The following is a 60,948-nucleotide window of genomic DNA, read 5'->3' as shown; positions in this document are numbered from 1 at the left end:
GCTTCGCAAGACGAAAAAACCGCAAGACGAAGAGACTCGTGGAACGGATTAATTTCGTCTTGCAAGGCACCACTGTACAACTGGAAATGTAGAGCACTTTTCACCTAACAAAACTTGGCTAAAACAAAATCATGTAAGGTCTCAGCCTTTCTTTTACTGATGTTCTCAGAGATGGAAACTGGGGAAAAAACCTAGTTAAATGTAATTATCAACACAGTCCTGTACTCCGCTTCTTGTTATTGTTCTGAATTACTGTAGAATACATAAAAGTAAGAGGCAGGCTCTATAAAGGCATCTTTAGTGTTTTGAAGTAGCTGTGACTTCTGTTTCCCCCCCAAGTCAATGTGTTTCTTTTTAACCCGTGTGAAGAGAGGATCATTGCTCAACCAAAGAACCGGCACAAGGAATATGAAGGAAACGCACACCCAGTTCACCTGTCAGGTCACATATTACACAAGTGTTTATATTGATGAACTGAGTATTGTGTTTGGAAAGCAGTGACTGACAGGTTTCCTACAAGTTCATATGTGACTGCTGTTATGTGGAGAGCATGGCTACTGTACCCTTCAGCAACTGCTTCAATTTTCTTTATTTTTTACAATTTGTAATATTATACCTTTCAGGATACAAATCCTTCCAAGGTGGCATACAAATTAACATTACAATTTTATAAACACACACAAAATTTGAACATACAAGAAGGTTACAGGGCAGTTGGTACTAGAAAGACTCTGCAGCACGGGACAGTCCAGCTGGCACAGGCTCAGAGTGCGTCTTGGCCTGCATCCCTCTGTTGCAATCCTTCCCACAGGGCAGATTTGTGTGTGTGTGTGTGTGTGCGCGCGCACGTATGCATAAAGTGTGTACCACACTACAAAATTTGCTTTGCCTTAGTGTGCAGTCTTTTCCTTTGTGCGTATACGCTTGTGAAGAAGCCCCAACGAGAACTATCCTAATGAATAACATGGAAGGTTATGGAATCAGAAGAGCATATTAGCATTCAGTCAACTTACAGAAAAAGTTTGCCCATGTTTATCCCTGCTTATGACAACAACAAAAAGGTTTAAAATCACTGATAAGTAAAAGGGTGGTGCATAAGCAGGGAGAAAGGCGGAAATTTAAATTGCATTGATACTTTGATTTTAATTTGGAATTATTCACATGCTGCTTATATTTTCAGTGTAATGACATCGTCTTATTCCTGCTAAATCTGTTTTGAATCACATCTGCTATCTAGCAGTTGCCTCCAGTAAGGCATGTAAAACTTCTGATGTCTGATGTTGCTATTAATATTCCCTTTGTGAGCAACAGACTTTTGCTTTAAAATATTTTTTACATCTTGGTAAAACAGTTGTAGCTCACTGACTCAGTAGGCATCTCCTCCTCCTCTTACATTAGCAGACAGCTGGAGCATCCTTAAGTTAAGAGGGACAGCAATAGCAAATTTTACACTTAGAATTTCTGTGCATTTGAAAAACCGAGGGCTTCAAGTTTCTGTATTTAAAATATTTCCAACACCACTATTAAAGCACCCTTTTAAAACATTACGTTTTGTGCCATTTTCCCCACCCACCATACTCAGTGCCCCAGTAAGAGAAAAGACAATGATAGCCACTAAGGCTAGACTGTTCATGCTGTTGGACGATGCTTTTTTATGATTGGTGGGGCATGGGGAAGTAACATGCCCATCCCATAAGCTTTTCTGGGTCTCCAAATGTTGAGTCGTAAGAGATATTTCTCTTTGAAAAGAGGTAAGTTTTTCCTCAGGAATGAGACAGTGTACAACACATTACATTGCTCATTTACTGAACTTTAAATTCATGATACACCATAAATAGATAAAAAAACCTGTTCATTTGATAATGAACAGATAACGAAATAATGCATTTCAGAAGAGACTTTTTAATCACAGAATAAACTAAACTCAAGCATACATTCCTCAAAGTAAGTAGGGAATGCCAATGGGGCTTCAGGTTTTCACTGTACTGGAATTTTTATAAAGCACAATAAACCAGTGTTTATTGCTATGACACAGTTCAAGCTAATCGCCTGCATACAAGTAATCTAGACCAAATGCATTCCATTTTATGGCTGAAACAATGCACTTATTGCATAAAAAGGGAACATATTAATATTACCATGAAACAATTTTGACTCTACTTGGGGAAAAAATTTCTGAGTAGTCAACTACGGGGTTAAAATCGGGGGTAAAGTTATTAAGGAAAAACTAGAGAAACTCCTCCCCCCCCCCCGAAAAAAATAAATTGTAAGCGATAATTTTGTGACTTAGGATGACTGCTTTCTCTGGTGACCAAGTACCTATTGATAAAATAATCAAGTCATCCCATTATGTGTCCTGTGAGCTATGATGCATATGGGGACATAACACATTAACTTCGTAAACTCACTCTCCAACTTATGACCGTGTAAACAGGGATATTTATAGACATTGCAAACATCTCTCACCATTCAGGTTAACAATTAACAAAATGCACTACTGACCCATCAAGGTCAATGGCTGTTGCTAGCCAATGTTATTAACTATACATTCACTCTGCCCATTGCATTTGTACAAAAGCCCTGAAATTAATAGAATTAAACTTCACTTGGATGATTCAGAAGTTCCTCTGGAAGGAATCTCTACTGACTGGACAAATAGGTTTTCCCAACTTTGCATAGAAGTCATCAGCCATGACTCGCCTCCAGATGGGGTTCAGAGCCAAAGCTTCAAAAATACACAAAAGTGCAATCTCTAAGCAAGTCAGGATTAAGTTTACCCCCTGCTGTTTTGCCATTTCCTGCGGACACCACCACCTGCCACTGAAGTTTTAGAAAATCAATGTCTGTGGTAGCAAAATACAGCATTCAGATATTCATTTACCTGTGTATATCTGAATGCTTCCTAAAATCTTCAACATAGGTAAGTGGGACCAACAGGAAACAGTTTAAAACAGCAGGGTTTAACCTCAGCAGCCACTCTGAGTGATATCTTGCCCCGAAGCCTTTGTAATATCCATTGTAGTAAACACCTGAAAGAGAGGGGGGGGGGGAATCCACAAATTATTTTTATTAATACTTGTCAGAAATTCACATTCCATTCAACACCATTCCTGCTGCAACTGTGTAATTGGACTAAAAGCCCAACACAGAATTCTCTTACTGTGAGCGTCAACCCCCAATGTGTAAGAAAAAAAAGGTAGCAGTGATTCTTTAAGCACAAAAAATTATAAACGTTCTTTCAAAGACTTGTTTTAAGAGTAATGTTCAGTGTCATGCCTCCTAGGCAGTGTTTATCTCAGGACCCCCAAGAGAGAGAAAAAGGTAAATACTGTAAGTCTCTAGAGAAAAGAAAACATGTTGCAACAAAGAGATGTAACAGGACAAGGAGTGGTTGTTTGTTTAAAGATAGGAGATCCTTAAGAGATAAGTTATTGTAGAGAGGAAAATAAGTTCAAAATGCCACAAACGTATGTTATAAGATGAGAGTGGTACTGAAACTCTTACCTCTGCACAAGTTGGATGTATACCAATCGTATCATTAAGTAATTCCTTTGTGAGACCACATTTCATTGCTGCTCCGAAGCCTTGTGTAATTTCCCCTGCATTAGGTCCAAGAACATGAAATCCTATCACACGGTTCTTCAATTAAAAGGGAGGAGGAGGGAGAAGAGAGAGGTAAGTTGTCCCAGTTAGTATTTTCCCTTAAATTGTAGGCAGCTGCTTATTTGCTAGTTGTTCTGCCTACTTCTGGTATACTATTTGCAAAAAACAACAACCCTGCAATCTGAATATTGAATTAGTTTCCAATATTCCAACATGAATAGAGACGGCAATCAATTTTACCATACCAGACACTACCTTAATATGTTACACCAATTGAGAACAGGAAAAAATACAAAGTGAGATGCTTAGAACCGCTATTAAAAGTACTTAAACTGAATTATTAGTATCCATTCATTTCTAAGCCACAAGTTCATATACAAATGTATTCACTCACTGTACAAATAAATGAGAATAAAGGTAACCACTGATACATCACATTAATGAGAAGTTGGGCAGAAACCAATGAAAAGGGTTAGTTCTATTGTTCACCACATGAAAGGTATATGGAACAGGTCTAACCCCAACAAGCTGGTTGGAATTATAGGAAGGATGGTTTTCATCCTTCCTATAATTAGTTTGATGACTTAGCTCCACTAATGAAGGTTAAGCATGGTAAAAACAGAATAGAAGAATACATTTTCTCACACTGCTTTAAAAAAACCATTTCAGAAGAGCAGTAGCATCTTTCATAAAGCTTTGACCAGATTCCTGCTTCCAGTGTGATACAGGGAGTTTTGACCTCATGCACGAATGCAGTTTTGCTTACAGACCCAAACTTAAATACACATAGAACTATGTAAGCTTACCTTTAAAATACACTATGAGTTTATGTTAATTGAAAGTGTGTCACTACACCAGTGACAGCCAGTGGGCTGCCCTCCATATACTCTGGACTACCTGTAAGTCCCATCAACCCCATCCATTCAGGGGTTGAATGTTTAGGGAATGTTGTGGAGTTGTAACCCACAACATCTGGAGAGCACTACATTGGCTACTCTAGTCTAGACAATAGGGTTGTGGTTGCAAGCCAGTTAGGGTGAGACAAGTTCATTAGCTGTCCCACGTTGTGTACCACTAGAGTATTTTCAGCTGGGCACTTCCAAGAAGCTGAGCTGCTTTGTGGCTTCAATAAGCAGCAGCTAAATAAAGCCAGGGAATTAGAAGCCGCAAGTTGCTTTTAGTACAGTTTTAAAATAGAACAGATAAATTAAGTTACAGTACACTTGGAGGAGGGCTGTAGGTCAGTGTGGTACAGCATTTGCTTACAGCAGGTCCCAAATTCAATTTATTGCATTTTCAGGTACGGCTAGGGCAGTCTCTTGCTTGAAAATCTGGACGGCCACTGCCAGTCAGTGGAGATAATACTGAACTGGATGGATTTATGGTCTGACTCACTATAGGGCAACTCTCTGTTCCCACATTTTAGCACCCTGGGCAGAACAATCCACACAACTTTGAAGTGGATGTCCCCTGGCTTTCTTTATATTTTGGATAATATGAATATGCAAGAAAACAAATGTTTTTAGAGCAGAATACGTACATTGTCAAGCTTATTGCAGATTACTTTTCCATAGCAAGTGTTGTTGTCTCTATTGGGTATTGTCCATTCAAGTGGCCAGAACAGCGCGTGATACACCTGGAAAAGAAAATTAGGCCTTTAAAGTTTGTTTTCCCTTTAATGACTTTGTACTGCACTTTTAATAACATCCCTTGCACTTTTACAGTATCTCTAAAGTGGTGTGTGCAAGCATCTCAGGAACCTACACCCTCGGGATGAAAAAGAAAGGGAAGCTGCTATCCCTATCCTTGCAAAAAGGAAAAGGACAAAAGCATGTGGGAGAATGTCCCCACCCCCACATTTATGCTGTCAAGGAAAATGCCTGTGTGTATGAGTGAACTTCAACAGAGGGCTAGGGACTACCCTTCCACCAGTAAAAACACTGGGCTAGGGAAACAGGGCTGTGAGGACACAGTTCCTAAAATTCTGTGGAGATTTCTTCGGGAAGGAGAATATATCAGGTCAGCTACTGTTCCTACAAAAATAAACTAGATTATGAGGCACAGTATGACTGCACATATATTAATACCCCGAAGAGCACCCATATTTAATTGCAAAGTTTTAAGATTTCAGTCTCACATCTAAATTGTCTTGTCCAAGTTGTTCAATGGCTCGTTCTTCCGATAATCCACAACAGCCATATTCCAGAGGTGTAAACACAGTAGTTGGTATGTTGATGTAGTCACACTAAAATTGAAAGCGTACACTATGACTCACACATAAAAGCAATTGGGATGAAAATGCAACAACCATCCTATAAAACTTGCACTGGCCACAATACAAACAGTAGCTTATACTCTTGCAGCAAAAGCAGCAGTCCAAGCTTAACACTTAAAGCAGGGCATAGATACTGGTCTGTACAGTCGTACCTTGGTTTTCGAACAGCTTAGTTCATGAAAAACTTGGAACTTGAACGTCACAAACCAGGCAGCAAGTGTTCCAATTTGCGAACTATGCCTTGGAAATCGAACATCCAGTGTGGCTTCCACGGCTTCCGATTGGCTGCAGGATGCTCCTGCAGCCAATCGTAAGCCGTGCCTTGGTTTCTGAACATTTCAGAAGTTGAGCAGACTTCTGGAATGCATTCTGTTCAAAAACCAAGGTACGACTGTATATGTTTCCAAGCTCACCCCACCCCATCAACTTTCAGGATGCTTCAATATGATGCTGTCACTAGCCCTGTCCTTTTGATGATTTGCTTTGATTATTTGACTTCTGAGAGCCAGTGTGGTGTAGTGCTTAAGAGTGGTGGACTCGTAATCTGGGGAACTGGGTTCGTGTCTCCGCTCCTCCACATGCGGCTGCTGGGTGACCATGGGCTAGTCACACTACTCTGAAGTCTCTCAGCCTCACTCACCTCACAGAGTGTTTGTTGTGGGGGAGGAAGGGAAAGGAGAATGTTAGCCGCTTTGAGACTCCTTAAAGGGAGTGAAAGGTGGGATATCAAATCCAAACTCTTCTTCTTCTTAATATATTTAAAATATCTCTAAGCAGTATACAGAAAACTGAAGCACCAACAGACAACTTAAAACAAAATATTAGAAAAATACAGTGTTACATATACAAATGTTACAGTAATACAAAGTTACCAATATATAAAAATCAGTATCAATTCATTTTCCTTCTGACACACCCTCCATCTCAGTCTCTGGATTCTCACACAGGGTCCAACAAGCTCTCAGCTCACCCACAAAAGTCTCACAATGAGAAGTGTTTCTTGGAAACTCTTCCAAAGTTCAATTCATGTAAAAGTCTGTGTAGTACTCCCAAATTTTGTTAGGAGCTTAAGATAGTCACCATGCAATCACAACTCAGCTTAGAGACTACTGTAATCAAGTGGCATATAAATAAATACAAAAAATGGCTGTGGCTATACCAGGAGTTGGACAGGGATCAGTGCCTTCCACCGAGATTCATAAGTCCAATGCTATGAGCAACTGATGGTGCATAAACTGGACCAGAAGTTACTTAAAGTGGTGACACTAACATGAATGAGCCAATTCCAGGCGTCTTAACCATATCAGAAGACCATTTTAAAAAAACTATTTGAGCACGCAAGCAGTAATAACCATAAGAAATTGAACGTTTACCTTTATATTACTCCCTCCAAAAAGTCTGCGAGCTAACAGCTTGCCTGCCTGTATGGCAACTGGTGTAAGTTCTGGCTTTCCTTCCAAAACATCTCCAATAGCATAGACGTAAGGCACACTGGTTTGTTCTTCGTCGTTTGCAGGTATTTTCCCATTCCTTGTTACATGGAAGGGGGGAAAGTTAACACTGACATAGTGCTACAATTTGATTACACTTAATAATGAGAGACATCCAATTAAGTCAATCTACTCAGGGAACAACTTCTCTCTCCTGCAGCAATTCTCCCCCCCCCCAATCTGCTCCAAAGCGCTTGGGGACCCTATGGAGCAGATTTAGGATGACATGGGAAAGAGAGCAAAGGGAAATCTGCTCATGTGGCCTTGGACATTACTATATGTGAAGACAGACATCAGAATACCAGTTGGTCACACTATATTGAAGAAAATTAACATCTAATGAGTACCACACAACTTTTCATACTTGTCAGGTCAGATCAATTTCTACAATGAGCAGATTCCAACAGCCACACTCATTAGGCTATAAGAGGTTTAATCCTTGATATAATAATATCAGATGCTTCTCTAAGTGTTAAGTTATAAAACAAATTAAACTTATTTAATGGGAAGTGGACTCTCTTTGCTTAGCTTCATACTAATTTAAAATAAATAAAGCCTGCTGTAGTTAAGTTTCAAAACTGAAAAATTACGCAGCTTTTTTATAGAATTGTAGAGTTGGACAGGACCACGAGGATCATATAGTTCAACCCTCTGCAATGCAGGAATCTTTTTGCCCAATGTGGGGCTTGAACCCACGACCCTGAGATTAAGATTCTCATGCTCTACAGATGGATTTGCAACTTTAACAACTGGCAATAGTGAAATGCAGGAATTTATAGGCATAAAGTTTTAAACTAATTTTGTCAGCATGCTTAAGATATCTAGTTTCACCCTTAAGAGCTCATGGGTTCTAGGTGATAATTTAGCACAGACTTCTGAAAGTAGATGTTCTAGAAAGTCTGTTAAAAGACCAAAGCTGATTTCTAAACAAATTTCAGTATGTACCAAGATTAATTAAAGAGTTGGAATACTTACTTTGCATTAACTGCCACACCAATTTTGTCCAAGCCAATATTTCTAGTACAAGCATCACGGCCAACAGCTATCAAAACCTGCACAAAAAGGAATCATGTATCTTGTTTTGGTGGTCCTGTATTGAAAAGCCTCTCATGTAATCCAAGCAGCACTATTTGGTTTAAACCAGGGGTGGAGGGTTGCTGTTTTTCCAGCTCAAGGGTTGCACTGCCTTCTAGGCAATTACAGGTGGCTACATGACAGTGGAAGGTGGGACCAGAGGCAAAAGTGGACAGAGCAATTGGACAGAGCTACTTTACACACTGACACCCCTCTCCATCCTTCATTGGGGCAAATGAGCTGTTATCAGAGTTCAAGGATATATTCTAACCAGGCATAAACACACACAAGGAGGGGGTGACACAAGGGTGGTGAGGGGTGTGGCATGGAAACAGTACCCAACGGCCACACAGATAAGGCTTTGAGGGCCACATTTGGCTCCTAGCCAGTGTGGTGTAGTGGTTAAGAGCGGTAGTCTTGTAATCTGGGGAACAGGGTTCGCGTCTCCGCTCCTCCACATGCAGCTGCTGGGTGACCTTGGGCTAGTCACACTTCTCTGAAGTCTCTCAGCCCCACTCACCTCACAGAGTGTTTGTTGTGGGGGAGGAAGGGAAAGGAGAATGTTGGCCGCTTTGAGACTCCTTAAAGGGAGTGAAAGGCAGGATATCAAGGCCCAAGGTTCCCCACATGTGGTTTAAAAAGGAGTTCAAAAACTATTCAGGGTCTAAAAATAGATTCCAACATGCTCATGACAAGCTACCATCTGGCCAACTCTATGACTAGATAGCAAAAGGGAGCGATCCAGTAATGAACTCTGTTGCAAAAGTGTTAGGGTTAGAGTGCTGCACCAGGCTGTGCAGCAGCAGTTACTGCTAGATTCTGGCCTAAGTCTCAGCACTGCCAAGTTAAGAATAACTAACTTACCAACCTCCCCACAATAATAAATTTGAACAAAAATTACAAGTGCAGAGCACTTACAGTGTTGTATTCTCCTTCAATCATTTGTATTCCTTCAGTGGATTTTGCAATCACTTTCAGTTTTCCAGGCATGCCTTCCTCCAACTTTACAACCTGCATGGAACAGTCATAAACTTAGGAATTTTATCTCAACCCACATAATACTGTTTTATTACAATGTTCACTTTATTAGCCTTTGCAGGCAAAACCCGCCCCCCAACAGTGTTTACACATATGCCATATTGCTCAAAGTTGCACAAAAAGATTTCAAACATCAGCGTTTTCCTATCTGACGTAACCAGGGGAGATACTTGCCTCAACAGGAACAAACTTCTTGATGAATTTTACACCATGGGTTTCCATATAGGCTCCTGCTCTCTCTGCCATTTCTTGATCAAAGCCACGAAGGAGGATAGAGCGTACCATAACTGTGACATCCAAACCGAGTCCAGCAAGAAATCCGGCACATTCCAAGGCTACGTAAGAAGCTCCCACAACCAAAGTCTTTCCAGGGCAGTAGGGCAGAGAGAAGAGATCATCGCTGAAAATGAAACAGTATTATCACTGATGTTTAAATACTGAGAAGCCCTTTTAATCTACCGAAAAACAGTCATTTAATTCAAGCTCACCTTGTAATACAGTACTCTCTGTCTCCTGGGATACCTAGATATCGCGGTCTTTCTCCTGTGGCTATAACATATGTCTGAGCTGTGCAGTAAGTTTCTTGTCCTTTTCTGTTGGTTGCCTAGTCAACGGAAAGAAAGTTTTATAACTGGTATTCTTCCACACAGCAATGCATTTTCCCCAAGATACAGCCAGCAAATTACTTTACCAAGAATTACTTACAAGGCAGTAAGACACACTGATCTGAATAATCTATCAACCGTATTACATCATGCAGATTTTGATGTTGTTTTACTTGTGAATAGTTAACACTAAAAATTAAAATAATCTTCATGTAGTTACAGTATTGAATTAAATTTGCAATTACAACTTAGTACAAACTGAAGTTCTTGTTTCTCAACTGCCTCTTTTCACACAGCAAAATATCTACCCTAGTTTAATTAATTCCGTATTTAGGAAAATACTTATTCAGCCGAGCAACTTCATTTGTGGCTAATCATATATCCATTATGTCGATTGTGTAATACTTTTTCAGGTGTTTGATGTTGTACAAGACCATACAGTTGCAATTGAAACAAAATAGGTTAAACAGTATTGCTTTTCCTAATCTATCACTTTAACTTGTTCATACACAGTAATGATTATAGAAGCAATACTTCTGAATAGATCAAATGTTAACAATGACAAGGTTCTGCAGGTACCTTAATCTTGTGTGGTCCAACAAATTCTCCATAGGCATTGAGGTATGTCACAGACTTATCACGCAAGGCGACCCGATACCCCCAGTTCAATGATCCTATATAATTTTGAATTGCTTCTACCATGGTCTCCCAGTTGTGTTTAACTAAAGAAATGTTCATACAAAAATTAATTTATCAGATCCCACCAATGAAACCAATACATGCATGTGCTGCTTAATGAACACAATGCCTTCCCATGAAATCATTAGTCGCACATTTGCATAATGAGTCTACAATTTCCATTATTTCCTATGAGAACACTTCCAATGTGAGATTTGCTCACTCTCCTCCCTGGTTTCTTCCTGAAATCGCTGCTGCCAACCAACAGGAGACAGACAAAGTAAATAAACAAACAAATTTGTCTGACTTTTCCTACTCTGATTAGTCTGATCTTGCTCCTCCTTCCCATGGTTTCTGCCCGAAAATGGCTGCCACCAAGCAGCACAGCACAAAAAACCAAGGAAATAAGGAAGCCGGATGTTCATATATGTGACTCTGTGGAGCATATAGTGAGGCTTCGGCAGAAGTCTTTAAATGCAGATAAGTGAATTTTCATATAGCGAGCAAGCAGATAGCAGGATTGGGCTGCATTACCCCACTGAAACAAATGCAGGTACTCAGAATGATCTCATAGGTCTCATGTTTCAATATTTGCAGATAAATACACAGACAGTAGTTGCAATAAAATTTGCAACATACACCAACAACTTTTGAAAAGATAGTGACAAGTGACTTTCTAAGATTCCAAAAACTGATGTATAAAGAAGACAAGCGCAAGTTTATGTAGAATAATCACTTGGTGCCATTAAATAGCCTACTGAAAGGGGGGGGGAGAGAAAGCAGCACCCCAAATCCCTTACATTCCTTCACTAGCACATGCTAGTAGCCTAGTTAACTTTACACCAGTTTCAGGGCTTTGGTCCCAAAGATAAAAATGCACCAATTGGTCTTTCCTCCCATAAATACATTATTTGCTTTCTTACAAACCTTGCTGATCAAACTCCCAGCCATACTTCCTTGAATCTCGCAGTGCCTGACCCAACAGGGCTGCCTGATGCATCAGCTTCTTAGGAATGCAGCCAACATTTACACAAGTGCCGCCAAGTCCTGAAATGCAAAGTGTACATTTAATTAAGAAACTTCTCATTAACAGTACTGTATTAAGTAAGACCTACTATTAAGATGCACAGAACTGCTGGCGTATCTTAGATACCTTACATACACGGTCAACAACACAAACCCTTACTGCGTGCCGAGCAACATTTATTATTGATAAAGTTTATTTATTTATATGCCTACTTTACATATGCCCAAAGCTGCTTGCAACAAATGTCTTCCAGTTTACAAAACATATCAAATAGGACAAAATCAACAACCCGTCAAACATTGATTCAATTCATTACTGCAAAACTAATAATCTAGGCTTAAATACATAAGAACAAAGGGGAAAAAGAAAGGTAACACGCAATAAATAAAGCTGTAGCTGCTGCCTTTGACTGCACTCCAAACCTCAGCAGTCTGGCTTAAATTAAGTTCAGAGGGAGTGACTCTTCTCACCAGGCTTGATTATTCACAGCCAGCTTCCTCTTATCTCCTGCATAGGAGGCTGGCAGCAATGAAAGGGCAATATTGGTGAGCCCTCTTCCCCAGCCTCACCAAAGTTCCAGCTGCAGTTTTAAAGGTGGTTAAGACTTGACAACTGACACAGCTTCACACATTTAGGCTTCCTGCCTTTGCCCTGTTCTATGTATCCTTTTACAGACAGAAGTGAAACAAGAGGCACTTGATATTATTGGATATTAATTTATTTGATATAAGTAGTTACATTTTAAAGTTATGTTTTATTGTGACTTTCTGTATTGGATCAGATTACTATAAAGTGTGAATTCTTTGTTGTATGTTTTGTTGCTGCAAACCGTCTTGTGTATAGTAACATAGAAAAGCAGTATACAAACTGAAAGTGAAATGCAATGCAATATTTTTACTAACAAGCCTCACACTAGCAGAAATGGCTCTCCCGTTTAGGGAAACTTTTAATGTTTAATAAGTTATTGTATTTTAGTGTTTTGTCGGAAGCCGCCCAGAGTGGCTGGGGGGACCCAGCAAGATGGGTGGGGTATAAATAATAAATTATTATTATTATTATTATTATTATTATTATTATTATTATTATTACCAAACTAAAAATGACTACATTTTCCAATTCCATATACAGTATGTGTACATGGTGGGGGAGCAACACATGCCTGTGGGAAAGGAAGAAGCTAAGAATTACTGTATTTTTTGCACCTTAACACTCACTTTTTTCCTCCTAAAAAGTAAGGGGAAATGTCTGTGCGTGTTATGGAGGGAATGCCTACGGATGGCATGCCTACAGATTTTCCTCCTCTAAAAACTACGTGCGTGTTATGGTCGAGTGCGTGTTATAGAGCGAAAAATACGGTACATATCCAAAGATCTTAGATGGTGCAACTCACATAACCATGCAGATTATACATCAGGAAAATTTAAATGTGAATTGAGACCTTACATGCACACTCATCACTAGGGGTCCATAAAACCCAGTGGTTGAATGGCTGTTGAAAGGTTTAATTCTATCCCAATAATATCAGAAACAAAGAGTGTACATTAAGCATATCTCAGATACAATCAACTTTGGCAAGGAATCCTGTCATGCCACCAGGGGATTGCATAAGCCCTCTGAGCTATTTGTAAAGCTGCCAGTAGTGAACTTCCAGGGCTTACAGTGAAGACCACATGCTTCATATAACCTTACAGAATAAGAACTAGTCAACATTTCTACAACAAACCTTCAACATCTCTGCTACTAGTTGTTGGGCTGGATCAGAACAACCACGACTGGAGCAGAAATCAGCCCCCCATTCCTTCTCCCCCCCTACAGCTGCTACAGTGTGGAAGACTGTGGACTGCAGGTATGGAAAGAGGGATTGGCAAAAGCTGCTTCCCTCCAGCAGCAACCTCCACTGGATTAGAGGCCCTCCCGCTTGCATGTCCGGAACCAACTGACTGACTGGCAATATACTCATGGAGTTCATCATATCCAGTCTTTTAAACACATCATGTCATTAGAATACACTGAAGGAGAATCAAAGTTGGATAAATGGGTTTATAGGCCATAAATTCTGTTCTATACTACACTGCACTCTGAACACGACTCTGTTAAAGTCATTATTTTGCTACTGTAACCTAAAACGAGGAAGCCAATGCCACAGTCACAAGATCAGTATGTGCTTATGTAACAGGAACATCATGGCCATGGTTCCAATTTTGTGCTGCCTAGGTTTAAGAGTTCCTTTGATGAGAAATATTCAAGTCCTTCCATATGAACAGAAACATTAGACAAATAATACTTTTTGTAGGACACAGATCTAAAGAGAGGTTTGCTGAGGAATTGAAGAAAGCCAAAATTAGAAAGCAATCACATTGACTATATGTGATGCTCAAGAGCACACAGCAAAACAGACACTAATGAATGAGTTGGCTGACTAAGTAGCAACACTGAAATCTGTTCAAATCACTACTTACCCCATGTTGTACCCAGTGGTGTTGGCACAACGTAGTCTAGCACCATGACCTTCTTTCCTAAGGAAGCAGCTTCCTGTAAATAACAAACAAGTTAACATCAGACCTATGCAGATGTAGAAGACTGTCCCTTTTTAGGTGCAGTTTAACAGTTCACATTCGTGAAAACAGTTATGTCCTAAGGAACATAAGTTACCATTTGTGACAAGGAAGAGAACAGCCACTGGCTGAAATGCAGAGTTATTCATGTTTCTTCAACACAGCAGTTCAGTACATAATTCACACTAGCATTCTTAGCTATATGTCCTTACTTCTCCCACGCATAGACACACCCTACATGAAACATTTCTTTTTTCACCTCTCACAGTTGATTTAAATCTTGGTTTGTTCTACCACATTAGGGTTATTTTCTAAGCAGTTTCATTCCTAGGACTCTCACCTATGCCCCCCAGGACTCTCTAGAAAGATTTCCCATACATTCAAATACTCCCTCCCCCCATGCCCAAACTGAGGATAATACAAAATGTGAATAAGAAGTTGCCACTGGCTAAATATGTACAATAGGTGTGTTGTAGTATCATGATATACAGGTGAAAGAGACTTCTGTCAATTAATATCCTTTTCCTTCTCCAAGAGAAGAAGGGGCGTTAAACTTAAATTTATGGCATGCGTTATGAATAGTTTAATTCTCAAACAAGCTGAGTACTGAACAACCATCAGTGATCCACAAGCTTCGTCTGTGGCACACTAAATATGTATTTTGATTCTTAATTGTATTTTTATTACTTCTTTTATTTCCTATATTATATTTTATTGTTTAACAATTTAAATTCTATGGAATTCAAATTATAATACAATAAATTACAATGTAAGAAATAAAAGAAAAAAAAACCACCATTAAAACTCACTTATCTTGTACAGTCATTATTTATTTTACTGTATTTATTTATTTATTAAATTATCACAAAAGCAATATATCTCCCCAAGGCTGAAAATCATTAAGTGGTATGCCAAGAGCACCAGCCATTTTCAAGTCATTCACAGGTCAGAACAACTGTTCTCGAACACAACACAAAACCTAGCAACACAAAACCTAGCAATCCATTAGCTCCTCTCTTAATAAGCAGATGACTAGATCCTCAAGAGCTATTTCCTAGTAATTAGACTGCAGGGTCTTTCGTATGTAAAGCTAACTTGGATGGCATACTTCAGGGATGTGGATCCTGTGGCCCTCCATATGCTGTTGCCCTGCCACTTCCATCATCCTTGACCCACGGACTACACTGGTGGCGGCTGATGAAAGTTGGGATTCTAAGAACATCTGGAAGGTCACAGGTTTTCTTTTGCTGTTATATACAAACACCCCCTTTTTCTTGGCTGCTCAGAGATAATGTAATAGTCTTGACAGCACAATCCTATGCATGCTTGCTCGGAAGTAAAGTCCACTTAATTCAATGAAACTTAATCCCAGTTTTGTTTTGTTTTGAAGAATGCAACTTGAATCTCTCAAAGAAACATCATCACCCACACCCACACCCACGGCCAGGTTTCTTTAGCCCTTTTGCTGCAGGGTCAAAAGACCCTGTTCAGGCAAGCGTCTGAACTGCAGTTCCACTCAGATATGGAATGCTGCTGAGGTATTGTGAATGAGATTTTTAAAAATGTAAGGAGTCGGTTGGAAAATATGAAACCACATACAATTCACTATATGCTTGGAACCTGTTTGTAGAGTTCATACCTTAGAACATGAAAGCCCACCGGAACCACCACCAATAACAATTAGGTCATAATCGTAGGCTTCCATCTCTTCGCCTTTCCCATCCCCTAAAAGCTTCTGCAATAAGCCACTATGGTAAGCCTGTAAAAAGGACAGAAGACACAGAAATCAGAATACAGAATACTTTGTTAGTATTACAAAGCTAGGTTATCTCCAATGCTCTCCTCCTAGAAATGGACAGCTCTTTAATCTAGCAGCAGCAGCAGCAGCAGGAGGCAACTTTCCACAAATCCTACCTTTTCCTGTAGTGCCCTGCACCACCTTCCAGTCTGCTCCAGAGGGTTACCTTGCCCTCTGAAGCATAGTTTTGTGACGACACAGGGTGTCTCAGAAGCAAGGGGAACTCTGCCAAAAACACCTCCCTCCCCATTCCATTCACTGAACCCTCCACTAAATTCAAGAGCCTTCTCTGAGTAGTAGAACTGTTGGATACAAACTCACTGAGTACAGATGTTTTAAGATCAGGGTCTGTTTTACTCATTTAAGATGCAGCTGTTCTGATAAGGAAGCCCTTGCACTTGCCTGACCTTTAAGAAAACTTAAAGCTAGTACCACAATTCTATACACTCTTTATTGGGAAAGAAAATAGAAGGCAAAAGTAAACATATATCGTTTCTGGCTGCACATCTAAAAACAACAACAGCAATGAAAGAGCAATACTAGGAAATGTAGATATCAATAATGTAAACTGAAGTCCTCCTGATAAAAAGAACCCATATAAAACAGGGTGGTTGTTTGCTTCTTACTGGTGCATACACTTCCCAAGCCTGATACAAAGGATAGTTGCAACTTTATGAATTCCAAACTTTATGTACTGCATAACAAGATAGCACAAGTGACACTGTTTGGAGACGCTAGCTACAAAAGCATAATCATTATCTCATAACAATTAATTTTCATGCCAAGAGGAGGAAGAGTGAGATTACCTGGAAAGTTTGATCACATCCACCCACATGAGTTCCATTTACAAATACATTAGGAACAGTCCTCTGACCTGTCAATTCTAGCAACACCTCCTGAATGCTGGGCCCCTCATCTAAGAGAGAAGAGGGAGGGTAGAATTAAAACCTACAATTCTGCTGAGATCTATGCATTGCAAGACACTATTCCACCAGCTATAATAAAAGTGGCGCTTAAAACAGAAGATAATTTATATAAAGCCGTTACATAAGTATGGCAGATAAGAATCAGGAAAACATCTCATTCAGATTGACCACATCTGGATGAGAGACTCATCATGTTTTAGCATTATGGAGAATGAGTTTCAGCAATGCTCCATCTTCTTCAGCAACATGGTCACAAGCAGATTATAAATTTCTCTGCATCTGTTTTAGATTAACTGCTGTTTAGTTTATAGTCCAAAAACGTAGTTAATCTTAACTATGATTATTTGAAGCAAGGCAGCTTCATAAATTATGTTTTGCAGTTGACTGGTCTTTACTAACTATATTTAAGACTGATCCATGTGCCTCAGTTCCAGGAATGCAGCAGATTGCAGATACAATTATTCATTCATTCATTTTGGGCACTTTACATGAAAGAAGTGACTTAACATAATGAATCTAACAAGAACCTGGAAATTCTCTAAATCCAAAATCTAACATTCCAGTACAGTATGAAATGCCAAGTACCTTGCTGACAAATAAATAAACTGATCAATCTACAAAGCACTGTGCAGAGGGCAAGACCTTTAAACTGAGGTAGCAATCTATGGCCCCTGGGAGGATGCCCACCTTTTGGCCTTAGCCAAACCAGAGTCCCAACATTGGCTGCACCATGGTCCACGGAAGATGCTGCAGTGGCAGGGAAGGCGATCTGTCATCAGAGCTCCCTCCCTGACATCAGATTGTGAGCTCCGATGTCAAATTTTCCCCTTCCCTGCAACAACCTTTTCGTGGCTGTGGCTCAACCAAAAACAGAGTGACTTGGATCCAAAACTATCCCAGTGCTCCAGTATGTCCCCCAAATGCAGAGAGATTTAGACCAGCTCACGAACTGGTCTAAATCTCTTCCTGTTCTTCCACTCACACTGTTTCCAATGGAGGGGAGGGGAAAGTTGTTTTTTAATCCCCGTAAAGTAGATGGGAGACGCACAAGAACACTCCTCCAACCTGCCAGCACAAGCCCAGCAGTGTGCTAGATGGGTAGCGAAACCACCTTTAGATCCTCACAACCTCAACATTGCATCATTAAGACCTGGTTCACATGTAACGTAACACTACATTTAATATAAACTGGGATTTATCACAAAGGAGTAGTGTGTTGGTGCACACTGCTGAAATGACACCCCCTTGCTTCTCCCTTTCCAAAGCTAGGAAGAAATATACTGCAGACTGGCTTAATGATACATGCAAAACAGCACTCAGTTGGGTTGGTGGCAGGGGCATAAAGCCAGCCTCCAATATGTTTTCTAAAGTAGGGTGGGTACAATTTAATAAGTGAGCTCCAAGCATGTTGCTCATTCATGTTAGACCATGGCTTATTTTTAGCTATGATGCAATTTTAGAGCAAACTGGGCTTAAGCCTAAGTCAGTAGAATCCTTTTTGCACTTCAAGTCATAATTCAAACACAAGATCAGTCTCAATTATAAACTCATAAAAATTATGTCTCTGTAGAATTGTAAGCCTTAGGATATAGTGATACAGTTCAAAAGGATTTTATTAAACCTCGTGTTCAATTATTGCATGAGGGTTTCATATAAGAGACAAGAACTCACTTGTTTCCTCAGCCTGGCTTTTCAACTTTGATGCATATTAAAAGTCAATACGTATGCAAAACAACACCAGCCCTTTCTTCCAAATGTACCCCTGTTTTTAATGTTCTAGTCTGCCTTTTGACCTAGATTGAGGCTCCAAGGAAGCTCACAAATGGGATATCAACAAAACAAATGATTGTTCAAAACAAAAACAAACCTCAATCAAAGAACAAAGAATAGAGCCTATGAAGGCAGCAGTTACTTTGTTAATTGGTTGTATCTAAAAAAAGTTTTGTATTTTACTATTACTATAGCTTTCTTTTAACTTGCTGACAAGCAAAATGTGGCAGAACATGCATCAAACCAAACTATTCATTTAATGTTTTGATACCTGACACATTGATTAAAGCTAAAAGAATCCAAAATTATCATCATGTTGCTGTATTGGTCCAGATCATGAAACACACAAAAGAGGTGAGGGGAAAACATTTAATTTGGTCATCTTATATTGGTAAAAAGAATTAAGCAAGCTCTCATCTTACCTGTGGGTTACCTTTCATTCTGCCTGAGAGCTCTGTGCAATCAATCTTATAAAGATAACACTATCTAGGTAAAAGCCCCAATGAATGGTGGATTTTACTGAATAAGTAAGCCTACAACCATGCTTTAAAAAGCCATAACATTCACTCCAAACTAAGCCAATGCAGTACAAAATGGATGAAAGAATTAAGAAAGAGCAAGAACTTCTGAAACATTTCCCCAGGATGGATCAGAATCAGCACTATCAATCTCAGAATGCCTGGGCTCAACAATAAACTCAGATTATAGTTGGTGCTAGAATTCTTGCCAATGATTCAGCAACTTTCTTTCTGAAGTTTAGATATGCCAATCATTAATAAGTTGGCAACCAATACAATAGACAATATTTGAAATAAAGGAGTGTACATTTACATTTGCAACAGAAACAGCTTCATAAGAACAGAGCAGACACAGTCCTTCAAAATTAAAAAAAGACAAAATTTTACTTCCCAACACAAAACTCATTTACTTAAAATCCAAAATTAAGTAATTGGCCAAAAGATACATTTTGGGAGTTGTTTTCTTTCATGCAGACTGAAAGGACGCCTTTATTCAGTAAAATGGTGTGCATTTGTGTAATGTATCTATGGTTAAAGGTAAAGGTAAAGGTACCCCTGCCCGAACGGGCCAGTCTTGACAGACTCTGGGGTTTGTGCGCCCATCTCACTCAAGAGGCCGGGGGCCAGCGCTGTCCAGAGACACTTCCGGGTCACGTGGCCAGCGTGACAAAGCTGCATCTGGCGAGCCAGCGCAGCACACGGAACGCCGTTTACCTTCCCGCTGGTAAGCGGTACCTATTTATCTACTTGCACCCGGGGGTGCTTTCGAACTGCTAGGTTGGCAGGCGCTGGGACTGAGCAGCGGGAGCGCACCCCGCCGCGGGGATTTGAACCGCCGACCTTTCGATCGGCAAGCCCTAGGCGCTGAGGCTTTTACCCACAGCGCCACCCGCGTAATGTATCTATGGTTATCAACAATGAAATAGCAAGTCAATTTTACTTACCAATCTTGTCAAGTTCCAGAACACTGTATTCTACTGCCAAAGATTGAAAGAGATCTTTCACCTGCAAAAATAATATTTTGTTTTTAAGTGAGACCAGGGAAAGGCATAAAAATGGAACCTTTATTTCTTTTTGAATAATAGTGCAAAAAATTCTAATTATTATTATTATTATTATTATTATTATTATTATTATTTATTTATACCCTGCCCATCTGGCTGGGTTTCCCCAGCCACTCTGGGCGGCTTCCAACTGAATGTTAAAAACAGTACAGCATTAGACATTAAAAACTTATGAAATTATACAGTGCATCTGTAGGTAACCAGCAAGTGCTGGCTATAACTGTTTATGACACATTATATGGAAGATTGCTAGTTTTCTTTTATATAATTTAAAAGCACACAAAGCCATTGGCATGCTATCCTGAAATGTCCCATTTCAGCACTTCTACTGGCTAATGGCAGAGGAAGAACCGCCAAGAGCAGTTTTCCTTTGGTCAGTGCACAGCCTCCCCACCAGAAGTGCTCCTCTCTACTAGCAGAGGGATCACTATGTGCTATCCTAACCCCTTTCCCATCACCTCTGTGGGGCTGGATAGCATTGCAATCCCATACCCACCTGCTTCACAGACATCACCACTGAACTGAATGGGACTTCCTTATGTGTAGGCCTTTATATGATAGGGAAGTTAACATCACAAACCACTTACAAAGCTGGTTGTAAGACAGACCTTTTGTGAGAATATTTTTAATATATTACTATTAAAAATATATACATATTCTCCAAGAAAAAAAATACTATTTTGTAGCAGATATTTTTCCCATTAATGCCACTTATCAAGTGAAAGAAAGCCAGATAATTTCAATCTACTGGTTATCTTTTTGTAAGATATTTTATTAAGAATACAGTGGTACCTCAGGTTATGAACTTAATTTGTTCCAGAGGTCCGTTCTTAACCCAAAACCATTCTTAACCTGAGGTGCGCTTTCACTAATTGGGCCTCCCACTGCCACCACCATGCAATTTCTGTTCTCATCCTGGGGCAAAGTTCACAACCCGAGGTACTACTTCCGGGTTAGTGGAGTTTGTAACCCGAAGCGTTTGTAACCTGAAGTACCACTGTACATCTCTGTTATACCAAGTGATGTATCATAGTGGATTTTAACCCACTGTTGTTTTATTATTTTCAAATAAACCATATTCAAAATTGTGCAACACTTCAAATTCAACCATATCAAATTTGAACTTCTAGGGCTAGATCTAGAGAAAGCAGAACAAAACTCCACTCATGCAACACAGAGTTTGTGGCTCTCCGCCCCCACCCCCACTTTGCATTCCACCCTCCTCCTCTGCAGAAAGAGGCTGCAGAAGAACAGGGAAATCAGAGTTCAGCAGGACTGCTTTGTGCAAGTACAAGTGCCTTTCTGCTCATGTAAGACATCTCAGCATCCAAGTCCTAGACTGTTTGTACCTTACTTGTGAAAAGTAAGTTAATGTCTAAAATACTCTCTTAAACCAGATACAGTGGTACCTCTGGTTAAGTACTTAATTCGTTCCAGAGGGCCGTACTTAACCTGAAACTGTTCTTAACCTGAAGCACCACTTTAGCTAATGGGGCCTCCTGCTGGTGCCATGCCACCAAAGCACAATTTCTGTTCTCATCCTGAAGCAAAGTTCTTAACCTGAAGCACTATTTCTGGGTTAGCAGAGTCTGTAACCTGAAGCGTCTGTAACCCGAGGTACCACTGTAATGATATTGTCTGGGTTAAATGGCAATACCCTTTCTACCTAGTATTTCTGACAACCAAAGGAACAGTGTGTGTATAAGGTAGGGTTACCATATTTCAAAAAGTAATAACCAGGACACTCTGTAAGTTGTTGAACTTTTTTTAGACAAAACCCAAAGTTATTGAACTTTTTTAAAAAAAAACACACACCAAAAACATGATTTTTTGACTGATTTGTCTAAGATCCAGGACAAAGCGCCACCTTTCGGAAATTCCCTCTGGGTGTTAATTCCGCCTCTGAAATCCCATTAATGTCCAGGAAAATCCAGATGTATTGCAGCCCTAGTATAAGGGGTCCATTACTCTTTGGATGTAGCTTTTCAAGTTTTTTTGTTTTTGTTTTACTAATTAGGTGTTTCATTGGTATTACACACCAGTACCAATGAATATAATGTCTGCAATTTTCTGGTTAATAGAGATATAATAAAAAATAGCTCACAATGACCCGGTTTATGTGGATTAATAGCAAGCCATGGTTTAACTGAAAGCCATACGGGCTTGTCATGGCTTGTTTCTCCCAAACCAACCACAACCATGAAGTTGTGGCTTGATCTTAGCTTGCTGATTCTGGTTTGTTCTCGAGCAAACACATGATCCAAGGTTCAAATGCAATAAGCCATGGTTTCTAGGCTTCTCATTCCCACTTGTACCAGGGAGGAGCAAGGCATATTGCTACATGTGAATGAGCTGTCATGCAAACAGCTGAAGTGTTTGCAGTTAGTTGTGATTTATTAAAAAGATAACAGAATGCAGTAATGTATGGCCGTTTGCTGCTATTGATTAGCAAAGTCAAATATGCAATGTTGGAAAGAAACTTCTTGGTATAATTGAAGCCTACTGCAAAGGTATCTGTCACAAGCTATTTCCTCGACAGAATAATGGAGGCACGCTAATGTAAAAACTAATATTGTGAAATGGACTAAAAACAGAAAGCTCTTCGGAGAATTGCACCCATTTCTTAGGTACAAAAAGGAACAAAACTTTTTTGTTAAGGAAGTATTGAATGTTAAATAAAATTTAATTAGTAATTTGCATATTTCCATTGCTTGTATTGGATGACCTATCAAGCTTTTTATTAGTTTTTTTTGGTCTTCTACAAGCTGTCTAATCATGGTTTTAAGTAAAAAAAATTCAAAAACAAAAACCCACCCTTCTTTATTCTCATCCGCCCACTAGGATGAAACTGTGCAATGTAAAATGGAACTGGTTAGGTGCCCAAATGACTAGTGCTACATTATGAGGCAATTGCAAATGCTGGAGTGATGGTGATGATATCATCAAGGCTTAGCCTTAGTAATAAGCAATTCCTGCTTCTTATTTCTTCTTAACCATTTTAAGGATGTTAACAAGGGTGCAATTAGGCACCAAGCGGATGGGAACAAGTCCCTTCAACAAATCCATAATTTCTGGGCCACAAGCTGCAGGCCCAATATTAAGGAAAAACTACATAGGAACATTTGCCAAGCGCTTATTTTACCCTTGAATTATTTCCTCTCTCATAAAATGATAATTTATTGTAAATATTGCTAGTGTAATATTCAACAGAAGCAGCTACTGTGGTAGTTTAAGTGAACAGTACTATTTAAGAGTCTGGTGTGATACTCTACTTTCCAGAACAATTCTTGGCATCTGATCTGCTTTTTGTTTTTCTAAACCAGTTCACCTGCATTAAAAACTGCTGTGTAGCTAATTAGCTGGCTCCCATGACTGCTACTTTATGAGCCAATTAGGATTTTGTAACATAGGTTATGCTGACTTGGATACTAATTATATGCATGCATGCACACATATTTATATTCATATATGCACTATTATTTTTACTTTAGGAATACTTTAAATTCCTATACAACTCTTTATCCAAATATCAAAGGGCAGTTTACAACTTAAAAATACAAAATGAAAATAGAAAATAACACAAAGAAACCAAAAAACCCCTCTCACAAACACATTTAAAAGGCCACAGAATTTTAAATCAGCCAAAGGCCTGGTTATGGAGATACATTTTTGCCTGGCGCCTAAAGATATGCAACGAATGTGCCCGGCAGGCATCCTACAGGCATGCTAAAAAAACTGCTGTTGAATTTGATGGGCATATGCGATAATCCTTTCACAAATCTCAAGTTTCCAGACTGTTTGTGATTGTGTATTTGCCTGTTTATCACAACCTCAGAAAACAAGAATGTGCTACAGTGATTAGAATAAGCGGTTTGTGCATTATGACTTACCAAAGATAAAATTTGAGTACTAGTCCACTGATTTAAATGTGTCTACTTCAAGCATGACCCACACTGGGCATCACCCAGTATATGTGTATGTTTTCTGTAGAGAAAGTCTGTCATAATTCATATACGTTTATTACAATAATTCTATCTGACCTTTTGGCTTCACAGGTGTAGCAGAGGAAGCTGTCTTAACTGATTAGGTCAATATTGTCTACACCAGGAGTGGAGAAGCTTTCTGGCCTAGGAAGCTATATCTTTAACTCCCCACCTCCCATGGCCCAACTTTGAGGTGGGTGGGACAGGTGGGCAAGGAGTTCAATCCTGCTTTCTGCAGGGATAGGTTGCACAAGTGAACAAGTGAACCCAAACAAAGCCGGACTGACTATCTGCTCATCATTTTCTGCGGAGATCAGCTGTGGCAATGACTTCCTTGTGGGGAACTTGCTGCACAGCAAAACTAAGCAGATTTGAACTCCACACCCATCAGCTGATGGGAGTTCAAACCTGCTTTCTGCAGGAATATGCCATGTAAGCAGCCAATCCAGCCATGTATCTACCTGTCTCAATACGGCATCAGTTCTGGGGCGGAGGGAATGTCTCACCCCCAGCATTCAAAGGTATTTTATATCTTTACCTATAACAGAACTTACAAATTGGCGGAAGCTGTAACTAACAGCAGATGTTAAAACTAACAAACATCCATAATTAGAACAGAGGTAAAACCAGCAGCCAGCAATGACCTCTAAGCCACATCCAATGCTCCAATACTTATCATCCAAGATGACTGGCCTATCAGTGAATATGCCAAATGGTTACAACATGAAGCTCTGCAGGCCTGGGCTATACTACTACAGAGAAAGTAAAAAAAGGATAGAATAGCCAACTCCCTGGATTTAAAGCAGCCAGCCACACACTAGAGGAAACCACCTTATAATGAATCAGACCACTGGGTCCATCTAGCTCAGTATTGTCTACACCAACTGGCAGCACATCTCCAAGGATCTTTCCCAGCAGTAGCTGGCGATGCTGACATTTGAACCCACAACCCTGTGTATGCAAAGCTGTGGCCCCTATACCTAGGAAATATCTGTCTCTAGAGCTCTTTGTTCCTGCTAAAATTGTGTCATTTTTCTTAAAATTGTAAGTACATGCTATTGAATTATGTTTTAAAACATAAGTATATCAACAAAACTTGTTTCAAAATGAATGCATAAACTCCAAATGACATTAGCCCGCAATCCTATACACTTTTAGATGGCAGTAACTTTTGAGCAGAGATGCATAGGATTGCGCTGTAAGGGCAATACTTTTGACCACTAAAAATTCTGACAGTTTTTAAACAGCATATAAAAACAACAGCATGCTTAAGTGGCATTTTGTTTTGCTTATCATAAGCCAATCAATTTAGGATAATGGGGAAAGTTTCTAATTTAATGTTTTCCAGAAAACTTGTTTCACTGCATTGATATAGGAAGAGCTGAAGAAAAAGCTTACCTCAGAGCTGTGGAAGCCTGGGGAAAACCTTGGAAAAACATTGGGAACTGTCCCCTGAAGACTTCTCTTCAATTTTTTTCCAAATGGAAAATTGCTTTGAGGAACATTGAAAACAACTCCTCTGGATAGCTCAGTTGGTTAGAGTGTGGAATATTTATTATCATTTGGGATGAGTGAAATGGTTTAAGGACAAGGCTTTACTCAAAACCTTTTACATGTGAAGATTTTTGTGTATGGCAATCTATATCATTAGAGAATGATAATTCCTGTGAATACAACATTCAACATTCAAATCCAAGATGCACTTCTGCACCTTGCTGCTGCTGTCTATATGCAAGCAGGAAAACAGGGTCTTGGTGGCTTCTGAATGGCTCCTTGCTTTTTTCAGGTGATCTATGTGCTACCTGGAGACACCAGAACCAAGCATACCACATGTAGCAATCTACAGTTATCTCTAGTATTACAGAAGTACTTTGGAAGTCGAATGGAATCTGTTCCAGAAGTCCGTTTGACTTCTAAAACATTTGGGAACCAAGGCATGGTTTCCGATTGGCTGCAGGAAGCTCTTGCAGCCAACTGGAAACTGCGTCAGACATTCAGGTTCCAAAGAACGTTCAAAAACCGGAACAATCACTTCCAGTTTTCGATTATTTGGCATGCCAAAACGTTTGATTCCCAAGACGTTTGAAAACTAAGGTACAACTGTACATGTATTCACAAATGTAAAGAACTAAGGCATTTCTACTTCTGAGACTGTGATCTAATGCACGCTCATCTGAGTGTAAGCTCCACTAAAAAGATACGTCAGAGAAAAACTTGAAATAATTGCTCTGTGACTTTCAAGTTGCATCCAACATCACATGAGTGGAAGGGACCTTATGCAACCAATCTTTCCCTCCCCGCCCATCCCCCATCCCCAACAGGATTAGGGGAGAAAAATTGTCCAACACTGTGGGCTGTGTCTTAACAAGGTTACAACGGGAGGTGGAATCACCCCAAATTAGGCAAAGCAATACTGCAACACTCGCCCAAAGATCTCAGGAGTAAGCTATTTTCCCCCTGGTGGTGTCCAAACGTTTTTCAAAGAGGACCAGATTTGATGAAGTGAAGGGCCGTGGGGGCTGACTAAAGGGCCGACCAAAATTGTTGACCTGTTTTAGGATTGGAGTTGTTCAGGTTTTTTTAGGGTTGAAGTTGTTCAGCTTTTCTTAGGATTTTACCCCAGGAAATAAACTGCTACAGGGGCAGGATTAAACAGACCTGCGGGCCAGATTAGGCCCCCAAAACGGTCTTTGGACATGCCTGTGACTACAGCATCATAAGACACAGCCCATAACGTTGAGTAGGTTCCCCTAAACCCCACAGAGAAGCTTTTCAATGAATGCTCAGGAATAGGAGGGGATGGGAAAGAACTGTTGTTCATGATGCCTTCTTCTCGTGATGTTAAATACAGCCTTTCATAAATATACCAAGCAGTACAATGTATTATACACTAATTATAAATGACACAATTTATATTGTTAAACCCTAACAAGGGAGGGATTGAAATTCTCTCCTTTGAACTAACCAACCAAATAACTGTCTGTTGGGTTCAATACTTTATATTTTTGTGTCTTTTCCTTATACATTGAAAATCAGCTTACTGTAACTGACAGTGGGGGGAAACAGAATATTTGATTTTATTATATGGTTAGCCAAATAATGCTGCACGAAGAAACAATCACCAGCTTTTAAAAAAAGTACCATGTATCTAGAGCCACATAGTCTCCTAATCTCGACAAGTCCCCTTTCCAACCCAGAAATCTTCATTTACCTTCTCACTCTTTTGTTGGTTTGCGCCTTTACTATTATTTAGATAACTATTACCTGGTTTTACTTGTGTTAATTCACTATCAACATTTCACTTCAGCTCCCTAATTGCTTACTATTATGTTATTTGATTGTTTTCTGGTAGTGGAAGGGGATTTCAACACACAGTAGCCTATACTCATACTCAGTCTTGACAACTAGTTCAAGAAGAACATATGATCTTTTACCCATATAATTTTTTAGCTCTGCTATGACTCATTTTTGGTATTAGATTGCTTCCTGATTTGGACCAGTTATGACTTTCCATACAGAGGGTAAGAGCTGTACAGGGCCAGGAAAAAGCACTTGCTCAACACAGAGTTCTGTTTCCTCTTTTTCCCAGCCTTTCCTTTATATGTCAATGTGACATGCAAAAACTAACCACACTTAAAAACATTATGGTGGTCCATAAGAAATATTTTGACTAGTAAACCAATTAAATCATACAAATCTCTTAAAACTTCCATTTCCAGTGACATGTCAAAAAGTGCACAAGTAATCAGAGATGAACATGTCATCTAACTGATCTGTTGTTCCTCATGATCATATTAAAGAAGAAGCTTTAATCATCAGCTTATCTGCTTAAAGCATACATATTAGCTGCAGCCACAAACATAAGATAAAGTTAGAGACTGTCTCTTGTGGTTCAACTTGTTGCCCATCCCTAGTTCCATCAGGGAAGCCTTTATTTCAAAAGCTCTGATGTGGGCACCTGACACACCAAAGGGAGAGAAAAATACACACCTTAATTAATCTTATTATTGTTATTATTATTAATTTACCACCCTACGATTACTTCAGGCTCTTCATCCCCACTTAAAAGATTTAACAGACTTCTGATGATCAAAACGTATTTCCCCTGAATGACAGATTTAGCCAGTTAAATGCCTAACACAGCTGAGCTATCTTCAAGTCAGCTGAAGTGAACTTATTTTGAGTTTCAGGTCCCAAATATGTCTTTAAAAAACACCACATTTAATCCCTATTTAATAGATACTGGTTTTACTGCCTTTTCTATTTCCAATCTTATGCCCCACACCTCTAACACATAAAGTAAGTCAGGAATCACAACTGGATTCCACAAACTGATCAAAGACATATGACCTACAAACAGATCTGAAGACTGATCCTGGACACAGTTGTCTGTTATTTCAATGAGGTTTCATTCCAAAACAGCATCTTTAAAATTTTAGTCCATTTGGTAATTAATTAGGAAACCCGGGCATTAAAGTTGAAAAAGAAGCAGAAGGGCAGTGGGTTATGAAGACTCGGACTTCTAGTTCAGGCCCACCTTGAATCGTGTCCTTTCCCCCAATAAAGCAATACCAGGTCAACATCGAGAGACAGTATGGTGTAGTGGTTAGTGTGTCAGAGGCAAGAGCGTGAATGAATCCCTACTCAGCCATGCAGCTCACTGAGTGACCTTTGGCCCAGACACGGCTTTCAGCCTAACCTACCTCACAGAGCTGGCAAGGGAGATTAAACCTATTTGTTTATTTCATAAAACCTATACACAGCCTGCTTGCAAGCAGATCTCTGAACGGTTTACAAAAAGATAAAACCATAAAACCGGTGTGTGTGTGTGTGTGTGTGGAAACTGCTACACATTATTATTAATTGAATTTATATACAGCATTGCCCCTATACCTGGAGGTCTCATTAACGCATACAATAAGTTAAAACACCGAATCAGATTAGAATCCGCATCAGCCTTTCCAAGCATCTGGATAGCCTTGCAAGAACGAGGAGGGCGAGGAAAAGGTGACTGCAATAGGAATGCCATTAGATAAACCAATAAAATCCACCGAGGCAGAGGGCGGTCGAGGCCCCTCGCCATTCCTGCTAGGCTCTGGTCACTCGACGCTCACAAAGGCGACCCTGGTGGAGCCACTCCGGGACACTCACCCCGCAACCGCAGCAAAGCCTCAAGGGAGCGGGCTGTCCGGTGAGGAGGATGCGCGGGCGTCTCCGCGGATACCGAAGGCAGCAGGGCCCTGTCTGCGCGCCCCCTGCCCCTCACTCCCACCGCGGCGCGAGCCTGCGCTGTGAAGAGGCGCTCCCTCGAGAGGTGGGGGGGGGCTAGTTCCCCCTCTCTCCCGGCGGCGGGCAGCGCGGCCTCCTCGGGCCTCCGACGCCCCCGCTGCCCTTGCCGGGGTCGTTGCCAAGGCGACGCCCGCTTCCTCCCTCCGCGCCTCACCTTCCTGCAGAAGGGGCAGTAGCTCTTGCTGAAGATCATGACCCGGTGGGAGCTGATCAGGCTCCGCACGCGGAGCTTCAGGGCGTCCCAGTCCGGCATCCGGACCTGACCCGGAGGCGGCATGGCTGGCTGGCTTCTCTGGCCTGAGGAGGAGCAGAAAAGACGGCGTCTGCGGCGGCGTCTGCGGCGATGAGCCGCTATGGCTAAATGCAGCAGCAGCGGCTGCTGCTGAGGCGGTAAACTCACTCGCCCTGCTTGCGCATGGGCAGTGGGGGCGGCCCTCGACTCCGCCCCTCTCCGCTTTCGCCCTCAAGGGAGCGGGCGGGCCCGCGAAGGGGCCTGGAGGGGAGGCGGGAGAGGGACGATTGAACCCCTCGGCCTTTCTCGGGGTGGGCGAGCAGGATAAGCCCCCGCCAGGGATGGGCCCTTGAGCAAAACGGGAGAGGAAGGGAGGTCAGGATCCTGGCGCCGCGCAGAGGTTTTCCTGCCTCTCCCTGCCCTGTGTTGCGCAGTTGTGAAACGAAGGGTTACTCTCGAGGAGACCGCAAAAGACCTTCCTCGGCTCGCACTCGCTTCCCTCCGTCAACCCAAATGTGGAATCTCTCTTAATGCCAATAATAAAGATTCAGAAAAGGGCAACCCAAATGACCAAGGGGATGTGGCAAGTTTCCCTGTGATGAAAGGTTGCATCATACAGGACTTTTTCGTGTCAAGAAAAGGGGCATGGGGAAAGTAGGCAAAAGTTTCATTTGCTCTGTCATAGCGCCTTTCAGACTCGACGAAGCTGAATGCTGGAAGTTTCGCGATGCATATAAATATTGTTGTGTAAAGCACCCTGGCTTCAAGTTACAAGGGAAAACCTTCTGACAGCTGCTCGGCAGTGGAAGGGACTCCCTCTGGAGGTGGCGGGCTCTCCTTCCTTGGAGGGTTCTAAGCAGAGGTTGGGTGGCCATCTGTCATGGATGCTTTAGCTGAGATTCCTTCATTGGTCTAGAACAGGCATGTCCAAAAGGCGCATCTACTGGTGGATTGTGGGGTGTTCCTGGGAGATCCTGGTTGATCTCTGGCCCCTCAGCGATCTCCTTACAAAAAAGCAAAAAAAACCCCCAACAACTTTGGATAGATCATTGCCAGTCTTTTTATGACAATGGTTAGATCACTGCCGGTTTTTTTATACTGTGAGTAGATCGCAGTCTATTGGGAGTTGGACATCCCTGGTCTAGAAGACCCATGGGTCCCGTCTAACTCTTAAGATTCTTTGAATCTCTTTTTTCACACAATGCATGAGCTGTGGAACTCCTACAAGAGGCGGTGACAGCCACCAACTTGGAGGGCTATGTCAGCAGCTGCTAGCCACAAGGGCCGTGCACTGCCTCCCCGTCAGAGGCATTCCACCTGTGAATATCAGTTTTTGGGAATCACAAGCTGACAGAGTGCTGTTGTGCTCAGGTCCTGCTTGTGTGCTTCCCGCAGGCCTTTGGTTGGCTGCTGGGTGAGAACAGGATGCTGGACTAGATGGCTTGATCCAGCAATCGTCTTGCTGTTGTATTCCAGCAACTGACATTGTGAAGCATGGCTCCTCTGATGCAGGAGGTTACATATAGCAGTCAATAACAATTGCAGACACAAGTGTCCCTGTTTTTCAGGGACAGTCCCAGATTTACGAAAGCCGTCCCAGTTTCTGATTTGATACCAGAATGTCCCACTTTTCCTTAGGACATTCCTATTTTCACCAGAGAAATGTTGGAGGATATGGAGTTATGTGATCCCCCCAAACCAAAGAGATAGGTAATCATGCAACCTTCAGGGAAGTTTTTTTTTTAAAAAAATTAATGTTTTATTATGTTGGGAAGCCACCCAGAGTGGCTGGGGCAACCCAGTCAGATGGGTAGAGTATAAATAATAAATTTATTATTATTATTATGGAATAGGACATTTCAGTGGAGAAATGTTGGAGCTTATGCAATAGCTGTTGATGGACTCCAAAAAGTAAATCCAGAGTATGTTTTTTTTTTTTTTACAAAATGAAGGAACCCTTTTGTCTCATTGCCTGTTCCTAGATTGCAGGTACATCTCAGTCTTTTCTCATGAACTCAGTCCTTTGGTGTTCTGCTGCTGCCAACAGTGAGGAATCCCTGTGCTCTGCGTTAATTTTTATTTTTTCTTTATTGTATATTTGCAATGAAGACAACATTCATATACAAATTTCTAATCCACTAATCAAACACAGTGATTCATAATATAAAGAATACTGTTGTGTACAGCATCCTGACATTCATTGTTCCAAAACTATTTAATAAATAAATAAATAAATAAATAAATAAATAAATAAATAAATACCACTTTCTTATGAAAAAAAATAGAATTTGCTTTCATTTCCCCATATTTCTTAAAATATGCCATGTTTTCCAAAACAGTGTGAAATAGGAGCAATATCTCTTCCAGTAACTTGCAAGGCATATCTTGTGGCCATCAACTCATTATTCATCTCTTTCAAGTTCAAAATTCTTTAAATGATGTAGCAGGACCAAATGAGACTCCACTGAGAAATAATAACCTGTAATTTCATTTTGTTAACTTAGACATTTTCCCCCACAAAATTGGCTAATTACTGGGCATGCCTAAAACCTGAAAAAAAATCAGAAGGTGCTGCGAACTACAGCATTTATATGTATTTATTTAATAGAGTTTCAATTTTTTCACATGAGTCCTCAAAGCGGCTCTCAAAACATATATATAAATATTATACATACACACACACACACACACGAATACAATAATTAGGAATGGGGAATAAATTTGATTCAGCCCATGCAATTACCAAATTTGCAGTTTCTGAATCAATACACAAACCAAAAAACAGCTTTTGAAATTGGCACTACTCCAAATTTTGCAATGCAGCTCTCCAGCCAATAATGTTTGCCAAAAGGAAAAAAAATACACTTGGGTAAAGTGTGCATAAGAATGCACAGATTAGTGAAACTAACGTACAAAATTGCATAAGGGAAGATTGCTTTGTGAAAATGTGTATATTGCAGAAAATTGCATAGGAAAATGGATACTAGGCAAAAATCACACTAAAATGCTGGTGAATTCTCATGAAGACTTTTTTTAAAATGCAAACTTATATGGAAATATGGAGAACTGAACTTAAGACTAAAAAAAGAGAAAAGAAACAGAAATTGACAGATATGTCAGTCCCTTTTCAATATGTAAGGAGCAGTGCGATGTGTTTAAGTGAAAAACAGGCCAGAATTTTCAAGCAGTGAATTCCAGAATGAAAAGCTGAACAAACAAAAAAACCTCCTGTACATAGAAAATGTTTAGTTCCTCTGATCATGTGGGAGGAGTGCAGGAAAAGAGTCAAATTTTAGATGTTCCAGGAAATCAGGCATGTAATAGGTATATTACTTCTCTCTCCCCCTTCCTCTATAGGCTTTCCCACAGTTGGTCTTTCACAACTGCTGTGGTCATGAAGAGGTCAGTCCAGTTGAACCAGAAGTTGGCATGTAATTGTCAGGAGTTAAGAAGAAGAAGAGTTTGGATTTGATATCCCGCTTTATCACTCCTGTGAGGGGTTCAGGAGCAGAGGCGAGGGCAAGGGAGGAAACAGAGAGTGAAGGGGAGGAGTCCGAAGGAAAGATGAGCGATGACGACGACCCGAGATCTCCGAGTCTTTCCAGTGAATCGGAAGATTCACAGAAAGGAGCGCCAGTGACCAGAGCAAGGGGGGAGCTTAGGGGGACACCCCAGGAAGAAGGGACAAAAGGGGGTTCAGAGAGCAGCAGTTGGAAATCGGAGCCAACATCCCCAACAGAGCGCAGTGGGGAAGAAGGGCGCCAGGCATCGGGATCAGGCGGCTCGCCGCAGGGGGGAGGACATGAGTCAGGAGTGGCCACACCTCCATCGGAGAGAGAAGAAACGGTCAAACGGAAAGTGGGAGGTTGGGCGCACGCGCCAAGTTCAAATGCACAGGAAGGCGGCACAGTAAGCAGCCCGGAAAGGGAGCCAGGTCCTAAAGCCCGCCGCAAGGAGACAGAAGGGTCCGGGGGGTCAGCGTCAGAAGAGTCCCGGAAGGAAGAGACCACGGGGGGCAGAGGGACCCAGAGAAGAACGGTCAGGAGGAAAAGGTGGAGCAAGGCTAGGGTATTAAGTTGGTGTACAGGAGGCGGAGACTCAGACGGAGCTTCGCCGGTCTAGCTTATAAGACGTAGAGTTGCGCGCTACAGCTTGAAAATGGAAACTGTAAATCAATAAAGACTTTTATACAGTGAATGCTGGCTAGCGTGATCCTCTGTGAGCTCGGATCTGGAAGCAGCTCTGACAACTCCCCTTCAGGAGTCTCAAAGCGGCTAACAATCTCCTTTCCCTTCCTCCCCCACAACAAACACTCTGTGAGGTGAGTGAGCCTGAGAGACTTCAGAGAAGTGTGACTGGCCCAAGGTCACCCAGCAGCTGAATGTGGAGGAGCGGAGACGCGAACCCGGTTCCCCAGATTACGAGTCTGTCGCTCTTAACCACTACACCACACTGGCTCTCACACCATGCAAGTTGCAGTTAGCTCTTTATTAGCAAGAACACAATCTGCACAGATTTAGTGGCGTGTCAAGCCTAATAAGCACAGCAGCTCATCCCTGGTAGGTCATGCCTGATGGATTAGTTACCGAGACTGAAAGTCCCCCACCTTCCCACACCTCTCCAGGGCTTTTTCCAAGCAAGTGGAGACTGCTCCTGTGTGAAGACAACCTCTTCTCTGCCCTTTTCATGCCTCTTCTGGTTCTGGGAAACAAGGTGGAAGGTGCCTCCTGCTCTCCCGTATCCCAGTCTCCTGCTTCAACTTCTGACTCAGATTCTGGACTTCTCTCTGACATAGACTCTCCTAGCTCACCATGCCCTGTTACCTCTTCAGCTTCTGACACCTCCTCCTCCCAGTCTTCTCTTCTTCTTGCTCAGACCACCCATCGTTGCCCCACCACAAACCCCCAAGTTCTGAGTCTTCTTCCCTTGCGGGTTCCCCATCTGGTTCCCCCATTACTCTATGACAGTAATGCTTGAATAGGGACCACACAAACCAACTATCTAAGTACATATGATAGTTATATTTAAAATCTACTACCTTCTTCAAAATCATTCAACACCAGTCACCTCACTGCATAACTGATAAAACAAGTTTACGTGATCATAGCATATGCACAAATTGAGCACACACTGCATGTTACTGAGGCATCCAGGAAAAACTGCAAATAATTTGGAGTTGTATTAATTATAATCTTATCCTCAGTCTTGTTTGCATAATGGGCTGCAACACTGCCTTCCATTGATTAGGCTGAATGGCCTTTTTGAACTCCTTACTTGAAGCTTCCACGTGCTTCTGAAATATTACGCATCATAAACTGCCACCACTGGGTGAGGTGGTTCTGGTGTATTTTGTAATAGTTCTATTGCTGATGGAGTCTCTGCAATTGCACAAGCATCTCACACTGGGTTTTGTATAAGCTGCAAATGAAGTAATGCCATTTATGTGGGATGGTAAAGAACATCTGTTTTGCCATGCTACAAAACTTGGCAGAACACCATTGTTACTGGTAACATCCTCAAAGGTTTGTAAGTCTCTTCCCTCCCCCCAGTAGAGACTTTCCTTCCCATGTTCCAAATTGGATTGTGCCATACTGAACCTAAGGACCCAAAGTACACAATCCTTTATTCACAGTCTGCCAGCTGCAGAGCTTTAGGAATCTGTGGAAGCCTCACTCTGCTGGCAGAAGCCCATGCTACCATTAAAGGAGTGCAGGATACAGAGTCCATGCTATGTGTCCATTCAATGACTCCCCCAGTTAACTGTTCCACTGACACACCTTTGCTGGGTTGGTCAATGGGTGTATCAAGGCTGTTCTTCTGGTACATCTGTCATGGTGGCCATGTGTCTGGTATTCTGGGAACATAAGAAACTGCCGCATATTGAGTTAGACCACAAGTTCATCTAGCTCAGTGTTGTCTACACTAATAGGAGGCAGGTCTCCAGGGTTTTAGGTGGGGGACATTCCCAGCTCTACCAGGAAGGGCAGCAGGGGCCTTCTGCATCCAAAGCCAGTCTCCAGGTGTTTCTGCCAAATCCTATAGCTACTTAGCCAGCAGGTTGGGACCTGCTGTACTACTTTCCTCCAGTTAATTTTGCGATCTTGACATTTCACTGAAGCTGTTAGTAAGTTCCAAAACCATTCAACATGTGAAAGTGTGAAAGGCTTGCCATCTACATATAAAAGTATTTTGGTCTGCCTCCATCGTATCTTAATCTTTAGTTACACTGCCAGAGGCAGTATTTCTCTGAATACCAGTTGCTGGGAATCACAAGTGGGCAGAGTGTTTTTGTGCTCACATGCTGCTTGCAGGCTTCCCATGGGCTTCTGGTTGGGCACAGTGAGAAGAAGATGTTGGACTGGAAGGGCCATTGCCCCATGGCCCTGACCCAGCAGGCTCTTATCCTACCGAACTGCACAAGTTACTCTAGTGCAAGGTTAACTAAAACAGAGATGAAGGCAGACGCAGTTTCGTATCTCTGCGCAAAGCAAATAATGTTAAGCAGCAGCCATTGATGATTATTGTAGTAGATGCTGGACTGTTGTTGTTGTTAAATTAAATTTATATTCTGCCCTATACCCACAGGTCTCAGAGTGGTTCACAGGATAAAATCACAATACGAAAACACAAAATACATAATCAAAGTAAAAACAGGAACAACCCAGTAACTCCCCGCAAACAATCAGAGAGGGAATATAGAATTTAAAACACATACACAATATTTGCAACAAAATATATAAAAATAAGAACCCATCAGGTATCATCAAGGAGTTAGCATGGGGGAAAATAATAACGATATGGCTGTTTTTCAGTAGTGAATAAATAGGGAGTTAGCAAAAAACTAACACAGTCAAAATATTTTTCAGCATCTGATGACAAGATTCCTAATGCATGAAGATTCTTTGTTTATTTGCTGTAATTATATTCAGTAACAATCTTACTTTTTCTGATCCATGAATATAGTTAGCAAAGCCTGCTTGATCTTGCTAGAAAACAGCAGATTTAGTGAAGACTTTGGATATAATTTCTGTATTAAGAGTAACTGGTGATTAGTTAACCTGGGAGCATACATAACACATTTCTTGGGCAAGTAGATTTAAGACACAAAGATAGCTTACATCATCTTGAGATTTATAGCCTGCTCTGGATCTGCCCAGGAGGTTACTGTACATGCAACTCTAACCCAGAAATATTTATGGAGGAGGAAGTTCTACATGTATTACTAAACACAAGTTTCAGTGTCACCATTGGATTTTACTTATGAACAAACACTATCAAGGATGTAAGCTCAGTACCAGGTTGTCAATCATTTGACCTGTTACTGCTTTAGAAACACACTCAAATATGTCAAATGAATCATGGACATAGCTAATAGCAGTGAAATCAGGACAAGTGCTGCTCACGTACAGTGAGTAACAATCTAATGAAAGTCCAGAAGTTCAATTTAAACTTCAAGTTCAAGTGTGCAGCCAGTCTGACCAATATCAGAGATGCCATTTCAACAGCATGGCTTCAGATGAATAGTTTTCGTAATATAGCACACAAAATTTTTTGCAGTAAGATCTGCAAAAGATCTGCATCTTTCCTGTGCATCACAAAGAGGGATCCTGCGTGAATGTGTCTAGCTACAGGCTCACCATATTCTTAGAAAGCTGCAAATCTGTCTTGTAGAAGGTCTGTGCCAGGGGTCTGCAACCTGCGGCTCCGGAGCCGCATGTGGCTCTTTTACATCTTTGCTGCGGCTCCGGGGCGGATACTAGCGAGGGGAGGAGGCGCGTTGTGCGCCCCGACACTCCTCACTGTGGCGGGCACTGTACTGGCTGAGACGTCGCATGGGGGCGGTGCGTGCGTTAGTCACGCACCATCCCGACGTCACCTTCCCGCCAGCTGTCAGATCGTGGCTCCGGAGATATATTTGTTTTAAATGTCGCAATGGTTTTGCGGCTCCCAGTTGTTGTTTTTTCTTCGGAAACGGGTCCAAGTGGCTCTTTTTGTCTTAAAGGTTGCAGACCCCTGGTGTGCAAATGCCCCATGGATACTACCTCCTATTTTTGCATGTGACCTCGCACTGGATTCCTTTCATAGGACCACATGTAGAATTGATGATTATGTGAAAGCCTGGAAAGGAAATAGTGTCATATCTAGCGATCAGAGGAAGGAGGCGGGAGCTGTGCTTATTCAAAGTACTTTCATAAGAACATAAGGAGAGCCTGCTGGATCAGGCCAATGGCACATCTAGTCCCCCACCTGCCCCCAAAATCTGCTCTTGGAACTCTATGAATCTCAGGGGAGCAGAGAGGGAGGGGAAGTTATGTTGCTCTTGTACAAGTTACACACACACACACACACACACACACACGATCTAGTTGGATACAACTAAGAATAAATGCTCAGCATACAGTGGATGTTGCATAACTTCTGCACAAACTTTGTGGAAACAAATCAATTGACTGGAAGAACTGATGAATAAGCAACCACAAGGCTATAATCTGTGTGCAGCCGGTGTTATTCGCCTTGAAATGCCTTTGCCATGCCCACTTGCCTTGTATTACGCGATATAGTATTGCGTTGTATGGAGAAAAATACATTGGCTGCTTGGCTGGGCTTCCATTAACTATTTTCAAAATAATGACTGCGTATTGTAGATTTGGGTACCTGAGTCTGTTACTGAACGGTAGAAACTAATAGATGGTGTTATTTAGATAATATTTGGGATATGAAGGGAAAATGCAAGCTGCAGAACTGCCAGACAAGAAATTCCTTGGTTAGCTTATGCAAACCATCCTAGCCAGGTTAGCTAAGTGCAGAGCTATTGAGAAACAACAGGAAACCAGGTACTGTGTCATTGAGGCCATTGGCAATGCAAAAAGCGATCCTTCCCCACCTGAAGCACAGACAGAGACAGGAGATTGGGGAGATTGCCCAGGAGACAGAGGGCATGATGTCACAGAAAAATGTGTCCTTTTTGAAATCTAAAGGCGTTCTGGGAAAAAGAAGGAGGAAGGAGACAGAACTCCATGCAGTGCTGGCTGGAAGAGGTTGCACTTGGGTCCTGGACCCAAGCTTGCTGAAGCCATGAAAGGGACAATGAGAGACGCTCTTGGGGTATAATGTTCTGCACCCCCCCCACTGAAGACTTTAGGTGTAAATATGTGTAAAACAAACCATCTTCCTTAAAGACACCAGCCTCCACTGTGCCTCGATTTTCCCAACAGAAACACTACCCTGGGCGAGCGCCTGGAACCCCCTGTAATCTTGCTACTGTTCAGCAGAGATTTTGGGCGGTGAGCAACCTCTGTAACAATATTTTCAATTTCAAAATAAGTTTTGCATGTTTGAAGCAAATATGGGCAACCAAAGTGATCAAGGGGGTGGAGCAACTCCCTTAAGAAGGAAGGTTGAAGCGTTTGGGACTTTTAAGCTTAGAGAAAAGGTGAGTGAGAGGTGACATGACAGAAGCTAATAAAAGTATGCATGGCATGAAGAAAGTAGCTAGGGGAACATTTTTCTCACCATCTCGTAGTACTAGAACTGTTGTTGGACATCCAAGAAAGCTGAATGTAGGAAAATTCAGGGCAGATAAAGTACCTTTTCACACATAACCTATGGAACTTGCTCCCACAAGAGTGATGGCCCCCCCATCAAGATGGCTGCAAAGGAGGATTGGACAAATTCGAGGAGGAGGAGGAGGAGGAGGAGGAGGAGGAGGAGGAGGAGGAGGAGAAGAAGAAGAAGAAGAAGAAGAAGAAGAAGAAGAAGAAGAAGAAGAAGAAGGGGAGAGGAGTTTGGATTTGATATCCCGCTTTATCACTACCCTAAGGAGTCTCAAAGTGACTAACAATCTCCTTTCCCTTCCTCCCCCACAACAAACACTCTGTGAGGTGAGTGGGGCTGAGAGACTTCAGAGAAGTGTGACTGGCCGAAGGTCACCCGGCAGCTGCATGTGGAGGAGCAGGGAAGCGAACCCGGTTCCCCAGATTACGAGTCTACCGCTCTTAACCACCACACCACACTGGCTTTCAATGGCTATTAGCTATGATGGCTATGCTTTCCCTCCACAGTTGGAGGCAGCAATACTCCTGAATACCATTTGCTGGAAACCACAGGAGGGAAGCTTGTTCTTGCGCTTGAATTCTGCTTCAAGGTTTCCCACGGACATCTGGTTGGCCACTGTGAGAACAGCGGTGCTGGACTAGTTGGGCAACTGAACTGATCCAGCAGGCTGTTCTTATTCCCACAAATTGTAAAGCTGAAGGAGTATCCCTGATTAAGTCCCTAATTGCCATTCTCGAAGCAAAAAATAAAAATGAAATTGCTGAACTTATGAAGAAGTTTGATTGTATCCTTTTGGGACTGAACCCATATAATGGTTTCCTGTCCTGCTGCAGGTCTTAATTAACATAGCAAAACTGTTGTGCTTATGTTACCACCATGTAGTGCTATTGCAAAGAGTAACTTTGTTTATCCTAAAGCTTCACATGGAGCTGTCACAGATATCTGATGAAGCAGACTCTAAGCCATGGGAACTTGTGCTATAGTACATACATTAGCCTTTAAGATACCACAAGACTATGGTTTGAAATCTCCTAGGTGTATGCGATACTTTGAAACATCTGCCTGCAAACTTTTACATGCATGTTCTTTGTATATTGTGCTTTTGGAGCTCAGGACTGCAAAAACCTGGCAAAATCTGCCACCTGGAGGACTGTGTTGAGAAATGCCTTTTCTTTTTTAAGCTAAATTTCTCTTCTGGGTAATATATAAAAAAAGAATGTAGAATGCAGATGAATGCTTGTGGGAAAGTATTTGGGAGTTTATATACACACATTAAAATTGCATGGATGACATATTGCATGTCTAAACTTCTGTCCGGTTGTAGCCATAATCTTTTGATCAAATAAGAGAAAATGCAAAAAAGGGGAAAGGGGAAAGTTAGCGGTTACAATCATTTCAAACAATACAGATTTCCTATGCTGAAACAAACAAAAGTAAGAAAGCGAGGTGCAGACCACTGCAGAATAAGTTTTTCTGTTGCTCTTTAAAGTGATGTTTTCCTAATTATTTTATGAGCTTTTACAGACTTTGTGGTGTTATGTTTTTTTATTGTTATGTACTTCCATAGGGACGCGGGTGGCACTGTGGGTTAAACCACAGAGCCTAGGGCTTGCCAATCAGAAGGTTGGTGGTTCGAATTCCCACGACGGGGTGAGCTCCCGTTGTTCAATCCCTGCTCCTGCCAACCTAGCAGTTCGAAAGCACACCAGTGCAAGTAGATAAATAGGTACTGCTCCGGCGGGAAGGTAAATGGTGTTTCCGTGTGCAGCTGGCTTAGTCCTGCTGGCCACATGATCTGGAAGCTGTACGCTGGCTCTCTCAGCCAATAAAGCGAGATGAGCGCCGCAACCCCAGAGTTGGTCACGACTGGACCTAATGGTCAGGGGTCCCTTTACCTTTACTTACTTCCATAGCTCAATGATATAGCACAGGTTTTGCATGCAGAAGGTTCCAGGTCCAATCTCTGGCCTCTTCTTGTAAGGCTGGGAAAGATTCCTGAAACCTTGGAGCCACCAATCCGTGTAAGCAATGTCAGTGCCGAAATGGATAAAGCAGCTTTGTACATTTTTACGTACCCTGAGCAAATTGCATTGGAAAGTCAGTGTAGGTATTTTGGAAATAAATGCAAAAATGCATCTGAGGTGCTGAAGGCATCCATTGGAGAAATCCAGGAACTGGTACCTCTGTTGAAATAGATGGTAATGGGTTGACCTTATGTAGATAACCACATGAATCAATCATATGCTAGAAGACAGCCCTAGATATTTATCCTTAGGACTTTTGATCTACTTTGCAGGCGTAATGATGAAATGAGGCAGTCTTTCCAGAGAAGACTGTCGCAAGCTTCATTGGTATCCGGTCATTTGGGTGACATGGAAACAGCTGTCATCTCGGATTTACTGACTAACGTCGGTAGCAAATTATGCTAAAAGATATTTGAAGCAGTTTTGCATATGTTGGCACCATTAAGTAAATTATAACTTGCAACTGTGTGTGATTCACACAGCAAATTTGCCACCCAAACTGGGAGGGGTATGAGATCAGGGTACCCACAAACAGCTTGTGCACGGTTAGAAGCTCCCTTTGCTGTACAAATTGAAAAGAGATAAGCTTCTCCACTGAAGAGCAGGAAAATACAGTAAAAACAACCAGGAGTCTTGTGGCACCTGAAAAACTAGCCAGTTTATTATAGCGGAAGCTTTTGTGGATGACAGCCCACTTCATCAGATGCATGATGTCCTATCCTGAGTTACAGGTATACATACTCACGGCTAGAGGGGATTGTAAACAGTATGGGAAGAATTCGACGGTATACTAAGATGATTGTTTTGTCAGCGCAAGTGTTTCTGCTTAGCACAGGGGTCAGCAAACTTTTTCAGCAGGGGGCCGGTCCACTGTCCCTCAGACCTTGTGGGGGACCAGACTATATTTTGAAAGGAAAAAAAGAACGAATTCCTATGCCCTACAAACAACCCAGGGATGCATTTTAAATAAAAGAACATCTCAGATCTCACACTGGTCACCCTGCAATAATAAGAACTTTGCTCATGCTCTCATGTACAAGCAATTATTTTCCCACATCTACTCATGTAAAAACACACTGATTCCCGGACCATCCATAGGCCGGATTTAGAAGGCGATTGGGCCGGATCTGTCCCCCAGGCCTTAGTTTGCCTACCCATGGCTTAGCAGATGGAACAAGCCCCCTCTTCCCCCAGTGTTCTGTAGGATCTCCCGACCCTCCAGAGTGGATTTGGGGAAGATATGGGGGACACATGGGAGGAAGAGGGGGAAGCCCTATGGTGCTAGCAAAGCCCTTCTACTGGCTTCTGCAAGCATATCAGGTTAATTGTAAAAGGTAAAGGTAAAGGTACCCCTGCCCAAACGGGCCAGTCTTGCCAGACTCTGGGGTTTGTGCGCCCATCTCACATTTATTGGCCGGGGGCCAGCGCTGTCCGGAGACACTTCCGGGTCACGTGGCCAGCGTGACAACGCTGCTCTGGCGAGCCAGAGCCGCACACGGAACGCCGTTTACCTTCCCGCTGGTAAGCGGTACCTATTTATCTACTTGCCCCCGGGGGTGCTTTCGAACTGCTAGGTTGGCAGGCGCTGGGACCGAGCAGCGGGAGCGCACCCCGCCGCGGGGATTCGAACCGCCGACCTTTCGATCGGCAAGCCCTAGGCACTGAGGCTTTAGCCCACAGCGCCACCCGCGTCCCCAGGTTAATTGACTCTGAGCCTATTTCTCAGTGTTAATTCCTTTGCTCCCTCCCCCCCAATGGTGACAATAGCAAAGTATTCTGAAGTGTTTTTTATTATGTAAAACACACACAGACTTACAGTGGTACCTCGGGTTACATACGTTTCAGGTTGCATACGCTTCAGGTTACAGACTCCGCTAACCCAGAAATAGTACCTCGGATTAAGAACTTTGCTTCAGGATGAGAACAGAAATCATGCTCCGGTGGCATGGCGGCAGCAGGAGGCCCCATTAGCTAAAGTGGTGCTTCAGGTTAAGAACAGTTTCAGAACGGACCTCTGGAACGAATTAAGTACTTAACCTGAAGTACCACTGTAATGAGAAGGAATTCAGCCCAGCATTTTGGTGTAGAGGACATCACGTGGACTCTTAAGAGAATCTTGCATGCATTAGGAACAGCAATCCCACCAGGAACACCTATTTGGTGTTGGTGACTTGTGGAAGTCAGTTGGCAGTTCACCACACCTCAGCCAGTGCGTTGTATCAACAAAGTATGCAGAGCCCCAGTGGTGTCTTCAGAGATTTCCCGCTTCCAGCAGAACAGCTTCTTCCAGAGTCTCTGGTTTAGAAAAGCTCCTCTCCCACACAGTTCAAAGTAACAAAGTGTTTATTGTCTCCAGACATAAGACAAAGCTAAACACTGCTATCTAAATATACAGTTCTTCTGGACTTTGAAATACAGATACTGTACATATGTACAGAGAGATTTACCAACACTATCACCACACTTGCTAATGCTGCTGTGTAAAACCCACAGCATCTTCCCCCTACTCTTGGAGTCAGACCCTGACAGCAAACAGGACAGGACACAAACACACAACAGGACAAAATGAAAGCAATGCCCTAGAGACTGTTAGACCCACTCATGAACCAACAGGCAGGTGAATGACTCAGCAAGTCATACCCTCAACTTTGCTGGTGTTGCTATGGTAACCCAGTGCATCTGCTCTCTTATCTCTGAACATCCAGATGTGGGGGGATATGCTAACTCCAGACAAGAGACCAAGTGCTGTGTAATTTAACCCATTGTTTACATTACATTAACATCTGGAAGAAGATCTAGACTGGGAACGTAGCTCTAGCTAAGCTGGTCTGAGATTCTGGTTCTAGATTTAAGGGATGTGCAGCAATTCACCATGTATCTGTATTATGTGGAAACAACCTTATCTGTTTCAGATTGTGTCATTCCAATCCAGTTCTTTATTTTAGTTAGAATTTGATCTGCTAAGAAGCCAAAGCGGCAAAAATTCATTGGGTAGGATTCACCTAAACAGTTAACAGCTGGCGGAAGCCCTGTACACAGACTTCTGTTTGCACAATGGGCCTTTGCCCCTTCTCCTTCCACCCTGCCACCCTGAAATTGTCTTGCAGGGCAGGAGAACCCCAAGAACAGTGTGCGAGGAGAGGAGAGGAGAGGAAGATGATTCCATCTTGCAAGCTGCGATGCTTGCACAGACAGAATGCTTGGAATTCTACCTATTGATTACAGTAACAATTATTATTTATTAGCAAGTAAAAGCCTCGGATTCCCAATATACTGAGATTTGTGAATATCTTGCCATCTAAGTTTTTCTTTTCTTTGTTTTGGTTTTCGTTCTGCTTCGAATTGATTGATGATATAGTTTCTTTCTGTTTTATTAGCAATTCTATTTTTAAAGGTTTATGTACATTTGACAAGTTACTGAACACAAATATTGTAAGAAACAACACAATAGTCAGGAGCTCTGTTTTACCCATATTGACTTTAATGGAGAATGTAAAAATGGCTGTAACTTTTCCTCCTTTTTCACATAAGTGGAAGGAATTTGCAGGCAGAAGAACCCTTCTAGAGCCTGCAAACTGTAAGACAGACCTATCAAGGGTGTGTGTGTGTGTGTGTGTGTGTGTGTGTGTGTGTGCAGGGAACCTTTAATATTTATTTATTTTTAAAAATCAAACTCTAACTTTTTTATTTTCTGCCAGAATTGGATACAAATTTCAGCCTTGGCCCTCCATTCTGAGAGGCTGAAGCCTATTAAATTTCAGAAAGATAGATGCAGCGATTCTCTTGCAAGTGCAGACATTATCATTTTGGTGTGGCAAAATAGAAATCCACTTTCCTCTTCTAGTTTCTGGGGGCAGTCCTGAAAACAAGGGGGAAACTGAGGCAACATGGTTAATCAGAAAGCTAAGCACCTTACTGATCCTCCTCAACAAGCCTTGTCAATGGCATGACTCAATTTGGTAACATAAAATACTACCCTGGATCACCCAGATTCACCTCATTATTTTGGGGTACACATAGAACCAAGGCACATCCCTACCAGATTTAGTTCCATTTTTGTTTTAGTTCCAGATTCTTTCCTTACTAAAGGCATAGCCTTAGATTTGACAGGAAGGCCAGCTACAACAAAAGGTTAACATTTCTGGGTAAGGAATATTGAAACATTTCCTGCCATTCTATTCGTGCAGCCAATTTATTTTATCCTGCAGCAGCTCAAGTATGCACAGCAGGGAGGTCAGATAATAATTCAAAAGCACAGATTTTTACATTGTCTTTTGTCACAGATGTATTAGCAGTTGGTCTCTTAAATTCTATTTACATGGTTTTTCTCTTTGCTACCGGAGTGCTCTTCCCATAGTATGCAGTGTCCCAGCAAACATTTTATCCTTTCATTTGTTCTTTGAAGAGTGATCTCAGAAACTACCATAATCACTCAGTTTTCCTAATCAGCATTTGCAGTTTTGGTGAAGCAAAAACGAAGCAGATATAATTCCACGACTGGAGGACTAATGTGCAAATGCAAACTGCAACAGCGCAACCAAAATTATGCATGGTTAAGTCTCATTGATTTCAATGGGAGAGTTAAGCACATACTTAAGAACATCATCCTATTCATACTGAACTCTGTGGGACTTAACTTCCTCTGAGTTAACACAAACAGTTTTGGGATGTAAATCTTTCCAACTGGAGAGACAGTGAGACCTAAAAATGCTTAAGTTTCACTAGACTGAAAATAGATTTAGCGAATTTGTCGTTGAAAGGATGAAATGCAAACGGTCATTTCACCATTACAGAAATGTAAAAAGGGAAATTAGCCCCAAGGTGTCATTACATGAGCTTACATGAACACAAAACTGATTTCAAATACTGTTAATAGCATGCATTCACAATCACAGACAGTGTTTCATCTTTGTTTAATGTGTCTCCAACATTCCCCCAGACCCAGAGCTGGCCTGCCCATGACGAGGGCTGAGACAGCTGCCTCAGGCAGTGGAAACGGAAGAGGTGGCGCCCCCCCCCAAGTGCCCTGCCTGCTCCAGTGCCACCACAGAAGTAACCCAAGTAAAGGAGGCTTTGGTAGCAGCAGAGTGTTCTGCTGTCCAGCTTTGCTGCCAATCTCCTTTTCAGAAGCTCCACCCACCCAGCAGGCTGGTGAGGCTTGGTGAGGGCTTCTTGAGGAGATGCCCTTGTGGAGTTTGCCACCCCGCTGTGCTTGGCCACCCGCTTTTACCTCAGACACCAAAATGTCTTGAGCTGCCTCTGCCCAGACCAGAAGCCTTGGGGAAATGCACTCTCCAAAATGCAGGAAAGATGGTACCCTAAACATCCAATCCCATCTTGAACTAAACTAAAAGTTTAGAAATATTATAATACTTTCCTGTTCCCAGTTACGAGATCAGTCATTGCTTTGCCTTTTGCATCTCGTAACTCCTTCTGCAGTAAAGAACTTGGTATGGGACAGTTAATATTGTCTCTGGTTAAATTTAATGCATTCAATCCATCCATATAATGTTGAAAGGAATGTATATTCTGTACCAAAAAGGTCAAATATCCAGCTCTAAATCAAAGCAAAATTGGCACCTGTCTGTCTTGGGAGACAATGGAGGAGTGTACCTTTGGGGCTGAGGTCAAGCTGAGGACAGACATGTTTTGTTGCAGCTAGGGCAGATGAAGTAATCTGGTTGTGCTGCTGCAGATGCACACACCATGGCACCACTTCTCTCTGTGCTTTCCCCAGCATTCATTTCTCCTCTGGTCACTGCTGTGGGTACATGACTTGACTGCCTGAGTATATCAAATGAGCCCAGGAACACTCACCTAGACTACTACCCCTTCTTCTATGGAAGCATGCCCTGGCATTTCATGAATCTTTTTGTATGCAAGCAGGACATGAAACAAAATTGAAGGGGGATTCATGAGTCTCTTTATAAAACCAAATGGCTTGACTGCAGCTGCTACATGTGTTTATTGATTGCCCAGATATGCTCTTATGTTTCCCAAACATCAGTCGTGGTTATTGAAATCTACTCAGTTTTATCCGTCTTAGTTATCACTTTTGGTCTCCTAGGAAAATGCTGGATCAGTGTGGAATCTGGAGTTTGAGAATGGGGTGTGAAATGGAAAAATGAGAGAAAGTCTCCTTTAATACTTTGTCAGTTTCTCAACAGATACAATGGGTTTTAGAGAAAACTTGTGAGCTGCCAGCAGCATGGACATCCTCTCCTGTCTTGGATTCTGTAATCCCAATACTCTCGCACAGACGTTTTGGGTTTTAGTCTTTGATAAATCCAAACAACCCATCTGCTGATATCCATTTATGCCAAAGGATGGGTGCAGTCAGGCAGACAGGCAATCTTCGTTTTATATTTTAACATGCCAGTTGGGGGAAAAATACAGTAGAGGGCAGTGTGTTGTCAGGTTTCAGTGTAAAATTCACAGAATTATGTTGCATGGATGGGAACCGGGCCATTCTAGTGCCTGAAGAACTAAATAACGGAAAATTAAAAGTACTTCCGACAAATGTGAAGGTTTCTGAGGTTTTCTTATATAAAAAAAAATACAATCTTTTTTATGCGGTAATGATTTGACTGCTTTAATTTTTATAGTAATAGGAAACTGCTAGCATCAGTATCTTTTCCGATTATGTATGGTTCTCAACAGCAGCCTCATTAAGGGGGGAATCATGAACTACAGATGGCAATAATGCAGGCTGGCTACCCATCATAATGTAACGTTTTATCACTGACTGAATGTGGGGTTTTGGAATTGGAAGGATCCCGGAGCCCTTCATAAAGCAGCTGCCCTCAGCACCTTGCAACGCTCTGCCTGCGGCAAGACAGGAAGGTGGCAGCTGGGGAAGAAATGGATAGCCACGAGATGGGAGAGAAGAGCAGGGTGGAAGTGGGGCAAGGGTGCTGAGACAAATCCTTACTCACCCTTGAATTATTATATCTGTCCTTGCCTTAACTTGTTGGGGAAGGGCCATAGCTCAGTCGTTGAGCACCTGCTGTATGTAGAAGGCCTCGGGTTCAATCCCTAGCATTTCCAGGTAGGGCAGAGAGAGACCTTGGTCTGAATGTGTGGAGAGCAGCTGCCAGTCAGTGCAGACAATGAGAAGGGCCAGTGTTCTGACCTAGTAGAAGCCAGCTTCCTGTATTTATTTCTTGCGTCTGTCTATACATTTAAGGATGTATAAGGCGGTCAAAGGCAGTCAAAGCAACAAAGAGTCTTGGGCCATCTTAAGGACTCACAGGTTTTATTGTGGCATTCTGGAAGTCTTTGGGTAGGGTGGATGTGTGAGAAAGGGTGTGTGCATTTATACATGTGTCTGTATAAATGCATGTGTATGTATAGGACAGAGAAAGAAGTGGTTGCACCCACTTTTTTGTCTGGTCACATCCACCATGGCACAAAATCCCCAGAAGGATGGCTGCAAGGGGTAAATTTCCGTTGGTGCTGACCTTTCAAGCCCTCAACGACCTCAGTCCAGTATACCCAAAGGAACGTCTCCACCCCCATCGTTCTGCCCAGACACTGAGGTCCTGCTCTGAGGGCCTTCTGGCAGTTCCCTCACTGCGAGAAGTGAGTTTACAGGGAACCAGGCATAGGGCCTTTTCGATAGTGGTGCCCGCCCTGTGGAACACCCTTCCAGCAGATGTCAAGGAAATAAACAACTATCTGACTTTTAGAAGACATCTGAAGGCAGCCCTGTTTAGGGAAGTTTTTAAATGTTTGATGTTTTATTGTGTTTTTAATATTCTGTTGGGAGCCGCCCAGAGTGGCTGAGGAAACCCAGCCAGATGGGTGGGGTATAAATAATAATAAGTAAAAATAATAATAATAATAATAATAATAATAATAATAATAATAATGATTGCCCTTGAGGTGAAAAGGTTCCCCTTCCCTGAAGTAGACAGCTTCCCCCTTACTTCCCCCCTCACATCATCAGCAACAGGGAGACTGGACCAACTGTCCCTGTTGCTGATGATGTAAACATGGCCACCATTATGTTTTAAGACAAAGGTATGAATGATTTTGCCACCCTTCTGAAGCTTATTGCCAGCAATCATGCCATTTTCTTCCAGCACACAGATAACTGAGTTGGAACGAGGAGAGTCTGCACAGTGGTGAAGGTACGTATTGATTCCATTTCCCCCAGGTTCATCTCTGAGCTTAATTGCAGTGATGACAAACCTTTATGGGAGTTCCTGGAAAGAAACGTGTCTCCTGTGATTATCATTAGCCTACAGTGCAACATGTCTTTGTTCTTTGCTAATCCTTGGGTTGTAGAAGTAGAAAATGCATGTGCACCCTATCTGCAGGCAGAATCTACAAACATTCTTGTATTCATAGGTTTAAGGACAATGGAAGAAAGTGGGGGATGTCAAAAGAAGCTCTTACTGCTTCCAGGCTCACAGGCTTCCCTTTCTTCTTCTTTTACCCCCCCCCCCCCCATGCTAGAAATAGACCTACTTTCAGCAGTTTAGCCCTCACAGAATTGCAATTCCTGGCTACTATTAACAGACTGCAGTGCCCATAATTCTTTGAGGGAAAGAATGCAGTTAGAATATGCTTTAGAGGTATAGTGTCTACACAGCCCTAGTCTAGCTAGACTCAAGTCTGGTTATCATAGCATGTTTTTTTCACCACATGGCAAACTTGATGGTCACATCCACACCGTACATTTAAAGTACATGACTTCCCCAAAGAATCCTGAGAAGTGTAGTTTACCTGTCACAGAGCTACAATTCCCAGCCTCCTTAAACTACAGTTAGCAGGATTCTTTGGAGGAAGAAGATGTATACTTGATGGAAGATAATAGCAAAGATTGGTTAGTTGTTTCTTTGGACCCCAACGTAGAAAAGCACTTAAGCAGACTTACAGCCCAACCCTACGCACATTTACTCAGAAATAAGTCCTACTGAATTCAGCGGGGCTGTCAAGTTAAGGCTTCAAACCTAGGCACATTGAAGTGTTTATATTCCCATTTTAGGCGATTATAGCTGCACACATTCAGCTGTGACTGGCTTCCTCATGCATACCTTTTGCAACAGGAAAACAAGTACAACAGAAACAATTTTGTTGATTCATACCAGGAGTGAAGAGACTGCTTCTGTTCCATTCACACCTCAGCGTTCCTTTATAATTTTACTAATGTAGCTAGCTACTCCTGGGTTTTGCTCCGATGTTTTCCCCGCTTCTCATCTGACTGGAGAGTTAATTTAGACCACCTCATAATCCTTTGCTTGGAATGTTCCCATCTTGCTTTATACCTTGTAAGGAAGCAATTGCGGGGTGGGGTGGGGTGGGGAGGGGAACACACTCTCTAGGCAGAAAAGGGCTGGAGGTGGGGAGAAGGAAGATGGTTATCCTGCTGCCTTCTACACTGCAAGGTATGTTGTTTTCATTTAGGAGCGAGTATAATTGGTGCTCAGCGTTCCTTCATTAGCTACATTTCAACTGGAGCATAATTGCTATTGAGGAAGTGTGAGCGCTGCAGGGGCAGGGGCAATCCCAGTGGTTAATTACATTGTTTGAAACAGGAGTAAAGTTTTTGTGCAGAAGGAGCCTGTAAAAGAGAGAGACAACCCAACAGGAAGTTTCTGCCTTTCTCTGGCTCTCAGCTTCACGCCAGAGCTTTGGCTCAATAATGGGAACTCTGATGCTTTAAAAATATCACCTGCTTTCCCCACAAATGCTGCCTTGCCCTAGATTTTTGGCTGTCCTGAAATCAGTTCTTGGTGTCTAATTCTGAACATGCTTCCTAGGAAATAGATCCCACTGAAATAAATGAGACAGAGCAGCCACGTAACATGGTGAGGACTGAGCTATCATCAGTGTTCACATTCCTCCAGTTCATTATTTTCACAAAATCTTTGTGAGCTGGGCCACTCTTAATCCCATTGGGTAGATAAGGAACAACTGGGAGATAGAGATTTGGGATTTTAAGTGTGTATGGCACAGTGCTCTGTAAGGAGCTGCCTTGTTATAGAGCTCTGAGGTGGGACGGCAGAATATAAAGCGTTGAACTGTATTGCACAATTTCAACTATATTGTATTGCTTTTTTAAAAAAATATTATTGTAACTTGCCCTGAAATAGATTTTGATGAATGGTGGTATATAAATATGATAAATAAATAAAATCTAGCAGCTGACTATAGTGCAAGGCTATAGTGGGTGGAACATACTTCTGCCATTGGGAAAATAATTGGGGCTAGATGACTATTTTGTTCCTTCTTATTCTGGCAAACTGGAACCCTGTTACTTGGTTTGATGAACTGACTATATTTAAAACATACTGATTCTAAACTAGTTCTGTTCATATTGTGTCTCAGCTAGTGCTGGGCTGAAAAAATTTCCTGCTTCTGCACCCCACCCCACTCTCCAACAAATTTATGAGAAAAGGAACTACTGTAAATTCAAAAATTTTAAAAAGAGAGAAAGTTTGTAAGAAATTATCATGTGCTGGGGCTTTGTTGCACTTAATATCCAAGTGGACTTTGAGAGTATCTTTTATTTCACTCTGTAAAGCATCTCTCTGGTGCTCTGCATTCTGCAGCCTACCTGGGAGCCCACATTTCCTGAAAACTTCATGACACCCTCACCTGGGCTTTCCAGCATTATCTTTTATTATTATTATTTATTATTTATTAAATTTGTATACCACCCTTCATCCATAGATCCCAGAGTGGTTCACAGCATAAAAAATACAAGATAAAAACACGAAACACACAATGAAAACAAAACCAAAACAAACCAATAATCCCACTCCCCACATCTGCTCCCACAAACACATCCCAAAAGGCACAGGCTGTTAATCAGTAGGCATGAGAATGCATGAGAATGCAGGAAGGCTGTTTTGCGCATCTGGCACCTGTTTGTTGTTCTTGTTTGTTAAAGTGAATGGTGCTTTTGAAAGAACTTTTAAAGAAGTTGGTGTGACATGATTATTTATTCAGTTTTAAAGGTAAAATAAAGAACTTCACTTAAAAAGAATATCAGTGCTCCCTAGGGACGCCGAAGAACACCACCAGAAACAGAAGAGGAAATTGCCAGACGTTTTGCCCCATGTCTGGAATGGAAATCAATCCAGTGAAAGTGATTGGTATTCAATGTTGTTGTTCTCAAACAATATGTGATTGATGACTCCCCCCCCCCCCGCCCTACATTTGCATTGTGTTTCTTTTGCATTGAAATGAGCGGTGTGGAATAACACAATCATTATGTAATTGGTTACGTAAAATTTCACCACAGCAGACAGCAAGGCAAATAGCATAGTTATTATAAGAAGTCGAACTGCAGCAGAACTGGAATGGCGCTGCATGCGACAAACATGGGTCAGAATGGAAAGCAATGCCTTCTTTCATACTGAAGTATCTAGCCAAGGTCAGTTGCTCAGTAGCCAACCTCCCCAGCTTCAACTAAAGCTCAGGGGGAGTTGTCGTATTTCTTAGATCCAGAAGTGCAGGCAACCTTGGAAGGCCACAGAGCACTGGAGAAATAGTCAATGGTCAGAAAAGGCCATTTCACAATGATATGATAAGCCCAGCCCTACACCCACCCGAATTCTAAAGTGCTCTGAGAAAGAGGGAGAGAAATGGAAGCCTCTTTCAAAGGGGAAGAAAACTTACAAGAAACTGGAAGACATGTTAAAGCACAGTTCTCATTTCAACAAGTTCAGTGCACTCCACCAGCTGTGAATTGGTAAGCACTTGAAAAGCCGTCGTTTTGGAAACTTGGGCAAGCATAGTAATGAAGATTATCCAACCCTTGGTGAGCCACCTTACATGTCTGCAGACACAGACACCAGAAATCGCACGTGCACACACATGTGATCCGGCCCACAGAGGGATCTCCACTGGAGTGAACCAGCCAAGGCGAGGTAAACCTTGCTGACCCCTGAATTAAATCTTCAGTTCTGGGTTTTATTTCTAGCCAAAACTGGGTGCTCTGCAAAGATCCTGGCTTTTGTGCGAGATGTTTAGTTTGAGTGGTTCTCAGAAAATGGTATGTAGAGGGAAAAGAGGGGAGAAGACAATTTCAAGTAAGTGATGAATTTGTCCTGGTAATGGTGACAGAGCTAGTTGGATGGCATTATTTAGCTGAATGGTTTGGGTCTCTGTTCCATGCCTGTATGCTCCGACAAAGTTCAAAACGACCTTTAAAAAAATCTATTCTAAAGATTATCTTGACTTCAGAAAAGGTCTGACTTTAGCAGTTTAAATTTAATTTTGCTCTTGAGAGAGATGGTTGCAAGGGGGAGCAGGGGGAGCGCTGAAGATGCTCACAGTAAACTAATGGCAGAGAAAATGTCATTTAAAAAAAGCAAGTACAAAAAAGCATGTGTCAGTTACAGAAAAGTAATTAATGATTTCCTTCCTCTCTAGCTCTCCCTGGTTTGATATTCAAACTCATGACTTTTGTGATGACTGACAGCCCTGCTGCTTATGTTAATTTAAAATTATTAATCTAATGAAAAGGAATCTGTAGGCAAAGGTGTGAAGATTCAACAGCGAACAAGTGCAGACTTAAGCCACGTGAATGGTGTCTGTTACTTTTGAATATACTACAATTTTGGTTAATCCTATCTGCACAGAGAAGAGGGCAAAGGCTTGGGCCAGATTGACACCATACATTTAAAGCACTGTGATACTATTTTAAGCAGTTATAGCTCCCCCCAAAGAATTATGGGAGGTGCCATTTGTTAACAGAGTAGTTAGGAGACCCCTATTCCTCTCACAGAGCTACAATTCTCAGAGTGGTTTAACAATCAATTCCTCATCACAGGGAACTCTGTAAGGGGATTAGGGATTTCCTAACAACTTTAGCACCCTTAGCAAATTGCAGCTCCCAAATTCTTTAGGGGAAGCCATGGCTGTTTAAAGTGGTATAACAGTGCTTGTGAATGGTATGGTGTGGACACGGCCTTGTTTTCTGCTCCCTCAGCAGGCAGGAGGACTACATGAGATGGACTCAAATTAAAGGAGGACAGATTTGGGCTGATCATTAGGGGAAGGTTATTGAGGGTAAGAACAATGACTATATAACCAATAACTTGGGTGGAAGGCTCTTCCTTGCTGGAAGTCTTCAAGAAGAGGCTTCAGACAGAAGGGATACCCTAGCATTTGATTTCCTGTGCTATATAGGAGGTTGACTAGATTTTTAATTTATTATTTTTTTTGGAGGGGGGACATTGATTTCTAGGACCAGTTACAAGAATCTAATGATGATAATAATTTACTGATAATAATAATTTAATGATAATAATTTTTCCTGACCTAAAAAGTTATCGACTATATCTATCACAATCATTATGCAGGAAAGATTCAGTGCTTGCATTCCCTCCCAATGCCCCATAGCACTTCACCACATTTCCCCTTTAGATTTCATTTCACTCAAATGAAGCACATAAAAGGGTTGAAGGTGAATCCATTCATTTTCTGATTTTCCTTTTGAAAAGCTGGCATAGCAACTTCAGAAATAAGGATGGATCAAACCTGTGAAGCACCACCTTAACCAGTCCAATATTGTTTTCCCTGATGTCATATGTTGGGGTCGGAGAACCTCATGCCAAGGGCCAAATGTGGCCTTCCATGCCTTTCTACCTGGCCCTTGTGACTCTCTCTAGGCCACACACCCTCCCAAGCCACACCCTTCTTCCCAGGCCACACCCCTCATAGGCTTTGTTTCATACCTTCCTTAAGTGTTTTTGCTGGGCTGGAATGTGTCCTTGAATTCTAATTCAAGGATGGAGGCTAGAGAGGGGTGTGCGAGTATCTGCAGAAACTAGCCTACTGTAGAAAAGTAAAATTTATATTTGTTGTTCTGTCCACTTTTGTGTCTGACCCCGCCCATCACTGGCATGAGACCCCTGAGGTTTTTTTCCGGAAGGAAATGCAGCCCTCAGACCGAAAACAATTTCCCATCCCTGTCATATGCCTCATCTATACTAATCAAACTACAAAGCCCATTTTCAGTTTTACCTCAGCCACGCAAACCCACTAAGTGTCCTTAGGAAATGACCGCTCAAATGGGGGGCGCTTTTTGCGTGGTCGCGCGCAGCCCCCCTCAACCCTACACGATCCCCGGCAAGTCAGACTGGCTTCGCCTCCCCAAGCTGGATACTTGGGGGTTCCTGCCTTACCTCAGACAGTTAACCAATCCCAGCTGGGGAGGTGTTGCCAGGGGAGTTGACCAGGTAGGGTTAGGACTGCACTGCACACACAATAGAGGGCGGAACTTACCTGGGAGTCCTCAGTTGGCTCCAGAGCTTCCCCCACCCTGCCCTCCCTCAGTTTATGCCTGCCTTTTACAGGTTAACCTCTTCTTTACAGACATGCGGGCAGTACTACAGTCACTGATGGTTGCTGTTGAAGGACGGGAAAGGAATTTCCCTGCATTGGCAGCTTTTGCCTTCCCCGTCGCAAAACGTCACGACTTTGGCGGTTTCAGGCCCTGTGTGGAATCCTTTAGTCTATCTTCCCTAAATGCGGGGGGGGGGGGAATGAAGCAGTGATCTAGGTCCCCCCCTGCGGTGGCGATCCCAGGGTTCCCTGTTAAAGGGGTTGTGTTGAGGGGACTCACTGGCCATACGCCGTCAGGTTGTCAGTGCTCTCCCCTTTGTGGTGAAGGGGGGGGGCTCTCTGCTTAAACATACGTTTTCCAGAGCCAGCCCAATCCCCACACAGTTTGGATAACCCTGATGTTCCCCACATCCCTGGCTGGGGACTGGGAGGGATAAACGCCCAGTGCCTAAGCCAAAGTCTCCCTACATCTGAAAGTTTAATAAAGTTGTGACCAATTTTAATCCCATAACACGTTGTCCCCCTCCCAGGGGTCACCTGGGGTTTGGGGGGTCTCCACCTGGCCACGCAAACAGCTCTTCTCAGTCTCAACACCCACTCCTGCAATATGGATAATGTTGCGGAACATTTCTCAGAATTACTGAGGTAATATATGTGAGGCACTTTGTAACACTTGAAGTGCACCCTATAAATCCTAAATGTTGTTATTATTATTATTTAATTATTTGCATTCCTAACCTTTGCCAAATCAATGCCACCTTCTGAAAATACGGCTGGTAATTGCGGCACGTTTTCAACAGAAACCCTCATCTCCATTTGTAATGAGCAGAGTAGCCACGCTGAAGCAATTCAAGACAGCACAGTAGAAGAACATAACCAGCTAGAAGCAGTTCAGAGGAAAAGACCTTTTTACTGCCAAGATAGGGAAAGCACATACCCTGTAGCTTCAAAAAGCAAGGAGCTATTACCTTGTTGTCCTTTGGAAAGGCACAGCAAAAATAGAACATAATCGGCAATGCTTTCAGGTGGGCTGGAAAGTAATTCAGGAGAGCTTTTTGTTCATGTGCCCTCCGCTCTCCCACAGTATAATATAAACTGTAAGGCATGCACAGGAAACCTCAGGTTCAAGGGCTGAGTGCGGCCCTCCAGGTTTCCCTATCTGGCTCTTTGGCCATTCTTCAGGCCACAGCCGCAGCCTCATTTCACATAATTGGCACAGGGGGCTGCCAGTTTACTATGAGTAAGAGTGAGGTGATTGTCTTAGAAAGCAGATGTTAGGAGGCAATGGTAGCAAGCCTTTCTCCTGAGCCCCCAGGGCGGAGCTGGGGTTCCCTTGGTCCTCCAGGCCAGGCATCCTCAAACTCAGCCCTCCAGATGTTTGGAGACTACATTTCCCATCATCCCTGACCACTGGTCCTGCTAGCTAGGGATCGTGGGAGTTGTAGGCCAAAAACAGCTGGAGGGATGAGTTTGAGGAAGCCCGCTCCAGGCCTTCACATCTGGCCTGCAAGGTCATCTCAGGCAGCTTACAAGCACCTGCCCTACAATTGACATCATGTATCAGGTGTGGGGAACAACAACTTCCACAATCGCTGGCCATTGGCCATGCTTGCTGGAGCTTCTGGGAGTTGTAGTTCTGCAACATCTGGAGGGCCTGTGATGGCCTGGGAATCTGATTCAGAGGCCGAACCAGAGGAATCCCAGCCTGCACAGGAGTCCCCACCTCCAGGGCCAGCTGAGCCGGGGCAGGGCCTTGAATCTGAAGCGCCTGCACCTGTGCCGGATCCTCAGGAGCAGACACCAGATGAATCCACTCTGGCTCCGGAGGTGATTGAGGACCCATTGCCTACAGGTGCGCCTCTCCCAGCCCTGTCAGGGGAAGGTGAGTCTCCCCCTGGGTCCAGTAACCCTCCAGCCTCTCCTGAGCTGCAGAGGCTCAGGGCAGAGAGGCGGAGGGAACTGGGTTCTCTCAGGAGGAGTGCTCGCCTTAAGGCCAGGAGAGGTGGGTCACCTGGGGGCTGGGACCACCCCTGGCCTCAGAGAAGATAAAGGCCAGTCAGCCCGGTCCCAGGTTGCGGGAGCAACGTCGTTGGAAACCTGTTTCTGCCAGCACCCAGACCTGTTCTTCCAGAGTTCCCGACCTTGCCCGCTTTGGACCCCCCTTCGCCCTTGGTGGACAGTCTCCAGACCCTCGACCCAGGACCGGTCTCTGACCACGCCTCACAGTAACCTCCCCCCGGGACCAGCACAGGGCCAAAGATTCTCTCCACTTCATGTATGCACGTGAAACTCTTTTGCAACACTTCTGAAGCTGGTTGTTTGGGAAGCACTGCACAAGGAGCTTTGACAGGTGTCAGTCACCTGTTGTGGTTAGTTGGGACACCAGATGATTGACAGGTGTGTTGGCCCATAGGGATGGGGGGTGGGGAATAAAGGGTTTGGCCCATTGGGTCAAAAAGGTTCCCTATGCCTGCCCTAGGCTATTCCCCTCTGTTGGAAATCACTGCTATGTGTATTTTGGAATATTGTAGCATGTAGAGGCTTTTGGTAAATCTCCCCCCCCACCACCCTTGAGAGGCATCTGGAGGGAGGTGAGGTTTGCAAGGAAAAGGAAGAGGTTCATGATTCATTTCAACTGACATGCATGTGATTATTTGACGAACTAAGCTACTTGTGAGGGAGCTGAAGTTTCTGTATCTTTCCCAGAAAGTCAGAGTTTTCCCTGAGCTCCCTGGATGGTAGACTAGGTAAAAGAACCTATGTGTAAGAACAGCTGCTAAAGTTGATTCATAGAATATTGCCTACTTACTTACGTGCATTTCTTACCTCCCTGGAACAGAAGGCTTATTGGTAGCAGATGAATACACCGCCATTTGGATGAGTTTCTGCATTTAGATGTCTCTGTCTGGATCAACACAGCAGGAAAGGTGACTGACACTTTGGCTAGCCTGAACGTGGCAACAGCCTGCCCTTTTCTCTCAGCCCCAAATGTGTTTCGGAGATAATGTCCACTGGGAAAGCCAATCCTGAACATGGTTGGCTAACCAGAAACAATTATGAGGGGCTGACAGTGACATACCTGGAACTGGATAGCAAAAAGCAAACTAGGGTTTGGAAAGTAGTAAAAACGCTCATTGTTAAAGTGGGGAGGGTGTGTTTGGAGAACGGGCTGTGTTGTGTTGCATTGCCCTGCAGAATCGCAGCCTGTGGAGCTCAGGCCAGGCAGTACAGTGGTACCTCGGGTTAAGTACTTAATTCATTCCAGAGGTCCGTTCTTAACCTCAAACTGTTCTTAACCTGAAGCACCACTTTAGCTAATGGGGCCTCCTGCTGCCGCCGCGCCGCCGCAGCCCGATTTCTGTTCTTATCCTGAAGCAAAGTTCTTAACCTGAAGCACTATTTCTGGGTTAGCGGAGTGTGTAACCTGAAGCATATGTAACCTGAAGCGTATGTAACCCGAGGTACCACTGTATTAGAAGCAGGTTTTGCTCTCTGTTACAGTGTCTCTGATTGCAGTGGGAGCATAGCTCAATGACAAGAGTACTCATAGGTTCAGTCCAGTTAAAATGGCAGCAGACGAATCAAAAAGGCCTCTCAGGTGATGTGAAAGACCTCTGTCTGAGACCCCAGAGGGTTGTGGCCAGTCAGAGTAGACAGTACTAAACTAGATGGACAAACAGACCCAATGCTCTTTCTTCCCCTCTATGGGAAAAGGAATGAATGGCAACCACAATTTTTATATGGGGGGGGGGAGTAAATGAGTGTGCTCGCAGACTTTTTAGGATGCTTGTGGACACCGTAGAGCAGGAGCTGGGAACCACTTTTGTCTGGTAATGGCCAGATAAAAAATTAGCCATCCTTCTGCAGGTCCATCTACCTGTCAATTGCCTGATACCATATAACATCAGGTGGATCTGAGCCTGCTAGAAAGCAGCAGGGCTTGCATTCATTGCTGTATTGGAACAATATCCAATCAAAGACCCGTTGCAAAGGAATAATTAGCATCACACCCTAAGGTGTGCACTGCCATTTGCTCCTTGGCAACTGCAGGTGTCCCACAGCTGGTGTCAAGTCAGTGACATCAGGGGTGATGCAACCAGAAAGCTGGGTGATGCAGGCTGGATTGGCTGGCCTGGCAGACCTGATTTGGCCTGTGGGCTGGAAGTTCCCCACCCCTGGCTAAAGATATAGGGGCTGAACTTGTTCTTTGTCTTTGCTGAGCCCATCAGAATCCAGCTTGCTCCTATTCTACACCAGCCCATCTCTTCATCTGCATTGCATTGCCCTAGGCTCAGAAGCGGACGCGGGTGGTGCTGTGGGTTAAACCACAGAGCCTAGGGCTTGCTGATCAGAAGGTCGGTGGTTCGAATCCCCACGACTGGGTGAGCTCCACACACTGAAAGAATATGTGAGTGTAGATCACAGGGCCACTTGGACCCAAACCCCAATCATCAATGACCTCTGGAGACCATGGCCTTTGGCATGTTTGAAGCACATCACAGGAAGATCTCTGTGGGTACCAATGTTTGTCTGTAGAGCGCCTCCACCCAAGAGGGCAATTCTGATTGGGCTAGAGCAGAATTTGCCCTTTCTGCAAATGCAGTACTTAATTTTCCTCCATAGGAGTGAATGGCAACCATTACCTTACATGGTAGAAAGGAAATCCTATGTACTTGTGATGACACCACTGGAGTGAAACCTAAATTAGTTCCCTGTCTCCGTTGATCCCAGCTGTTGAAAAGCAAGCCTATTCCTTTCTGCATAGCCTTTTCTCTTTTCTTCATAGCACCATTTCTTTCAGCCAATTCTGACAATATCAATTTGGCCTGTTGCAGGGAGCAATGCGATGTCCCAGCCAACACTGCTCCTGCATCTCCATGTCAAGGCAGTGCATCCAAATCACAGCATAGCTTACCGGTTCTCTAATGTGATAAAAGCATATTGCGGCTCTTGGCACAATCATAGCTTCCCAGTAAATGTTCTCCTGCTCTGAGCTAGCTTTCTCCTCTAGTCACTAAGCAGTAGGTGTTCCAGCAATAGCCCATGACTTATCAGGCAACTTGTGGAAGCGGGAAGAGATATTTTAATGTTAGTTTATCTGCCCTGGATCTCTGGGCTGGATAAAATTTGGGGCGTCTGC

The 60,948-nt window shown here is 42.6% G+C and overlaps 1 protein-coding gene across 3 annotated transcripts; it reads right to left on the bottom strand.

Annotated features, from left to right (window-relative positions):
* Window positions 1-571: 571 nt before the first annotated feature.
* TXNRD3 (thioredoxin reductase 3) lies at window positions 572-30,092 on the bottom strand. Of its 3 annotated transcripts, XR_014216023.1 has the most exons (17): window positions 29,848-30,092; window positions 20,302-20,362; window positions 16,950-17,059; window positions 15,985-16,104; window positions 14,250-14,322; window positions 11,691-11,810; window positions 10,665-10,807; window positions 9,969-10,084; window positions 9,655-9,880; window positions 9,361-9,453; window positions 8,344-8,420; window positions 7,252-7,408; window positions 5,741-5,848; window positions 5,144-5,239; window positions 3,505-3,639; window positions 1,367-3,029; window positions 572-1,312 (listed from the first exon to the last, which is right to left on the bottom strand). XR_014216023.1 is itself a non-coding variant. In XM_082209852.1 (16 exons), exons 1-16 carry the CDS (start codon window positions 29,968-29,970, stop codon window positions 2,967-2,969), a joined length of 1,821 nt encoding a protein of 606 aa, XP_082065978.1. In that variant the 5' UTR covers window positions 29,971-30,092; the 3' UTR covers window positions 572-2,966. The 3 variants fall into 3 exon arrangements, 2 of the variants coding, with proteins under 2 accessions (XP_082065978.1, XP_082065979.1); XM_082209852.1 differs by having other exon boundaries at window positions 572-3,029; XM_082209853.1 differs by lacking the exon at window positions 29,848-30,092 and adding an exon at window positions 29,556-29,641 and having other exon boundaries at window positions 572-3,029.
* Between the last annotated feature and the right edge of the window lie 30,856 nt (window positions 30,093-60,948).

The sequence above is a fragment of the Podarcis vaucheri genome, assembly GCF_965113315.1.
Source record: "Podarcis vaucheri genome assembly, chromosome: 2".
NCBI lineage: Eukaryota > Metazoa > Chordata > Lepidosauria > Squamata > Lacertidae > Podarcis > Podarcis vaucheri.
This window is presented reverse-complemented; position numbering and strand designations above follow the sequence as displayed.

Excerpts from the sequence above, each read along its gene's own strand:
- TXNRD3 (XM_082209852.1), bottom strand. The coding sequence starts at position 29,970 with ATGCCGCCTCCGGGTCAGGTCCGGATGCCGGACTGGGACGCCCTGAAG. Across the intron at positions 17,060-20,301 it reads TCTGGAACTTGACAAGATTG|ATGAGGGGCCCAGCATTCAG; the intron begins GTAAGTAAAATT and ends CTTCTCTCTTAG. Across the intron at positions 16,105-16,949 it reads GATGTGATCAAACTTTCCAG|GCTTACCATAGTGGCTTATT; the intron begins GTAATCTCACTC and ends TCCTTTTTACAG.